Below are 72,089 nucleotides of genomic sequence, written 5' to 3'. Positions count from 1 at the left end.
CTCGTGTGAGGCTCAAGGGCTTTCAAATGATCTCTCAAGATGGAATTCAGACCCCAGCACATCCGATTGGAACTTCTCCACTTATACACTTCATTGTATAAATATATACCTCAAAGAGAAATCACAGAGGGAGACCCCAATAGTGTAATACTGCAAACACTCTTTAATGTATAAAAAATCTCACTCCTTATGCACTCACATGAACTTAAAAACGCAAAATCACTTCAAGAGAGTAAAAAGACTCGCTTCACAACTTCACTCCACAATACTATTCTGAATACGTCGGGGCATTGGTGGTCACGGCGGACTCATAAGATACGATACTGTATCGTTTGATCTCACCCCTCCTCGTGCGTCCCGCCTGGTCCCACACAGCAGGTCTATTCGAAAAAGGGCGCCTTCAAATCAGATGAAACAGTCCTCTCAGTCCTGTGCCTCCTTCCCAGCTCCGTGTATGTCAGCTCAATAGTCTCCAGATAGCCATTCCTTCCATACGTGACGTATGGAAGGAATGGCTATCTGGAGACTATTGAGCTGACATACACGGAGCTGGGAAGGAGGCACAGGACTGAGAGGACTGTTTCATCTGATTTGAAGGCGCCCTTTTTCGAATAGACCTGCTGTGTGGGACCAGGCGGGACGCACGAGGAGGGGTGAGATCAAACGATACAGTATCGTATCTTATGAGTCCGCCGTGACCACCAATGCCCCGACGTATTCAGAATAGTATTGTGGAGTGAAGTTGTGAAGCGAGTCTTTTTACTCTCTTGAAGTGATTTTGCGTTTTTAAGTTCATGTGAGTGCATAAGGAGTGAGATTTTTTATACATTAAAGAGTGTTTGCAGTATTACACTATTGGGGTCTCCCTCTGTGATTTCTCTTTGAGGTATATATTTATACAATGAAGTGTATAAGTGGAGAAGTTCCAATCGGATGTGCTGGGGTCTGAATTCCATCTTGAGAGATCATTTGAAAGCCCTTGAGCCTCACACGAGAGTGTAAGGCTTAGCAGTCGGTGAGTGTTTTCACGAAGGGGGGAGTAGAAATCACGGATGGTGTGGTGAAGGAGTCACTTGTAGAAAGGAATCTGAACACCGGATATTCTTCTTATGCATTTATAGAAAGACTTTCTGTAATCTGGATGCTGTTTTGAATATTGTGTGGTGGATGGACTATATTCACATTCATTTATATGTAGTTTTCACTATATGTGTAATCTAAATGTATATTTGGGTATTCACTGAGTGATTAATAGTTATATATTTTGTTATTGATTAGACAATTTATGATTTGAGATAAGATCACTGAGGAGGTGAGGATTTGTGCACTGAAAGGTACACAGGTTATAGCGCCACGTGCAACTAATTAGTTTTTTGGAAATTTACTATTATTTTTGTTTGCACCTATTTATATGTGACATTGTATGGTAAGTGGCAGCTAAGATATAAAATATTGAGTTATTCACAGCGCTGTGATGATACACTAGGGAAAGGGTTTGTGGAGTGTGTATCTTTAAATTAACGAAAAAGAAGAATAACAACGCAAATATTGCTCAAGGGTCTGGTTTGTTCGTTCGGTCTGGCCGTTGGTCTGGGGATGATAGGCAGAAGAAAACAAAAGATCAATTTTCAAGGATTTACATAAAGCTCTCCAAAATTTTGATGTAAATTGTACTCCACGATCGGAAACAATGTTCGCAGGTATACCGTGGAGTCTTACAATCTCCTTAATGAAGATCCTTGCGGTCTCAGGGGCAGAAGGTGTACCCTTCATGGGCAGAAAGTGAGCCATCTTGGACAATCTGTCGACCACCACAAGGATAGTGGTAAAGCCTTCTGACGGTGGTAGTTCTACAATAAAGTCTATGGAAATCATTTTCCAAGGTCTTTCCGGGATGGGGAGTGGTTTCAGCAACCCCCAGGCTTTGGCCTTGCTACTCTTGTTCTGGGTACAGGTAATGCAAGATTCTACGTAAAGTTTACAGTCTCTTAGCAGCTGAGGCCACCAGAAGGTGCGTTGGAGAAGTTCGGCGGTCTTGTGTACCCCAAAATGACCGGCCAGCTTGTGGTCGTGGCAAGACTTAAGTACAGCAACCCGTAGTTGTTGGGGCACGTAGATCTTATTTTCATGCCATAACAAGTCATTGCTAGAGAGTAAGGTGGTGTTTGAGGGATGTGAAGCTGAAGATGAAGCCTGCTTAAGTTGGGATAGAAGATCTTCCTGGAGCATAAGGAAATTTCCGGGCGTAAGGATGGTGTCTGTGGGTTGAAGAACTTCGGGTTCGCTGAACATCCGGGATAGCGCGTCGGGTTTGGTGTTTTTCAATCCGGGCCTATAGGTAATGTGGAAGGAAAATCTTGTAAAGAAAAGTGCCCATCTGGCCTGACGCGGCTTCAGCCTCTTAGCAGTCTTTAAATACTCTAAGGCGGCGTACACACGCGGGGACTGTCTGCCGAAACTAAGTTCGTCAAACAGTCCGCTCAAACTTTTGAATGAACGAACACGCCCACACACGGCACTTTTTGAGCGGACAAATATGGCAAACTTTGTTCGTCGTACTAAGTCCGCGCAACTTTTGAAATGAGCGGACTCGCCCACGCACGAGGCAACAGTCCGCTCATTTCGAGCGCGTGTCAAGGTAGGCGGGGCCCGCGACGGAGACGTCGCGGGCTCCGCCGCCTGGAATGAACTTAAAGGGGAACCCCAACGCCGAAAAAAATCGGCGTGGGGGGTCCCCCCAAAGTCCACAACAGACCCTTGTCCGAGCACGCTACCCGGCCGGCCAGGAAAGGGGGGCGAGCGAGCGCGCCCCCCCTCCTGAGCCGTACCAGGCCGCGTGCCCTCAACATGGGGGGTGCCTTGGGGGAAGGGGGGGCCACGCGGCCCCCTCCCCACCCCAAAGCACCTTGTCCCCATGTTGATGAGGACAAGGGCCTCTTCCCGACAACCCTGGCCGTTGGTTGTCGGGGTCTGCGGGCGGGGGGCTTATCGGAATCCGGGAGCCCCCTTTAATAAGGGGGCCCCCGGATACCGGCCCCCCACCCTATGTGAATGAGTATGGGGTACAATGTACCCCTACCCATTCACCTGTAAAATAAAAGTACCCAAAAAAAAACACAACACACGAGATAAAATATTTTATTGCACAGCCCGGGGGGTCTTCCGTCTTCGGGGGTCTTGTCCCCCTCTTCGGTTCTTCTGCCGGGCCACCGCGCCTTCTTATAGCTCTTTTGCAGGCGGTGGCCCGGTCTTCTGTCGCCGCCTTCCGTTCTTCTGTCGCCACCTTCCGTTCTTCTGTCGCCGCTGTCGCCGCCGCCTTCCGTTCTTGTTCTTCTTCTTGTTCTTCTTGTTGTTCTCCAGGAGATGTTGACACGTCGCTCTCTCCGGCCGGAATGCCAGAGCCGCGCTGAGCGGCCACTTATATAGTGACAATGGGGCGGTGTCACATGGTATATGTCACATGGGTTGGTCACATGGTGACCCCGCCCCCTTACGATGTCATAATCCCCATGTGACATCAACCCATGTGACCAACCCATGTGACATATACCATGTGACACCGCCCCATTGTCACTATATAAGTGGCCGCACAGCGCGGCTCTGGCATTCCGGCCGGAGAGAGCGACGTGTCAACATCTCCTGGAGAAGAACAAGAAGAACAAGAAGAAGAACAAGAACGGAAGGCGGCGGCGACAGCGGCGACAGAAGACCGGGCCACCGCCTGCAAAAGAGCTATAAGAAGGCGCGGTGGCCCGGCAGAAGAACCGAAGAGGGGGACAAGACCCCCGAAGTCGGGAGAAGAGGCCGGCGGCGGGGAGGAAGAAAGCCGGACTCCTCCGCTAGCAAAAGAGCTACAAGAAGATAGCGGAGGAGTCCGGCGAGAAGACCCTCGAAGACGGAAGACCCCCGGAGCTGTGCAATAAAATATTTTATCTCGTGTGTTGTGTTTTTTTTTGGGTACTTTTATTTTACAGGTGAATGGGTAGGGGCACATTGTACCCCATACTCATTCACATAGGGTGGGGGGCCGGTATCCGGGGGCCCCCTTATTAAAGGGGGCTCCCGGATTCCGATAAGCCCCCCGCCCGCAGACCCCGACAACCAACGGCCAGGGTTGTCGGGAAGAGGCCCTTGTCCTCATCAACATGGGGACAAGGTGCTTTGGGGTGGGGGGGGGCCGCGCGGCCCCCCCTTCCCCCAAGGCACCCCACATGTTGAGGGCACGCGGCCTGGTACGGCTCAGGAGGGGGGGCGCTCGCTCGCCCCCCTTTCCTGGCCGGCCGGGTAGCGTGCTCGGACAAGGGTCTGTTGTGGACTTTGGGGGGACCCCCACGCCGATTTTTTTCGGCGTTGGGGTTCCCCTTTAAGTCCATTCCAGGCGGCGGAGCCCGCGATGTCTCCGTCGCGGGCCCCGCCTACCTGCACACGCGCTCGAAATGAGCAGACTTCCCTCCGAGCGGGAACAGTTTGCTCATTTCGAAAGTAGCCTACACACGGGCGGACTGTTCGCTCAAACCAAGTTTCAGCGGACAGTTTTTCGGAATTTCCGAAAAACTTTGTTCGTCAAACTGTCCGCTGAAACTGTCCGCTGAAGCCCCACACACGAGCGGACTGTCCGCTGAAACACTGTTCAGCGGACAAAGTTGAGCCAACAGTCCGCCCGTGTGTACGCGGCCTAAGTTCTTGTGGTCAGTGTATACCAGAATGGGATGGGCTGCTCCCTCCAGGAGATAGCGCCATTCCTCAAGTGCAGCTTTGATAGCAAGTAGCTCCCTGTCCCCGACATCATAATTCCTTTCCGCTTCAGACAACTTACGTGAGAAGAACGCCACCGGATGCAATAAAGCCTTGGGGCCCTGTCTCTGAGAAAGGACTGCTCCCACTGCAACTTCGGATGCATCCACCTCAAGGATGTAGGGTAGAGCAGAATTAGGATGCTTCAGGACAGATGCTGATACAAATTGTTCTTTAAGGGAAGAAAATGCGGCTTGTGCCTCCGGAGACCACTGGAACTTGATACCTTGTCTCGTTAATCTGGTGATTGGAGCGATGATTGTAGAAAATCCCTTGATGAATTTTCGATAAAAATTTGCAAACCCCACAAAGCGTTGAATTCCTCTCTTATCAGTAGGGGCTGGCCAGTCCAGGATGGCCGAAACTTTTTGCGGATCCATCTTGATTCCATCCACCGAAATAATCAGCCCCAAAAACTGAATGCTGCGACGTTCAAACTCGCACTTCTCAGGTTTTGCGTACAAGCCGTGTTGGTGAAGCCGAGTGAGAACCTTCTTAACGTGTTCCCTGTGAGCTGGCAGAGAGGGGGAGAAAATTAAGATGTCGTCCAGGTATACTATAACAAACAGGTCGAGAAAATCTCTAAAGATATCATTCACAAAATGCTGGAAAGTCGCAGGAGCGTTGCACAGCCCAAAGGGCATTACGAGATATTCAAAATGTCCGAAGCGGGTGCGGAAGGCAGTCTTCCATTCGTCCCCACTTCGGATACGGACCAAATTATAGGCTCCGCGCAGATCCAGTTTTGTGAAGATACTAGCTGATCCAAGGCGCTGGAATAATTCGGGTACCAAAGGCAATGGGTACCGGTTCTTGACTGTAACTTTATTTAAGTCCCGGTAGTCAACACAAGGGCGGAGAGAATGGTCCTTCTTTTCTACAAAAAAGATTCCTGCCCCAGCTGGGGACGTAGAAGGACGTATGAACCCCTTTTTCAAATTGTCATCAATGTAAGTCCTGAGAGTCTCCAATTCCACTTCTGTTAAGGGAAATATTCTCCCGAAAGGGATTTCGGCTCCGGGAAGGATCTCGATTGGGCAATCGTAGGGTCTATGAGGGGGAAGTGTTTCTGCCCCCTTCTTGCTGAACACGTCCAAGAAGTCATGGTAGGCCTCAGGAACGTGCTGGCGCGTCTCAACGTCGGTCTCCATACACATTAAATGGGGTGAGACCTTAATTGATTCTTGGAAGCAGTGTTGACGACAATAGGGAGAGAAAAAGTAAATGTTTCCGGTGGACCAGTCTATTTGCGGGTTGTGTGCCCGGAGCCAGGGCATACTCAGTATGATAGGGAAAAGGGGAGATTCAATAATGTCCAGGCAGAGTTGTTCCTGATGGTTACCGGAAATAGTAGCAGTCAAAGGACATGTCTCCTGTGTCACCGGTCCTGATTTGATAGCTGACCCATCGGCAAGGTGTACAGACAACCCCTTCACCCTGGGCCGTAAGGGCACTTGGAACTTTTGGGCAAACGATAAGTCCATAAATCCACTGCACGCTCCAGAATCAACTATTGCGGGGACTTGAATGTTCCCTCCGGGTAGCTGAAGAGAGACGGGAACAGCCAGGTGAGTAGCATTACTAGGCACAGCAGGTAAAACAGGAGAAAGTACAGAAGAATGCTTACGGAATTTGGCAGGACAGGATCTCACGTAATGTCCGGGTTCCCCACAGTAAAGACACAGATTGTTGAGCTGCCGGCGTTGTCGTTCCTCGGTGGTGAGCGTTGGTCTAAGTAAGCCCAGTTGCATGGGTTCAGGCGTGTCAGCAGCAGGATGTGCAAGGGGATTAGGTACACGGGGTAACATCCAGACTGGTCGGGACGGCCCGGCAGTGCGTTCTGCTCTCCGTTCTCTCAAGCGTCTGTCTATCTGGATGGAGAGGTTGATAAGGGCTTCAAGAGTTGCTGGAACACCCACCCGGGCCAATTCATCCTTTAGAGGTTCAGAGAGACCCGTGCGAAACTGGTATCGCAGAGCGGCATCGTTCCAGGTAGTATCGGAACTCCAGCGCCGAAATTCAGACGCATAGTCCTCTGCCGCTCTGCGGCCTTGCTGAAGAGAATATAAAGCTGCTTCCGCTGTGGCCGCCTGTTGAGGATCCTCATAGAGCAAACCCATGGCTTGAAAAAAGGTATTCAGGTTGTTAAGGCAGGTTTCCTTTTGCTCCAAAAGGCGGTGGGCCCAAGCCTGGGGCTCACCCAGTAGGAGGGAGATAACAAAACCCACCTTAGTGGACTCTAGAGAGAAAGTTCTGGGTTGAAGTGCAAAAAACAGTTCACAGGCATTGCGAAAAGCTCTATACTTGCTGCGATTTCCCGAAAACCTCTCCGGGGTTGGGACCTTGGGTTCAGGGGGCAACATAACCACTGATGGCGCAGAAGAAGTTCCCGACACGGTAGGGCCTGTGGTAGATAAGACCTGGACACACTCTTCCAACCGAGAATAGCCTTCTTGTAGAGATTTAACAGCCTGGGTAAGACCAGCAAGATGACGGCATAAATCATCCATGGCCGAATCTCCCTGCGTGGGCTCAGACATGGCTGCCTGATACTGTCACGTACCTTTAAGCAGAGCCCGGAGTGCAGGGAGTGGCCTCTCGTAGACCTCTGACTCGAGAGACCCTGGTAGTGGTGACAGGGGCTCAGGAGCACAGAGGGGCACAAGTGCCTGACTGGATAGCAGGTGGTAGAGGCAGAAGACCGTTGAAGGAGGAGGTGTATTGTAGTCCGGTGTCAGAATGCAGGCAAAGGTGAGATAAGGTTCAGCAGACAGCAGAAGGGTTCCTGTAGTCCAGCAACGGCATACAAGTGATTGCAGGAAGTGACAAACAACGGAGGGGTATTGTAGTCCAACAACGAATGCAGGTGCAATGGATAAGCGGAAGTGGAAGAGTCCAGTAGTCTGCAGCCAGAGGTAGAAGGCTACAAACGCAGAAGGAGTTCAGCCAAATATTGCGGAGGACTGGGAGGTGTCCTGTAGTACAACGGCAAGCAACTTACAGTTGACGGATGGTGTAACAGTCCAGGTCAGGCACAGGCGGGCAGATCAGGTACAGAAACGGAATCCAGAAGAGTAGTCGGGTACAAAGCCAAAGTCGGGGAGGCAGGCAGCAAACAGCAGAGTCGGGAACAAGCCGGGTTCGATACGGATCAGGATACAGGTACAGGTACAGGTTCAGGTTCAGATACGGATCACCAGGAAGCACAGGAACGCTGTTAATCAGGCAGCAAAGCACTGAAGCATGGCTCCAGTTTAAATAGCGCTATTGGCGCCAATTTGCGTCAAACGGCCGTGCGCGCTCCCGCGCGCACGCGCGCACCGCTGATCGCGGTAACGCTCCTGAAACTGGACAAAAGATCTTCTGCGACTTTCGCCGCTCGGACGTCCGTGAGGAGGATCTTCCTGACAGCGGGTGATCACTAAAGCGTCGGGAATTCCCAGCAAACAGTAGGTAGATGGTTCGTGATCTATGTCGCTCCCGGCATAACGAGCAAAACCCGGCAGTTAAGCGTAGAAGGTACACGGAATCGTAAGTGTAGTCACATCACATAGGGGTATCATAGAGAGCAAAAGCATGAAAAAAGAAAAAGAAAAAGAAAAATTATTAGAAAACATTGACCATTAGTTACCCCTCCTCCCCCATGGAGCATGGCTGTAGTCCTACAGACGTTGTGTCTTGCTGCTGGGGACCTCCTTCCCTATGCATAGGCAGTCCAGATTATACGCACAGAAACGTAAGTTGTTGATCGAAGAGGTCGAAAGCTCCGTCAAACCGATCAGATGAGTGTTGTATGCGTCCGAACGACGGGAGCCGACAGGTATGGCATAGGTGGTACGACTTTAGCTTCGGATCGTGGTTCGTAGGAACTTAGGTCGTCCGCTCGACTATTAGAGGCAGAAAATAAAAACCGGGAAACACAGTAACAGAAACTGGACAATGTCAACGATGAACGAACAAGATAGACGTGAAGATAGCTGACGTCCCTCCGACCGATCGAATAGCCATTCTCGCAGAAACAAGTCAATGCGTCGGGCCTGGATCGAAGGAGTTGAACTGCATTCTCACCTAACGGTCCCTGCGCGCGCGGCGCGGTGTCGGACCGGATGGAGATCTGCGATCGTGTTGCCGTTGGTGAGCCAGATTTCTGTCACTCAGAATCGTAGATGGGGAACGTCGTCTTCTGTAGGAAACCTCCGACACTTCCATCCGTTCTTCCCTGACTCGATGTTGTGGCTTGGAGCGGGCAAAGTCCACGTACCAATTAGGGAGCTCGACAAACGGGAGATCCAAGGAGTGGCAGAAGTCGTCTAGATCTTCCGGGACCTTCAGTATGGCAGTGCGATCGTGATAGGAAGCCTGTAGGCCGAAACGGAAATTTCCACTTATAGGGAATACCTTTTCGTCTGAGAACGTCTAACAACGGACGTAGATCCCTGCGATTTTTCAGGGTGATGGCTGACAAATCTTGAAATATGTGGATGATGTGGCCATCATAGGTTATGTCATCTTTTGCTCTGGCCTGACGTAGGATTTCTTCTTTTATGGCATAGTCTACAAGGCAACAGATGATATCCCTGGGCGGATCGTTATCTCTGCCACGGGGCCTAAGCGCTCTGTGGATTCTCTCCATAACTACAAGCGTCTGTGGGGGTCTGTCCAACATGCCATTAAAAATGGTTGTCACAGTTTGCGAAAGTTGTTCACTACTCACTGTTTCAGGCAGGCCTCGCACCCTCAGGTTGTGTCTCCTACCCTGATTGTCGAGGTCCTCGACGTGTCTTTGGAGATCCCTGAGGTATAAACTGTGTGTGGTGGTTTTCCGATCCAGGTCTCTCAAGATTCCTTGATGGTGGTCTGTAGTTTTTTCCACCGCATGCACTCTTCCCGCTATTTCCTGGAGCTCCTGGCGTAGGTCAGATATTGCAGCCGTAAGAGTGTCTTTGATATCTGAGGCGACTGCCCTGAGATCCGCTAAGCATAACGGCTGTGATGCTGGAGGATTGGATGACAGGGGCGGCCGTGTGGGGTTGTGTTCTGAAGGAGCGAGGACAATATTACCATTGTTCCTCACCGCGTGAGAGGAGCCCTCCGCCATATTGGGCCTCTGTGTGCGGAACATCTCCAGGATGTTGTAGGTCGCACGATTGCCTGGGCCCCTCGGGGACCTAGAGCGGGAACCCGAAGTGCCACGGGAAGAAGTCCCCATTTGTAGGACAGTAAAAGAACGCCGCTCGGCAGGGAAAGTTAGAAGAATAGGCCGTGGTCCGACGGAGCTGTAGAGTTAGGCAGCCATCTTCCTCAGCCGGCCATGTATACACATTTTTATATGAGATGTCATACTATTTACACAAATATTCAAATGAGTGTGTTGTTATATAATTATATACCTGTGTCAATGTGACTATACCCTTTCATTTCCAGAAGTTGCGATTCATCAATATCTTTAACTGCTCCAAATTTGGGTTATTGGGCACAAGCTTCTTCGTCATAATGAACCACAAATGTAAAGAAACAGTAAAACTTTAACTGAAAAAAAGAAACCAAATATATAGATACCCATATAAAACTCATTACAGGATCAGATATTATTACAAAACCACAAATCTGTACCAAGGGACAAAAAATCCCAGACTCAGTCTAGCATACTATATATGGAGCAACAATGGAGATAAAAATGCAAAAAGGACCTCTGAAAAAATAAAAATCAAATAAAAAGTACTAAGGCTGTTGCTAGAGTTTAAGGGCCCATTCACACCATATGCAGTGCAGTGCATTTTTTTCTGTATCAAAAATGCATAAACGCATGGACAGTAGGTTATATGGGTTCCAATGGCATCATATACACCAGTGCAGTGCAGCATTTCAGTGCTAGAAGAAAAAGTACAACATGCTGCTTTTTTCCTGCATGGAACTGTACTGGAACGTGGTAAAAAGCATCAAAAATGCACTGGAACGCATCAAAAATGCAACTGAAATGCAGCAGAACGCATCAAAAACATGTAAAAAAATATAGAAGAACATCCAGAGCATATCTGGAGTGTGTTTTTGTGGTGTGAACAAGCACTTAAACCGGAGAACCCCCCAAAAATGGAACTTCTGCTTTAAGGAAGGTGACCCCCCTGACATGCCACATTTGACATGTAATTTATTTGGGGGGGGAGCAGAAACCCACAAAAATGAGGGTTCCCGCTACCACTTCCTCCCTGCACTCCGCTGAGCCAGAAGTAATTTTACCTCCCCCCTCCCTCTGGGCAATCATCTGGGACATGTCACAGGTCCCAGATGATTGCCAGCCAGTCACGGTGCGCAGCGCGGCTCAGGCAATGCGCAGTGGGTGCCCGGCTGTGAAGGCACGGTCGGGTGCCCACAGTTACAATGCTGGTGCCGCAGAGAGGAGGGGGAGATGAGCGGGGCCTCACATCGCTGGACCCTGGGACAAGTGAGGCCGCGTACACACGCGCGGACTGTTCGCCCAACTTTGTCCGCTGAACAGTGTTTGGGCGGACAGTCCGCTCGTGTGTGGGCTTTCAGCGGACAGTTTCAGCGGACAGTTTGACGAACAAGGTTTTTCGGAAACTCCGTAAAACTGTCCGCTGAAACCTTGTTTCAGCGAACAGTCCGCCCGTGTGTAGGCTTGTTCGTCAAACTAAGTTCCGCGCATGCTCAGAAAGGATTTACACGCCAAAAGTTATAATGCAGTGTATAGGACGTCGTATTTTTCGTCCCGTCGTACGTGCCGTTCACGTCATCGCGCACGGTTTCAGCAAACTGTTCGTTCGTCGTGTGTGGCCATGTCCGTCCATGCTAATTTTGAGCGGACTGTTTGCCGAAACTGTTGGACGGACAAAGTTGGGCGAACAGTCCGCGCGTGTGTACGCGGCCTTAGTGTCTGATTATTAAAAGTCAGCATCTGCAGTATTTGTAGCTCCCTTCCCTGATCCTTGAAGATTTAAGCCTACCAAAAAATCTTCAGCTTTCAGCACACTTCTGGATGATAGTGGTGGTGTAAGGCTGGATTCACACCTATGCAGTTTTAGTGCTTTTTGCATTTTGCACATTTGCACCACAGAACATGTTCCATAGGAAACCATGATAAATTAACTGTAGTGCAAATCTGCAAAATGCAAAAACCACTAAAATTGCATAGGTGTGAATCCAGCCTAAGGCCATAAAGAGGAACCAGTAAAAGATGCAGGCATCATGCAGATTGACACCTTCAGAAGTGCTGGTTTCACAGGGTGTCTCTGCAAAGCAGTTTTTGGGGCAGCATGGAACTCTGAGAAAGGTGAGTATTTACTGACTTCTTTGACAGGTAGGGAATAAATAATGTCAACTTTAAAAAAGCCTACAAGTTACTGAATATTGTCTATGTGCCCAGAGATTATGTGTTCCACTGAGACTGTAGTACACTAAAGTTCAACTGTAGAGCACATGGTCACCCCAGTGCTTGAAATATCCATTTACCAAGCATATATATGTAGCGCCGGTACTCCTAACGAGTACACACTATGTGTTTAAATTTAGTTTTTGCTCAAAACTGTAGTGATTTTTGGGGCTAATTGTGCTAAATTGTACTTTGGCATCAGTTTGGCTGGGCTGTATGGAAGTTCTGCCTGGTCATAGGTGGGGTTGCACACCTGTGGGAGGTTTTAGAACGCAGTCTGGTTGGACTCATTGGGTACAAATCTTTATCTCTGAGCCAATCAGTGGGCACGTTTGTCTCACTGCGTAGTCTGGGAAAGGGTACTTAACCACTTCAATACAGGGCACTTTCGCCCCTTTCCTTCCCAGCCCAATTTTCAGCTTTCATCGCTCTAGCGCTTTCAGTGACAATTGCGCGGTCATGTTACACTGTACCCAAATGAAATTTTTATCATTTTGTTCGCACAAATAGAGCTTTATTTTGGTGGTATTTATTCACGACTCCGTTTTTTATTTTTTGCAATATAAGCGCAAAAAAGCGGAAATTTGGAAAAAAAAACAATATTTTCTTTTTTCTATTTTAAAAGAAATCCAATAAAATCAAATCTTGGCATAAATTTAAGCCAACATGTATTCTGCTACATGTTTTTGGTAAAAAAAATTCCGTTAAGTGTATAATAATTGGTTTGTGTGATCACGGACATATGTACGCAAATGATCATGTACATATGTGTGCAGGTGATCACGTACATATGTGTGCAGATAATCATTGGGACATGTGATTTTTAGTGGGACATATGTGGGGGACATGTTTTTATTATTAGGGACATGTGTTTTTATTATTTGGAGACATGTATGTTTTGGGGACATGTGTGGGGACATTGTGTTTATACTGTGTGGTGTGTTTACTGTGTGGTGATTTGTGTTTACACTAGACTGGTGATCAGTGAGTAAAAAGCTGTAAAAAACAGCTCATACTCACTGATCATCAGCCGGCTGCAGCGATCTACTCTCCTCTCCTCAGCGATGACTTCTGTGTGAGGAGAGGAGGAGCCGATTGCCTAGCAACTGGCTGTTTGTTTACATCACATGACGGCCGTGATTGGACACGGCCGTCATGTGATCAGGAGGGCCAATCACAGAGCCCTCCTGCTGATCTGAGATGCGTCGTGTCCGGGTGACACGGGCGCATCGGGATCGATCTGCTGCGCGGGCACGCGCGCGATCCCGCTCCTTCTGATGGACGTTCCTGAACGTCCTATCAGGAGTAGACGGCTCCCACCCGGCCGTATATGTGCATTGGCCGGGTGAGAAGTGGTTAAGGTGTCGAAGTCAAGTGGTTCTGGGTTCCGGTCCAGAAGTTGTTGATGACTCTGTGGTCCTGGTCCAACTGGCCAGCCCCAGGGGGCCCTCCAAGTACAGTAACTGGAAGGAGGATTCTAAGGTGTTCTGGTGCCATCTCGGGTTTGGAGAGGCCCAGCAACTCTACACACGACCAGGGGAGGACTCTTCAGTAAGAGAGCCACGCATAAGGCTGGCTGCTCAGTAAGAGCCTGGAAGCTGAGCTGCCATGGACATTGATTGAATTCACAATTCTTACAGCATCGCCGGTCTGGCTGAAAGATTCTGGTACAGTAAGAAAAGTTCCTACTTCTACCCTTCCAATTGTAACTAAGTTTCCAACCAAGTCTGTGTGAGAGACTTTGAAAAGCTATGATTACCTGTTTGCTGCTAAACCCAAAACTTAAGGATTTATCCAACGGTTAAAGAGTCCAGTTGCGAGCGGCTGTTCCCTGGATTGTGTAAATAGAGCAAGACTTTTATTGAAGTCAGCAGTTCCAAGCACCTGAGCTAAACTTTACCCTGATACCCTCTATTCCCAACTTAGAGACTGAGTTTGTTCAATCGTTTTATGCAAAATAAAAATCCTAACAAGGAATTCAAGTGTCGATCTCTACAATTACTGGGTTATCAACCCTGGGAGCCCCTAGACAAGGACAACGAGTATGAGCTGGACGAGGTAATCGGTAAGCCCAGAAAAATTCAGCAGCTCCTTCGGGGGTTAGTGCTACATATACTACGTAGCACCTTCATAATCCACTACATCAGCTATTTCAAATGCATGTATTTTTTCACAGAATATTCAACCTAAGCAGACTAAACTGTGCTTTTTCTGATATGAAAATTTAGATTTTCTGCTCTCATCTCCAACTGTTTGCCCTAAATAGTGACCTAAATCTACTGCCCTGCAGAGAACATTGACACAAGATATTCACAGGATATATCTTTGACATGGTAACTGTGACTGAAAACCTGGCTACATGTTTAAATTTAGAAGCATCAAGGCAGTAATGAATGATAGAGAACATTTTGTTTATGTATTTAAATTTTTTAGCATAGTACTTGCTAGACATATTCAATTTTATTTTTATATGGACATATACTGTATATGCATATGTATTAGAAGTTACTGCGTTCAAGATGATATACTTGTTTGTATCAACTAATATTGCATTATGTAGCATTAAGGTAAGTGAATACCCATATTTATTATCACTGTTTATGAGGTATAAACCTCCTGGAGTTCAACCTTCCCGAAGCTAAATACATTACCTTGCTTTAACCTTGCTTTAACCACTTCAGCCATGGAAATTTTACCCTCTTCCTGACCAGAGCATTTTTGGGATTCAGCACTGTGTCGCTTTAACTCACAATTGCATGGTTGTGCGACTATGGACCCAAACAAAATTTACATCCTTTTTTCCCACAAATAGAGCTTTCTTTTCGTGATATTTGATCACCTCTGCGGTTTTTATTTTTTGCACTATAAACCAAAAAAGCGCGACAATGTTGAAAAAAATGCATTATTTTTTACTTTTTGCTATAATAAATATCTCCCAAAAATATATAAAAAAATTATTTTTCCTCAGATTAGGCCAATATGTATTCTTTAACATATTTTTGGTTAAAAAAAAAAAATCGCAATAAGCGTATACAAAATAGGGATATTTTTATGCCATTTTTATTATTAATTATTTTTTTTTACTAGTAATGGCGGGGATCTGCGATTTTTATCGGGACTGTAACATTATGGTGGACATGTCGGACAATTTTGACACATTTTTGGGCCATTGGCATTTTTACAGCGATCAGTTCCCTAAAAATGCATTTATTACTGTACAAATGTCACTGATAGTGAAGGGGTTAACCACTAGGGGGCGATCAAGGGGTTCTCGCATCGGCTCCGTGGGCAGGGCAAAGTGACATTACATAACGTAATTTCTCCCAGCTGTGCCATTTAGCCACAGTACAAATGCGGCGGCAGGTTGGCAAGTAGTTAAAAAGGAAATTCTTACTTTTTCTCGTTTTATCCAATTGTATTGATTTTTGCATAGAAAACACATAAAAACAAGGTTTACATAACCACCGGGAAATAAAAAATATACAGTGCATAGGGGTGCATTTTGAAGTACAAGCATGTGCATTGAATTGTGTTAACCTCAGCTGTTAGAGAGTGGTGGTGTTTCACCCAGTATATGTGTATTGCATTGCAACCACCTCTAACTGCATTGGGATTAGGTTAGAGGTGGTTGAGGAATGCTCTCCCAGTGGTTGTGGGGAGAAGTTTTTTTTTACTTTTTTGCAGCATCCGGTTGAAAGAGTGAGGGATATTGATGGGGATAATTTGGAACGTATGTAAGAATTGTAGTTTGATGTCCCTATTTAGGAAATATATCCTGGTGAACCAGAAGTATAGTTACCTTTGTAAGTTTTTTTTTTTTAAATTAGAGAAAGTTTTGATGTAGGAGAGTAACCTGATGCAGAGGTAAGGAAATATTTAAAATTTTTGAATTAGTGTACTTTACTTCATAGTTACTGAGCTTCCCAAATCCCTTAAATGTATAAATAATAGAAGGCATGGCTGTGTTGGTAAACATAATTAAAAGCTCATATACGAACAATGAGAGTTTTATGTGTTAAGTGTCTCTTTGGATTCCAGAAATTAATGGGTTGTTTCTAATGGTGTTAGCTTAGTGTTTCATGATCAGAATGTTTAGTAGGGAAGACTGGGGACACCCCTGTCAGGTGGCATTTTGAAAGCTGAAGCCTTGAGATAGAGATCCCTTAACTCATTCCGTGGTGGATGACTGGGAATAAAGGTAATTTCATGGAGAAGATAAGAACCCAATCCCCAATTTATGAGAGCATGTTTGAGAAAAGGACAGTCAACCCTATTATTTGCAAATTATCTACGGAGAGAAGGTATAAATGCCTATTAGTGGTCTGGGTGTGGTGAGCAAGCAAATATATATATATATTCCCGTGGCAACCTGTGAAGCTCAGCTGAATCCATGCCCACTTAAGGTTGTACTCACTTTTGTTGCTAGCAGTTTAGACATTAATTGCTGTGTGTTGAGTTATTTTGAGGGGGTGGCAAGTTTACACTGTTATACAAGCTGTACACTCACTACTTTACATTGTTGCAAAGTGTAATTTTTTCAGTGTTGTCACATGAAAAGATATAATAAAATATTTTAAAAAAATGTGAGGGGTGTACTCACTTTTGTGATATATATATATATATATATATATATATATATATATATATATATATATATATATATATATATATATATATATATATATATATATATATACATATATATATATATATATATGTATGTATATATATATATATATATATATATATATATATATATATATATATATATATATATATATATATACAGTATATATATATATATATGCTGTGCTGTAACGTATACCTTATAGTTAAAGAGGAAGTAAACCCTGATGGGTTTACTTCCTCTTTTTTTCCCTGCAAAGGTAAAGCATAATGGACTACTATGCATCACATAGTAGCTCATTATGTGTCACTTACCTGACACAGGAGCCAGCAAAGTCGCCGCTGATCCCTGTAGTCCGCCGCGTCCATCTTGCTGGTGGCGTCTCGCAGCTCCGACCAATGACAGCGGCGCAACCGCGATGACGTCACTCCCGCGCATGCGCACGGGAGTCGCGCCTCGCAGCTCCGTTGCTGTCATACGGCAAAGCCGCGATGACGTCACTCCCGCGCATGCGCACGGGAGTCGACAAATTTGGCAAATCCATTCTTGGATTTGCCGCATTTAGTGCGCCTGCGCGCCGCTGTCTACGGCGCATGCGCCGTAGACAGCGGTGCCCATTTTCGGGCAAATATCTCCTAAACCATATAGGTTTAGGAGATATTGCTTGGACCTACAGGTAAGCCTTAATCTAGGCTTACCTATAGGTCCAAGTTGTTTGGAAGGGTTTACTTCCTCTTTAACCATACATTAAACATATACTTTCATGAAACACGCAATGCACTGTGAAGAAATAAAAAAATCAACACATACATCCCAAGTCAACATATATTCTTGTAAACATTTGTTTTAGTGTGCATTGTTAACCATAATAAAAATAAAAATCCCATGTGTCCATACATTCTTATAAACATGTGTTTTCATATACATTTCAGTATTATATGTTCTTCCAACCATGTCAACTGTTTTATTTTTCTCCGTATAATGTCTCTTATAATCCTTCGTAATATACTTTCACCATGTGCATGTATCCCTTCACCGACATTTTTATGCTCTTGGCCTGGACCTCCTGACAAAATACCAAAATAGTCGGCAGGGAGGCGCGCATGCTTGTGCCCTGAACCCAGAAACAGGCAGCGACTTACAGGTATGTAAGTGAACAAACCAAACAACCAAACAGTGAAGATAAACAAACAAACCAGCATATGTAGCAAAAGGGAGTACCAGAATCGTAGTCAAGCCTGTAAATTATAAGAATAGAAACACCCATCCTCAATCTGGCAGACCTGTTTTCCGATTGGCCAAAAAGAGAAGAATCCAAATTGGCTGACAAGGAGGAGGGAGGAAATAGAAGCCACCACAATGTCAGTGGAGAGCAGGGGAAGGGAAAGTTATTGCCACCACCACTGAGCAAGGGAAGCCGCTGGTGAAGCCTGGAAGAAGCATTGCCCACCTGTTTGCTGCTCGCCCAAACAAAATTACCACCAGCCGCTACTGTTCTTAAACCATTCTGTTTTACAAACTATTAACACATATAGTCACATCTGACTAATCCTCGTAAAAATGTCAATAAACCGAAGTTTACCTGGGTATAGGGGCGGACTGACCATTAGGGCACTCGGGCAACGACCGAGAGCCCCATTGCCAGTAGGGGGCCCCATGAGCAGGGACAATCACACTCTTTAAGAAGGTGTTCCGTTACAGCTCAATCCTGGGGTTTGTCATTGCTTTTAAATACATAAACTGCCTGGCGGTTTATGTATTTAGAAGTTCTGAGTCTTCTTTCTGTCTCACCCCTTAGTGTTCTCCTGCACACTTGCTCTGTGTTCCCCTCAGTCAGATCCCACCTTCAGTGCAGTGTGATGGGAAAACCCAAAGGAGGGGTATAGCTACTGCCGATTACTGTATGCTGTATGCAGAGAGGGAACTGAGCTGAGTGAGTGAGGAAAGTTTCATGGAGGTAAGCTGCTGCAGTGCACACAATAGAAGGTTTCATGTCAGGAGGAAATGTTTGTGGAAACATGTGAAGGGTTAATTAAGGTGACACAGACAACTGTGTGTGTGTGTGTCGGAGCTGGCAGAGATTGCAGCCCCACCACCCCTTCCCCCTAGCTGGCAGACATCGGGACAGATATCTCCTAAGCAGGCACACAGCACTAATCTCTATCTACATAAACATCCCCCATCACTCTGTGTATGTCCCAGATAATGAGAAGTTAATTTATGACCTTTCCATTTAGCCCTGTGTTATGCACACCCTGTACAATGAAGTGTACACTTACCACATAAACTATACACTCTATATAAAAAACAACATTCCTCAATAAACATATCAGAGCACAATGTTCATGGCTATTTGCATGGTACAACAACTGTATGAACACTGATCATTTAGAGAATCATGTATGTTTATGGAGAATTTTTTTTTTTTATGTGCTGAGGCCCCTTTCACATGGGCTTTCCGATCAGGTCCGCCTGTCAGTTTTTCAGCAAATCAGATGGATGGTGGACTGTGGTCCTATTTTCCATCTGTCTGGCGGATCGGATGAAAATCAACAGGCAGTCCGTTTTCATCCAATCTCCCCATAGAGGAGAGTGGGGCCCTGACAGATCCATCTCTGCACAGTGAGTGGAGAATGATCTGTGATCCACCATACACCTGAAGCTACCCCCAATTGCTCGTGTTGTTCTGGTCCTATACCACAGGCCGCTGCAGCAGTTACAGTCGGTGTATTGTGCCACCTGCACAGTATACACCTGAAGCTACCCCCAATTGCTGGTGTTGTTCTGGTCCTATACCACAGGCAGCTGCAGCAGTTAAAGTTGGTGTATTGTGCCACCTTGTCAGGAAAGGTTCCCTCCGCTGGTAATATCAATCATTTGGCGTGCAGTACTGAGATCCACCAGCAGGTGTCTCCTGGCAGTTTGGAGCTGTCAGTAGAGATTTTACCTGCTGGAATTATGTCATCTTTGGTCTGCGGTACTGGCGTCCACCAGCGGAGGGATCCTGGCAGTGTTGAGCAGGTATTACCTTCTGCAGTCAGGCGTCACATGTGCCTGCTGCCCAGCATGATGTGCCTGCTTCCCAACCTGATGTGCCCGTGCCTGCTGCCCAGCATGATGTGCCCGTGCCTGCTGCCCAGCATGATGTGCCCATGCCTGCTGCCCAGCTTGAAGTGCCCGTGCCTGCTTCCCAGCTTGATGTGCCCATGCCTGCTTCCCAGCTTGACGTGCCTGCTGCTCCGCTTGATGTGCCAGCTGCCCCGCTTGATGTGCCCATGCTGGCTTCCCAGCTTAGTGTGCCTGTTGCCCAGTTCGATGTGCCTGCCACCCAGCTCAATGTGCCTGCTACTCAGCTTGAGGTTCCTGTGCCTGCTATCCAGCTTGACATACTTATTACCCAACCTGATGTGACTTTGCTCATGGCCCAGCTTGACGCAATGGACTTTCCCCAGCAACCGCTAGTTGGAGCATCCGGAGGTTACTCCTTCGAGGGGGGGTACTGTCAGGAAAGGCTCCCTCCGCTGGTAATATCGATCATTTGGTGTGCAGTACTGAGATCCACCAGCAGGTTTCTCCTGGCAGTTTGGAGCTGTCAGAAGAGCTTTTCCCTGCTGGAATTATGTCATCTTTGGTCTGCGGTACTGGCATCTACCAGCGGAGGTATCCTGGCAGTGTTAAGCAGGTATTACCTTCTGCAGTCAGGCATCACATGACTGATAGCAGCCATTGTATAAATACCCGGCAAGTGCACACACACCTTGCCCTGGTATTGTCCTTTATTCCTGCATCCTGCATCCTGCCTCCTGCCTCCTGAACCTGTTGTACCTGATCCCTTTCTCCTTGTCCCCCCATCTTCTTACCTCCTATTTATGACCCTGGCCTGGCTTGACTACGATTCTGGTACTCCTTTTTGCTACATATGCTGGTTTGTTTGTTTATCTTCACTGTTTGGTTGTTTGGTTTGTTCACTCAGTTTGTATTGCTGGTGTATTCACATTTATATGCATTTACTTAAATAAACTTACTTTCACCTATTTATGTCTGGATCATTCTGTCGCAGTCACGTAGTTCTGGTCACTTCTAGTTTATGACACACCTGCACAGTATACACCTGAAGCTACCCCCAGTTGCTGGTGTTGTTCTGGTCCTATACCACAGGCAGCTGCAGCAGTTAAAGTCAGTGTATTGTGCCACCTGCACAGTATACACCTGAAGCTACCCCCAATTGCTGGTGTTGTTCTGGTCCTATACCACAGGCAGCTTCAGCAGTTAAAATCGGTGTATTGTGCCACCTGCACAGTATACACCTGAAGCTACCCCCAGTTGCTCGTGTTTTTCTGGTCCTATACCACAGGCAGCTGCAGCAGTTACAGTCGGTGTATTGTGCCACCACCAAAGGCCCAATTTTTCTACCACTGTTCAACAATGGCATGTAATTACAATTCTTGATATAATAGTTCACATCAGGGCGTTCCAGCACCCACCAAGAGTCACTTTGAGGGCTTACAGTGTTGTGGCAACACCAACACCTTAGGCCCAAATTTCTGCAGAGCATATAGGGTAGGCCTGTACTTTCAAACATCTAACTTACAAACATCTCCTACTTGCAAACGAAAGGAGACAACAGGAAGCGAGATGAAAAAAGACGGACGTCAAAAAAAATATACAGGGATGATAACCCTTCCCTATGTTTTCCAAAAAGCTTAAAAATAGATTTTTTGACTGGAGCTACACTTTAAAAATGTACCAGTTCAAAATTACAAACAGATTCTACTTCAACACAACAAACCTACACAGTTCCTGTCCTGTTTGCACCGCCTGTATACTGTTGTTCTGAGTATATAGGGCCTGGGGGCTCCAAGCCTTTCCTTTTTTTAATTTGGGTACTGGGTTGCCCTTAACATCCGTACAAGACCCAAAGGGGCTGGTAATGGGCAGGGGGGACTACCCATGCCATTTTTCTCAATTATTTTCATCCGTATTGCCAGAAGCAGACATTACATTAAAACCACAAACAGTTTTAAATGACTTTCTTTCCGTTAAATGTCATTTTGTGCAGGGACTGTTCTAAACACGTGCCACTTCACAGGCATACTATAGACACCCCCCAGGCACAATATTTAAAGAAATATTTAACTTTCTTTTCACTTTAAGAGTCATTAAAATCAGTGCTCCCAAAAAAACGTCCGGGAGCCGGGTCCCCAAACCCTTTTTAGGACAATAACTTGTATATTAGCCTTTAAAATTAGCACTTATGATTTTGAACGTTCGAGTCCCATAGACTTTAATGGGGTTCTAATGTTCATACAATTTTCGGTCCATTCGAAGGTTCTGGTGCAAACTGAACCGGGGGGGGGGGGGTTGTTCGGCTCATCCCTACCCCTGATCATTCATTTTCAGTGCAACTGAGGCTGCAGAGAAAGGGATTGTGGCATCTCTGTCCTCAATACCTGTCTCTGTCTCAAAAGTTAGACTTCAGGGGGTCTGTTCAGACCTCTTATATCTCACCAATCCCACCTCCCCCCTCCCTCCAACAGAGCTGTGAAAACAATTTGAATAAAAAAAACGATTGTAAAAAAGCTGACTTAAAATGGTAATAAATTCTGTGATACCACTTGTACCTACAGTTAAGCCTACTGTATAACAAAGTCTCCTGCCACTCTGCATGTTGCCAAGCTAGATGCCCCTCCATGATGCCCTGCCACATTAATGTTGCATCAGAAAGATAGCTGCCATGTGGTGGCCACCTTTAAACCTGGGGGCCCCATGATTCCCTAGGGCATGAGTTGTCAGTCCGCCTCTGCCTGGGTATTAAACTGAAAAGATTAATTGCAACTTGGTTATGAGCTATATTTAATGTAATACTAAATAGAAAAAAATCTGTTTGCTCTACTTATAAAATACACGAATGACATTAAAATTAAGGTTGTTCTATTAAATCAGTTTAGACACACATATTGCTCTGTGAATGTCCACCAGGCCTTATATAATATAAGATATCCATACATTTCATCACTTTGATTAAACTTTTCCTAACCTCGCTTAGTTTTCATTTCTCTATAAAACTGCTTTACACTCAAGTGAAAGATACATCATATACAGAATTTACAATGCAGTAATATTTAATCAATAATAGGAAGACCGTTAATTTATAACAACATTTAAAATGCTGTGTGAGGAAATATCTCAGAACTGTGTGCTTAATAGGAAGGATTGGTAACGTTTGTACAAGTTTGCCAGATACATTATGTTTTTATGTAGTCCCATAAGACCATATAAAATTATATTGGTAGAAATTATAACTTCCCATCAGGATATGGATTAGCTGAATAAATGAGCTAGTGACAAACTAATAGTTAAAGTGGGAAAAAGCAATTTTCAGAATGAGTAAAGTGTATGAATAAGTAGAGTTTTACTGTGCACTAAAATTCAAGATATGTCAAATGAAAACATGTATTTTTTTTTTCTTGTCATTTTAGGTGGGGGCTGTCGGAATGGGGTAAGTGCCTGAGATGTTTGTTAAGTGAAGTTAAATTATATTTTTTTTTTAGTCTTTTTAAATGAAATAACTTATAAACAACTTTCTTTAATCTACAGTAAATGGTGCTGCAATTGTTGCAAACTTTTTTTTCTGAAAAGAATGCTGCCCAGCTGTCATGCAGACCCATGAATATTTCAGAAAAATGACTTAGAAGTATGCAGATCAGGACCTATGAGTTTTCTCTGATATTCCAGATCTCTGTGCTCGTGAAGCTCTCACCCCCGAAGGGGAATCTGAGAGTATGCCAAGGTCTCCCTTGCTAGTACAGGCTTCTTGCCACAAACACAGTTCCAAACACATCGACAACACAGGCTCAGTGTAGAGCAGGGGTCTCAAACTGGTGGCCCTCCAGCTGTTGCAAAACTACAAGTCCCATCATGCCTCTGCCTGCGGAAGTCATGCTTGTACCTGTCAACCTCGCAATGCCTCATGGGACTTGTAGTTTCACAACAGCTGGAGGGCCGCCAGTTTGAGACCCCTGGTGTAGAGGATTACTTTTTGTGGATTCTTTCCTGCAGAAACTCTAACAGGAGCAGATTTAGGGTTCAGGATACTCCAAAATGACAGCAAAAATCAACAGGTGGACAAACTTCTTAAAAGTCCTCTTGAAACAGCCTTGACTGGAGGTAATAGAGAATGGCCAATAATTCCAGGTCTCCAGAATGATAATCCCAGTCCATTCAGTAACCTCTGTCACTCATTTCCCTCTAGCACATGCACACTTGAGGGTCCAAGACCAGGTCTTACTTACAATGTCCTAGGACAACTGTCTGCCACCCAGCTTAACATTCTTCAGTGAGAGAGACAAACATTTCACTTATAGCCAGAATGCAAGATGATGCCCTCTAGCAAAAATTGTTTTATCTTATCTTCTCATTGGCCCTTCACCCAGCACCTGTTGAGGCCTAAACTGCAGCTCTTGTCACACTGTCACGGATATCACATTCAGCCATCTAGCAGGGGTGATCAGATCAGTTGGCTGCACTTAATGGAATCAGGACCAGATGAGTGAGTGTAAATGTATGTAGTGGTCATAACCCTTGGCAGGGCGGCCTTAACTTTTGGGCTTACCAGTTACCTCCGCTTGGCTGGTTCTTCCACGTCTAGGGGTTCCCAGGGTTAGTACCCAACAACTTTGGATGCTGACACCATAAAAGTCCTTTCAAAAGGTTTTTATTTGCAGGGGTAACATCCAACAAACACAGTCTCATATGGGAACAGAGGGCAAGGGTGAAGAATCTCAGGCACCTTGAACTGCTAATTATCAGAGAGTCTCTAATACCACCCAGAGAGTATCCACTCGCAGCTGGGTGCTTCAAAGCTTAACAAATCTCTAGCCAGAGATTATGGCAGTCAGCTTTGATCCAATACTTGTGAAATCTTTGACCTTGAGTAACTTGTAATGCCGCGTACACACGACCGGACTTTTCAACATCAAAAGTCTGATAGAATGATTCCGGCAGACCATTCGATCATGTGTGGGCTGCAGCGTACTTTTGATTTGCAAAAGTCTGACAGACTTTAGAAATGGAACATGTTTCAAATTTTTCCGACAGAACTCCGCCGGACCCAGTTCCTACTGAGAAATCCGCTCGTGTGTATGCTAGTCCGACGGACAAAAACCGACACGAGGGCAGCTATTGGCTACTGGCTATGAACTTCCTTATTCTAGTCCAGTCATACGTCATCACGTTCGAATCCATCGGACTTTGGTGTGATTGTGTGTGGCCAAGTCCGTTCATTCGGAAAGTCCGTCAGAACTCTGTCAGAACTCCGTCAGAACTCCGTCGAAAGTCTGTCGGACCTAGTCCCTCGAAAAGTCTGGTCGTGTGTACGCGGCATAAGAGAAAGTGAACAGGAACCTTTTCTTCAGTATCTGAAACGTTCTCTGTCTCCTTGGCAGTACTGGAAAAGCGTGGATTCGCTGATGTCCTTCACAATCCAGCAACCAGGCACTTCTCGGGGAGCTAGCTTGTTGGCCCTCCTCTGAAGAGTCCTCCCCGGTTGCCTACATGAGCTGCGGTGCCCCTCCAAGCCGAGAGCATACCCAGACGCCTTGAATCCTCCCTTGGTTACTGTGCCTCGGACCAGCCGGTTTCCGAGACTCGGGAACAGATGGATCCTTATACCAGACCAGGCAGGTCTATTGGGATTAGTCAACCGAAGCATGTTGCGGAGCGATGCATGCTCCCGTGACTGGGACCCCTCACGGGGCTACCCCAGTCCAGAATCAGGAACAGGCAGCTATGGCCTCACGAACGAACCCGGAACACATGACTTCAACATCTTAAGTACCCTTCCCCAGACTCCTCAGCGGGTTCCAAGCGCAACCCACTGATTGGCTCCAGGGAACGCTGATACCCAAAGCGTCCAACCAGGCCTGATTCTGAGCCTGTCATGTGCACTTAACTGTACACATGACCAGGCAGAACTCTAATACAGCCCAGCCAAACATGTCAAAGTTCAACCTACATAATTAACCCTCAGAACCCCTTTACTGTTCTGAGGTCGAAAACTAAATTTGTACATGACAGACACCATGTCCAAAGTGTCATCGCTACATGTATATTTACTAAAGATAATGACAGATGTCAGAACCAACACTACAATAACCATAAATATGTAAATGAGATGTAAATGAACACAGTAAATTCCAAATAAAATCTAACTAACTATATAACTAGCTATAAACCAATGAAGGGAACATACATAAGCAAACAAGACAGGGACAAGAGAAAAGGAACAGGACACCAGGTATTGGGAGCAGTAAGTAATGGGAACAGGAAGCAGGTACCAGAGGACAGGTCCCTGGGATACTAGGTTCAGAGCGTGAGGCAGGAACAGGTCAGGCTCTGGCAGGGACACGGTTTGCAGTGGGAATACTGAAGCCCTGAGCCTCAGTGAAGGGTGGGCTTATATACTCACAGCAGTTCCACATTATGTGCAGCTTGATTATCAGTATGTAACTCTGCTGGGAGACACCCTCTGGTGGCCACAAGAACTACATCCTTTGGTGCTAAAAACCACCAGCAGGTGACCCAAGCAACAACACAAGTCGCGACAGTTCCCCCCTTAAGGAATGGCCTCTGGACGCTCCATTCTGCGATTGACCTGACAGTCCATGTGGGTGCTGAAAAGTCCTGAAAAGCCCCCCCCCCCCTCAATGTCTGCAGTCTAATTTACACTCTTCAGGCCAGAGTCTTTAACCTACTGGGGGCATGCCACCCGAGTCTGGTAATGGAACATGGAAAACTACCAGGGTCTGGAAGTTTGGATCTGGTAACAAAAAATATCTGGGCAGTGTGCATGAACTCATCGGAGGCAGACAACACAGGGGCATCACAGTCAGGCTGGACATCAAGCAGGGGAGAATCAGCGGCAAGCTGGGCATCCGGTCGGAAAGCATCAGTGGCAAGCTAGGTATCCGGCAGGAAAGCATTAACAGCAAGCTGAGCATCAGGCAGGAAAGCATCAATGGCAAGTGGGCATCAGGCAGAAATGCAACAGTGGCTGGCTGGGCATCAGGCAAGAAAGCATTAACAGCAAGCTGGGCATCAAGCAGGAAAGCATTAATGGCAATCTGGGCATCAGGCAGGAAAGCATCAGTGGCAAGCTGGACATCAGGCAGGAAAGCCTCAGCAGTAAGCTGGGCATCATGCAGGAAAGCATCAATGGCAAGCTGGGCATCAGGCAGGAAAGCATTAGCGGCAAGTTGGAAATCAACAGGCACCATATCAGCTGACTGGGTAAGAGGCACCAGATCAGCTGGCTGGGTAACGGGTACCAGATCAGCCGGCTGGGTAACGAGCAACGGATCAGCCGGCTGGGTAATGGGCACCGGATCAGCAGGCTGAGTAAGGTGTCCTGGATCAGCAAGCTGGGTAACGGGCAACAGATATGCAGGCTGTGTAACAGGCACTGGATCAGCAGGCTGTGTAAGGGGCATCTGATCAGCAGGCTGGGTAACTGGCACTGGATCAGCAGGCTGGGTAACGGGCACCGGATAATCAGGCTGGCTAACATGCACCAGATCAGCTGGCTGGGCAGCAGGCACTGGGTCATCAGGAACAGGATCAGTAGTTACTGGGTCATCAGGCACTGGATCAGCAGGCTGGGCAGCGGGAAGAGGCACATATGGCTGGGCATCAAGCAGTGGCACATAAGACTGGGCATCGAGCAGAGGCACATCAGGCTGGGCAACAAGCAGAGGCACATCAGGCTGGGCAGCGAGCAGAGGAACATCAGGCTGGACAGAGGGCAGAGGCACATCAGGCTGGGCAGCAAGCAGAGGCACATCAGAGTGGGCAGCGGGCAGAGGCACATCAAGCTGGGCAGTGGGCAGAGGCACATCAAGCTGGGCAGCGGGCAGTGGCACATCAAGCTGGGCAGTGGACAGAGGCACATCAAGTTAGGCAGCGCGCAGAGGCGCAGGCACACCAGGCAGGGCATCAGGAACAAAACTACCAGACAGGGCATTGAGAATGGGACCACCAGGCAGGGCATCAGGAACAGAATCAGTGAGGCAAAGAGTCTATAGGGTCAAACTGGATTGTGGGCAGAGAACCAGTACTGTCAGGTGGAATAGCAACAGGTATGTCAGTAGCAGAAGGTTCAATTTTCATAGGCTGAACCAACATGGCAGGTGTGGAGGCAGGTCGAATAGTGGCAGGGTTGGGAAAAAACATCTGTTTCCTTTTAGTTTTAGCCACTGAAGTTCTGTATGGGAATACAAGGCTGTAGGTAGTGGGTGCAGGAAGTGAAGAGGGGGAGGATGGTAAAACAGAGGGAACAGTTGCTGAGGGGGATTTTTGTGGAATTGTTGCAGAGAAGAAGTAGAAGGGTTAAAGGCAAGGTAGGTGCAGCAGGTGGAAACAGGGTACTGGTATTTGGCGGCAACTGTGGTTGCTGTTGGTGAAGGATAGAAAGACATTTGAGCAAGCAGGTGTTAAGCCACAGGAATGGGTGGTTGGAAGCTGACAGAGGCTGAGTGCATCAAATTTGACCATGCCTGTAACATTGCACAAAATAGATAGACACAATAGATTTTGTGCACAAAATGGTTGCACAAAATCTAATTTACACACTGCCTGTCTGGCCAGAGATTGCACTGAATTAATACATTCTACTAGCACCTGTTGGGGACATGCTGAGTAGTGTTCAAAGAAAAAGGCTGAGGCATCCTCCAATAACCAAACCAAGGATTCCACCTGAGCCACACTAAGCAGGAGAATAATCATCACCACCACTAGGGGCACTAGACAGAGACAATTCTGCACAAATTTGAATGAGTGGCTGAATCTCCTCAAACGAAAATCTGCCTTGATCAACAAAATCTGGAGCCAGATGAATGCATTCCAACAACTGCTCCCTAAACCTGCTCTTTCAAACTTTGGCAGCAGGGAGCGTGGCCGGCGCGTAACTGAGATGGCTGCGTGAGGAGATTGCTCTCCGTCTGAACGGCTTCTGAAGCGGCATTTCAGCGACCCCAATACGTTCTTTTTGCTTCTGACAACTTGGGGGAACGCCCGCTCTACCCCCCGGAGATGTCGCTCAAACGAAAGGACAGTCGGCTTCCCCTAAAACTGACGGCGTATATGTATCAGCCGTCCGCGCGGAAGAACCAAGATGGCGCCGAACCGAATCTACAATCTCCACAGGCTGAGGCCGCATCCCGTTCGAATGAAGGAGGCGCTTATCACATCGCTTCGGAACCGATGGTAAGCAAACCGGGACACTCTCTTTCTCCCCCGGGAACTCCCACAGCCCAGCTAAGGCCAAAATGCGCCTGGATGACACGGAACAGGCCCAGGGCAGGGTTCAGATCAGTGGGATGCCTCAGGCCTACCCTCAGATGCACCACCAGCCTGACGCCATAGCAGCATTTCCTACTACTGGACAGGCTGTAATAGACTCTACCTTAAAAGACATGCTCATGTCTCTGAGGAGCTCTTTGCAATCTGACATGCTCTCCCTCATGCATAGTTTTGGCCATAAGTTAGGAGCAATGGATGACAGAATCACACACGTGGAGGCTACTGTAAGTGACATTACGGGCACAGTGAACGATGTTATTGACACTCAGGAAGCACAATCTCAGGAAATTGCTTGGATAAAAGACAAAATGGCGGATTCAGAGGACAGAGCCAGACGTAATAACTTTAAAATTAGAGGGATCCCAGAATCTGTCCAAAATACTGAGCTACCTGCCTTTGCCAAAGGTCTTATCAAAACGGTGCTTCCTGAGGCAAAAAATATTGAGCTGGTCATAGATCGCATTCACAGACTACCTAAACCTGCGTTCTTACCAGATGCAATACCTAGAGATGTCATATTGAGGGTGCACTTCTATCACATCAAGGAACAGTTTATGCACAAAATGAGGGGAATGGAATCATTACCAGACCCGTACTCCCGTCTCCAAATTTATGCTGACCTTTCACAGCACACCCTAAGCAGACGGAGACAATTAAACACAATAACTAAAGCTCTCCGTAATCATCAGCTTCAATACCAATGGATAGCACCTGCTAAACTATCCATTCATCGTGAAGGGAGAAAACACGTAGTAACGTCTCTGCAACAAAGTTTGCACCTACTACAAAGATGGGACATCATCCCTGCTCCCCCAGATGCAGCACCCATGGACCAAAGTAACACAGGCTCTCTTTCAACCCAACCTCTGCCCCCAAGGAGCCAGAAAAATGCCTCCCACTAGTTATGTGGTTTGGGGCCAGGATTCACAATTGCCGTTTGGCGTTGCCATCTATTCACACCCAGTCTTAAGACTCGTTACCCCTATTTAGTGTTTCTACGCGCGGAGGCGCTGAGGTAACTCCTCACTCGAAACACTTGTTACAGTTTACGGTCATCTACCAAGCAGCATTCCGAATCATATTATTCCACTGCTATTGTTATTTCTTGGACCGCTGAGTTTCGTTTGTACCTTTTTTGTACTTTTTCATTTTTGGTTTTTGTTCTTTCCCTACGCTCTTACCCTCCCCCTCTTTCCTACTTCCCCTCCTGCATCTCTGCCTCACACAGCACTTTGAGAGCCTCGACCTACTTGCCTAACAACTGAACCACATCTCATCGCTCACTGAAGTCCCAGTCTCCTCTAGCCCTACGCTCTCTCAAGTAATACCTTTCTCCTCTTTTTGACGTACCTGCTCTACATATGCCTATCACCATTGTCACAATTAATGCGAAGGGACTAAATCACCCTGCGAAGAGAAGATCCTTGTGGGCACTAGCCAAGCATACCAAATGTGAAATTCTATGTGCACAGGAAACACATTTCCAACAGAGTAATCCCCCTACATGCACCAACAGAGACTTCAACACTATTTTCACAGCCAATGCAATTAAAAAAAAGAAAGGGGTGCTTATTGCTTTTAAAAATTCTTTAGCGTTTCAACTGGTTCAATGCACCAAGGACCCTGAAGGCCGGTATATTATTTTATCCTGTATCATCAATGGGGCTCCTTATACTTTTGTCAATGTCTACGCGCCCAATACTCATCAATCTCGTTTCTTACGAAAACTACATAAAAAAGTAGAAACAGAAAAACAAGGCACTACAATATGGTGTGGAGACTTTAACAGCACCCCTGATCCTGATCTAGATTCGTCCTTCCAGCCCAGGAGAAGCAGGCTGGCACTGAATCCTCTACTGAATAAGCTACGTCTTCTGGACGTTTGGAGATGTCAACATGCAGACGAAAGGGACTATACGTACTTCTCCCCAGGTCATAACTCTTACTCCCGCATCGACCTCTTTTTGACAGATTCCAGGACCCTTCAAACCGTATCCTCCTCCAACATACACCTGATCACATGGTCCGATCATTCCCCTGTCAGCATTACCGTGGAAGACCATATCAGGCATTCTCCAGCGTACCTCTGGAGAATGAATACAAGAATTCTACAATCTGAACACTATGCGCAAACACTGAAAAACGAATTAGAAGCATTCTTTGTCCACAACAAAGACTCTGTTGCAGATCCCCATATTCTATGGGCCTCGCATAAAGCATATATGCGGGGACTCTTTATACAACTTGGAGCTAGAGATAACAGGCGAAGGAGGCAGCAGATGGACGCACTTCTCATGCGCATTCAAAATACTGATTTGCTCAATAAATCCCATCCCACCCAAGTACTCAAATCATAATTAGTTTCATTACGATTAGAACTTAGGGCTCTTCTTTTAGAAAAACATGACCATATTCAGCGAAGACACAAAATGAATTTTAACGCTGCTGGTAATAAATCTGGCAAATTACTCTCCCACCAGATTAAGGGACCTCTCACTAGACGTCCCATTCCTTATATCCATCATCCTGACTCTAACTCTAAATTACAAAACCCACAAGATATCGCTAATGCCTTTAGCGCTTATTATGGCAAACTATATAATTTGAAGAACGCTCCTGATCTAGCCCAACCCACCCCCGCACAGATACAAACATTCTTAGATTCTGTGAAACTTCCTAGCCTAACTTCACAACAACTGGAGGAATTAAACATCCCTTTCACACAAAAAGAAATTCAATCTGCCATATTAACGTTACCCAATGGTAAAACGCCCGGCCCTGACGGTTTTGTGGGAGAATATTATAAGCAATTCAGCTCCATTCTCACTGAGCACATGACACCGCTGTTCAACTCTGCTGCCTCCTCTGCCTCTTTTCCTCAAGAGATGCTTAGAGCATTAATAGTGACTATACTGAAGCCAGGGAAGGAACCAAACTTAACTCAAAACTTCCGCCCTATTTCATTATTGAATCACGATGTGAAACTTTATGCTAAAGTTATAGCTAAACGATTGATCGACGTCTTGCCAATGTTGATTCATCCTGACCAGTCGTCTGGATTTATTAAGGGGCGCCAAACCTCAGATGCTACACGACGGATGATCAATCTTATCCATCACGCGGTGGCCCATCGAACGCCTTCTCTGCTTCTGTCATTGGATGCGGAGAAGGCGTTCGATAGGGTCCACTGGCATTACTTAAAATTGACCCTAGAGAAATTTGGATTTCAGAACCATATTCTCTCAGCCATCCTAGCCCTTTATTCTACTCCCTCGGCCCAAGTTTACTGCTCGTCCATGTTATCGACGCCATTTCACATTTTCAACGGCACTCGCCAAGGCTGCCCCTTGTCACCCCTGATCTTTGACCTACTGATCGAAACCCCTGGCTGCTAAAATTAGGTCCCACCCCACCATTTTTGGTATCAACATTGGCAACACAGATCACAAAATCAGCCTCTTTGCTGATGATGTTATTTTCTCTTTGACACATCCTACAGTTTCCCTGGCCTCGGTACAACAAACACTTGATGAATTCAGTCTTGTTTCTTATTACAAAGTGAACATTTCTAAATCCTATGTCCTCCCCCTGTTCATACCGGAATGCCAATCTCTGTTCCTGAAGAACCAGTATCAATATACGTGGTCTACAGACTCTCTGAGTTACTTAGGTATTACTCTTACTTCTCACCCTAAAGATCTATTCAAAACCAACTTCGTCCCTTTTCTTAATAAACTATCACTAGAACTAGATAAAATGTCTAGACTGATGCTCACAAGTTCGGGTAGACTAGCAGCGTTTAAAATGATTCATCTTCCTCAACTCTTGTATTTATTTAGAGCACTCCCGATCCCCATACCTTCATCCTTCCACACGCAAATTCAATCACTCCTCAGAAGATTTGTGTGGCAAGGAAAAAGGGTTAGAATAGCACACCACTCCCTAATAAAACACAAACAGGTAGGAGGCATGGGATATATTAATATTAGAGATTATTACAATGCAGCTATACTGGCTCAAATTAGAGCCTGGTTCAATCCTGATCCTTCCAATCAGTGGAGTTCCATAGAATCCTGCCAAGTACCTGGTAGCAATCTGGGATTGTGGCTCCTCTCAGCGCCTAAATTGAAGGCAAATTGTACTCACCTTTCCCCATCTATAGTAGCATCAGTGTTAGCATTCAAATACTTGATTACCCACACAAAATCAAACATCACCAACTGTAAAATTCCCCTTCCAATAGATATTATTGGACTACTGATCTCCGATCTGCGTCTCCATTCTTGGAAAACCAATGGGATTACACATGTAGCAGACCTTTATGATTCTGGACTCCTCAAATCCTTTACGTCTCTCCAACAGGAATTTAATCTTTCCCCTAGCGATTACTTTAAATACTTTCAAATCACTCACTGCCTATTACAAAATCCCCATCTACATGTGAGTATTCCAAAAACAACTTGGCAATACATATCGGGTAAGGTTGTTACAGCTAAGGGTATCTCTTTGTTCTATACCACACTTAATGATAAAATGATCTTCGCTAAACTACCCCCTCTGGTGAAATGGGAACTTGAAACTGGAATTTCTTACTCACCACAACAATGGTCGCTCGCCATAAAAGCTGTCTATTCTGCGACCAAGTCGGCCAATCTTTGGGAACTCACGTATAAAATTAATCTCAGATGGTACCTTACCCCAAACCTTCTACATAAATATTTTGAGAACGCAAATTCTGCCTGCTGGAGGTGTTGTGGCCTCCCAGGAACTCTCTATCATACCTTCTGGTCCTGCCCTAAACTGGTTCCCTTTTGGGCAGCCATTTTCAATCTTATATCGGCAGTCACCCACATTGTTACCCCACTTGATCCAGCTCTAGCTTTATTCAACATTGGCATCGAACAATTCCCACATGATCTTAGATGCATAGTAACACACATCTGCTCAGCAGCAAAATTTACTTTGACCCGAAATTGGAAATCCCTTGACGCACCTTCCTGTGCTGAAGTTGTGAGAACAACACACCTACACGGAATGTATGAACGCATGTACGCCACTGCTGAGGGCCACCTACCCAAAACCATAAAACTGTGGGAAGCTTGGTTACATTGGTTTGACAAATCCCATCCCCTACTCATCTAATACTCCTACTCCAGTATGGGCTCACTTAATTGCTCTCTTACTACTTCATCTTTCACCTCCCCAAACCCTTCCTCCTTTCCATCCACCCTCTCCCCCCCTCTCCCCCCCCAAATTGTTTTTGTTTTTGTTTATGCTTTAGGACTTCTCACCTGCTACCATACTCATACTCTAATACGCCCACCACTTATCCGGTTCCAGGTATTCATATGATAACTATTGTTTGCTCTTGCATTTGCTGCATCCCAACTACGTTGAGCATTATACATGTTTTTGTTTTTGTTTGTCTTTTTCTTTAAAGTTGGTCACATTTGACCCATAATGCTTGTCTGCATTCTCGGGGAAAACCTTCATATTGCGTTTTCATTATTATGATGCTCTGAAGCTGATCCTTGCTCCGGTACACAGCAAGATCCCATTTGGGGTGTCTGGTGGGAGGATATTCCCTGAGTATTGATATTCATTCTCCTTTTTGTCATAATTGTACATTACAAACAACCCTGTATTATTTTGTACAGTTTCTGGACACACGGTGTATTACTTTACTACTGACTGTACTATTGATATCTCGCTTATCTTTTCTTTTATTCCTTTGTTTCTTGTACTAATATAACTTTTAATAAAAACTATTGAACGCAAACTTTGGCAGCAATAATCCCTGTCTTCTGTTGCTAGTAGTGAGAAATACAAAACCTCCTCAAAATGCATCTTGCAGCAATTGAGGTCATGGATACGATATGCAGGCATCCAGCAGGGGTGATCAGATCAGTTTGCTGAACTTAAAGGAATCAGGACCAGATGAGCAGATTTTCCAAGGACGAGGGCTGCTCTCCAGGACTTAGACTAGGAGAGAATATTGGCATCAATGGGCACAGAACAGAAATGGGAATTCTTCAAAAAGACTGTTTGTGAGCTCACTGCAAAGTATATTCCCATGGGCAATAAGTTTAAAAAAATAAAACCCATGTGGCTCACGGCCAAAGTTAAAAAAAGCTATAAACTATAAGAAAAGAGCTTTTAAAAAATATTAAAGTGAAGGAACACTAGTGTCATTTAAATGTTACAAATAATAAAACAGAATATGTAAAAAGGAAATCAAGGATGCAAAAATTCAAAACGAAAGACACATTGCAAAAGATAGTAGGACAAACCCCAAAAAATTATTCAAATATATTAATAGTAAAAAGGTCAAGTCTGAGCATGTAGGCCCTACAAAATAATCTGGAGTGGGTGACTGGGGACAAAGAGAAGGCTAATTTATTAAATACTTTCTTCGGCTATGTGTATACAAAGGAGCATGGGGGAGCTCATGTCCATAATGGGGGTGGTATTGGCACAGCCCCAAATCCACAATGGCTCAAAAGTGATATGGTCCAGAAATATTTGGACAGAATAAAAGTGGATAAAGCACCTGGACCTGATGGCATCCACCCACGGATCCTAAAAAGAATTGAGCTCTATCATTTCAAAGCCGTTGTATTTAATTTTTAGGGACTAAGGGATTAATGACAGGAATAGTACCACTGGATTGGCACAGGGCCAATGTGGTGCCTATATTTAAAATGGGAACAAAGTCTTTACCAAGTAACTATAGACCTGTTAGTTTAACTTCTATAGTTGGGAAGATACTGGAGGGATTAATAAAAGACCACATAGACGGGTTCTTGCAGGAAAAAATATTTTAAGCAACAGACAGCATGGATTCATGAAAGACAGAAGTTGTCAGACAAACCTGATTTCTTTTTATGAGGAGGTAAGTAAAGCCATGGACAGAGAGGTGGTGGTGGGTGTGGTATACTTGGATTTTTCAAACGCATTCGATACAGTTCCGCACACACGGCTCATGTGTAAGGTAAAGTCTACAGCTTTGGAAATATCAGTTTGTAAATGGATAGAAAACTGGCTAAAAGACAGAATTCAGAGAGTAGTTGTTAATGCTTCTAAGGCCGCGTACACACGGGCGGATTGTCTGTCCAACTTAGTCCGCTGAACCGTGTTTCAGCGGACAATCCGCTCGTGTGTGGGCTTCAGCGGACTTTTTCAGCGGACAATCTGACGGACTTTGTCTTTCGGAATTTCCGTAATTTTGTCCGTCCAAACTTGGTTTTGTCCGTCCAAACTTGGTTTCAGCGGACAGTCCGCTCGTGTGTAGGCAAGTTGGACGGACTAAGTATGGCGCATGCTCAGAAAGGATTTACACGGCCGAAGGTTGCATTGCAGTGTATTGGACGTCATTTTTCTAGTCCCGTCGTACGCGCTGTACACGTCTTCGTGCAAGTTTTCAGCGGACTGTCTGTTCATCGTGTGTGGTCAAGTCCGTTCATTCAAAAGTTGAACGGACTGTCTGTCGGATTGTCTGACGAACTTAGTTGGGCAGACAATCCACCCGTGTGTACGCGGCCTTACTCTGAATGGTCTAAGGTTATCAGTGGTGTACCCCAAGGTTCAGTGCTGGGACCCTTACACAGCCCTATATTATACTGCGACACATATGTCCAGGGTTGTGGACTGGTGCCGACACAGTGACCTGAAGCTCTGGGTGTCGCTGGAACAGGAGGCAGCCAGGGCCCCCCTTGCAGGTCTTTCTTGGGCAGGGAATACTCCTGCCACCCACTTGACTACTCATCCACTGATTGGGCCAACTTGTGTAGAACTGAAAAGGTTTTTCCATCTAGCCTCACTAAAAAAAATTCCATCCCCACTAACGCCAATTATTGGTCATCCTGATTTTACACCTGGCCTCACAGACCCGCCCTTTCTCTCACAAGTCCCACTGGGACTCATGAGGGCCTCCTCATTTTTGAGTTCATCAGGCTGGCTAACTATGGAGAACTGTCTTTCAGGTCAGGGACCACTCTCATTGGCTCACTGGAGGATCAAACAACTAGCTCACTTTCTCAGCTCTCTGCCCAAGCCAACCCACTTTGTCAGAAAGCTCCACTCTTTTGAGGAACTCTGCTTGGGTGAGGGACCAATCCGGAGGTCCTTATCAACCTCCTACAAATCCTTGTTAGACCTTCACGCCACTGAGGATCCCCTGTTCTTAGCTAAATGGGAGAGAGACTTGCAAGTTACCTTCACGGAACCCCACAAAGACCGCCGACTCTTTTTCACACAGAAATCCTCCCTATGCAGCAAATATCAAGAGACTGCTTACAAAATAGTGACTCGCTGGTGCAGGACTCCTTCCGTGCTGGCTAAGATATTTCCTCTACAAACTAATCGATGTTGGCGGTATGGCCTACACTCAGGCACCCTATTACATATCTTTTGGGACTGCCCTGGGCTCCAAACTTTTTGGCAGCCAGTGCTAAAGCGCATACAGAAACTCACGGACATTCCCCTTCAGGGAAACCCAGCGGCGGTTCTCCTTAACCTAACTCCCTTATTGAGGAAATGCTACCATAAATCCCTCCACAAGCATCTCCTTAATGCTGCTTGTGCCAGCATCCCACCTCTTTGGAAATGGAAGATCTGACCTCTGAGCTGCGAGATAAGTCTGAGGAACACAAGTGCAGATGGTTTCATTGGAACCTCTTTCACTTCTCTGATGAGTTCCACCAATACATGACAGGGTTCAATGTTTAAGATCCTCATTGCCAGTCTAGCTTCACCAATCTGTGCCTTCCGGGTGGTAATTGCCCCTTCCCTCCTTTTCTCTCAATCTCCTCGCCTTTTCTTTAGCTCCCTTTAATATCTCTCTTTTTCAATAAAAAATAAACAAAAGTGATCGGCACAGACATTTATGTTTACCCCATATTAAACTTCAGCGAGTGGTTTAAGTCTGACTGAAATGCGATCTTCACTCACATGCATTTTCTTTATATGGTTGTTACACCAGTTATGTTCATTACACTCTATATGCATTGCGAAGTTGTCTTTATGTTCATATCTGTGCCTGATCTTTAGATAAAAAAATTAAAAAAGTGAGTGTTGTGTGCCTCCTGCTGAGTATACACCTGAAGCTACCCTTTATTGCTGGTGTTCTGTTTCTGTAATAAAGGCTTCTGCAGAACTTAGAGTGGGTGTTGTGTTCCTCCTGCACAGTATACACCTGAAGATACCCCTTATTTCTGGTGTGCTGTTTCTGTAATACAGGCATCTGCAGCATTTACAGTGGGTGTTGTGTGCCTTCTGCACAGTATACACCTGAAGCTACCCCTTATTGCTGGTGTTGATCTGTTTCTGTAACACAGGCAGACAGCTGCAGTAATTACAGTCGGTGTACTGTGTCATCTGCTCAGTGTGCACCTAAAGCTACCCAATTGCTGGTTTTCCCATCTCCCTGCAGGCCATTACTATGTCTGGAAGGCCAACAAGGAAAGGCAGACAGTCACGAGCCAATAAAAGAGGGCAAGCAGGCTCTGTGTCTAGAGACAACAGTGCTGGTCATGGACGTGGTGCATCATCATCAGCACATGGCCATTGGACACGCTTGTCCTTATTTTCGGCAGCTGGACGTGTTGAGCCGCACCATGCTGAAGACTTGGTAGAGTGGATGACCAAGCCCTCCTCATCCTCCTCATCCTCTCTCACCCAGGCTCACGGTACTAGCAAAGCAGCTGTCAACGCGTCCTCTTCCCTTGTCTCAATGTCATTAGTCACTCCTTCCCTAGACCCACCATGTCCTCCTGAGGAGTCCACCGAACTGTTTGAGCACAGTGTTGGGTACATGCTCCAGGAGGTTTCCCAGCGTTTTGAAGGCTCTGATGATGATACCCAGCTATAGGAAGGCAGTAGCGTGAGCACAGAGAGAGGGGATGCTCAAGAAGGAGAACAATCTGGCAGTCATGTTCCATCAGCTGCAGTATACTGCCAGGTTTGCTCCAGTGATGAACAGGGAGGGGATGATAAGGTCACTGACTACACATGGATGCCTGATAGGAGAGAGGAGGAGGAGGAGGCACATCTCCAATGAGGCAGGATGCCCTCCGGGGCCAGCTTAGGGGCAGCACACCAACTGAATCACACTGCAGAGCTCTGCCTGTGCAGGGCGCTGCCTCTGCACGTTATTCAAAAAGTTCTTTGGTGTGGGCCTTTCTTGAGATCAGTGCATCAGATCGCACCGCTGCTATTTGCAACATATGTCTCAAGCGTATCTCACGTGGCCAAAAAATCAGCCGCTTGGGCACCACATGCTTGACCAGACATGTGTTGAGCTGTCATGCAGCTCATTGGCAAGCGTACCTTAAAGACCCACACTAAAGAACAAAGGCAGACCTCTCCTTGCTCCTCATCATCTGGGATCTCCAACCCCACTAGACCCTCAGTCCTCTCTGAAACCTGCACTGAGAGGAATGAAAGTGTAGAATTAGGTGTGTCACAGCCAAGTACTTGTGGGCATTCTGGTAGCAGTACACCGATGTCCAATTGTACCAGGCAAATTTCCCTGCTCCAGCTGCTGGACCGTCGAAAGAAGCTCACTCCCAGCCATCCACGTGCCCAGCGGTTGAATGCTAGCTTGTATAAATTGCTAGCACATCAATTGCTGCCTTTTCAGTTGGTAGATTCGGCCCCCTTCTGTGAGTCTGTGCAATGTGCAGTTCCTAAGTGGCAGATTCCCAAATGCCACATTTTCTCATGGAAGGAGATTCCGTCTCTCTACCAGCATGTGGAAGGCAATTTCCATGCCTCGCTGGACAGGGCGGTCAGTGGTAAGGTGCATATTACCGTTGACTCATGGTCCAGCAAGCATGGACAGGGACGTTACCTATCTTTCACAGCCCATTAGGTCACTCTTCTGGCAGCTGGAAAGGATGCAGGACAAGGTGCAGTAGTGTTGGAGGTTGTTCTGCCACCATGCCTCCAAAATGCTACTACTGGTTGTGACACACCTCTCTCCTCCACCCCCTCCTCTTCTTCTTCCTCCATGGCCTCTTCAAATGCTTTGTCCTCGGAACCAGCGGTGCACCGTAGGCATTCAATGGGGCTATGCAAGTACGCAGGCAAAAACATGCCATGCCGTGCTTGCACTGGTTTGTTTGGGGGACAGGAGCCACACTGGGGCAGATATTTTGTCAGCTCTGCAGGGGCACTCCGAGAGGTGGTTGAAGCCACGCCAGCTTAAGCTAGGAATGGTGGTTTGTGATAATGACACCAACTTTCTCTCCACCCTCCGACAGGGACAACTGACCCATGTGCCCTGTGTGGCTCACGTCCTTAACCTGGTAGTGCAGTGGTTCTTGGGCAGGTACCCAGGCTTACAGGATGTCCTGAGGCAGGCCAGGAAAGTCTGTGTGCATTTCCACCGATCATTTAATGCCAGTGCTCGGCTGGCTGAGCTCCAAAAGGAGTTGAACCTACCCAAAAACCGCCTTATATGTGACATGCCCACCAGGTGGAACTCAACTTTGGCCATGCTGCAGCGGCTGCACATGCAGCAGAGGGCCATAAATGAGTACCTGTGGGACTACGGCATCAGGACAGGGTCAGGGAAGCTTGTTTTTTTTTTTCACCACGCCAGTGGGGCATGATCAGGGATGCATGCACTGTCCTGTCACCATCTGAGGAGGCCATGAGGATAGTGAGCAGTGACAGTGCATGCATCAGTGACACTGTACCTCTTGTCCACCTGTTGGAGCATACGCTGCGTGGAATAATGGACAGGGCACTTGAGGCAGAACAGAGGAAGGAAGAGGAGGACTTCCTTGCTTCTCAAGGCCCCCTTTATCCAGACAGTGTTCCTGCTGTCCCACCCATCACACAGGAAGAGGACGAGGAGGACGAGGATTGTGTCAGCATGGAGGTGGAGCCTGGCACTCAGCATCAGCAGCAGTCTTTTAGGGATGATTCACAGACCCAAGAAACCTGTGGACTTGTATGTGGCTGGGATGAGGTGGCTGCGGATCATGTTGTCCTTAGTGACCCAGAGGACTCCGAACCGTATGCTTCAGCTAACCTACGCTGCATGGCCTCCCTGATCCTGCAAAGCCTGCGGAAAGATTCTCGTTTTCTTCGGCTCAAGGAGAGGGACCATTACTGGCTGGCCACTCTCCTTGATCCACGGTACAAGGGTAAGGTTGCAGATCTTATCTTGCCATCGCAGAGGGAGCAGAGGATGACACATCTCCGGGAGGCCTTGTAGAACGGTCTGTGCAACGCGTTCCCAGAGACTGTGAGGTTACAAACTCCTGGTCCTGGACAACATGTTGCTGAGGCTTTGGTCAGTCACAGAAGATGTGGTGGAGAAGGTGGCTGTCTGACCGATGCGTTCAGACAATTTTTTAGTCCGCAGCCCCAAGGTATGATCGGTTCCAGCAACCATCGCCAGCGTCTGATTAACATGATGCAGGAATACCTAGGGGCAAGATCAGACTTGGACACTGGCTTACTGGATCTTGAGGATGGATCACTGGCCAGAGCTTGCACAGTATGCAATTGAGCTACTGGCCTGTCCTGCATCCAGCGTTCTTTCAGAATGCACCTTCAGTGCTGGAGGCTTTGTAACCGATCACAGGGTGCGCCTGTCCACCGACTCTGTTGATCGACTGACCTTCATAAAGATGAATCAGTCTTGGATCACCACCAAGTACCAAGCACCTGAAACTGATGTAACCGAATCATTTTTTTTTAAATGTCTCATCCCTTCAAGAATGCCTATGCTGATGCTGAGTGACTGTCCTGTTATGTTGACTGACTATGCTCTTCCTCCTCAATGTTCCTGCTGATAGCTTGGAAGAACATTTTTGGTTATGTTTAACAGGGGCATGTAATTACAATTTTTGATGCAATGCTTTGCAGCAGGGCTCATTTCTGCACTCCAACTAGAGTATCTGGGAGAGGTTGCAGTGTCGTGGCACCAGCACCAGTGCCTAAGGCACAATTTTTCAGTCCCTGTTTAAAAGGGGCATGTAATTACAATTTTTGATATAATATTTCACAGCAGGCCCCGTTCCTGCGCCCACCGAGAGTAACTGTGAGGACTTATAGTGTTGTGGCACCAGCACCATCACTACAACCACCAAAGGCCCAATTTTTCTACACTGTTCAACAATGGCATGTAATTACAATTCTTGATATAATCGTTCACAGCAGGGCGCTCCAGCGCCCACCAAGAGTCACTTTGAAGGCTTACAGTGTTGTGGCAAAACCAACACCTTAGGCCCACATTTCTGCAGAGCATATAGGGCAGGCCCCTACTTTCAAACATCCAACTTACAAACGTCTCCTACTTGCAAACGGAAGGAGACAACAGGAAGGGAGATGAAAAAACAGGGGTGATAACCCTTCCCTATGTTTTCCAAAAAGCTTAAAAATACTGTAGATTTTTTGAATGGAGCTACACTTTAAAAATGTACCAGTTCAAAATTATAAACAGATTCTACTTAACACAACAAACCTACCCAGTCCCTGTCTTGGTTGCACCGCCTGTATACTGTGCCAAACGTACAGTGACACACAGAACTATATAGCGTTAAACTGGCAGCAATGCACACAGAAGTAAATGGTGTTAAGCTGGCAGCAACGCAATCAAATAGACGGTGTTCAACTGTCCCTACACTGACGCTATATGAACTGTCCCTCCTCTAGCTATACACTAATGTAAAGATTACTGACAACCTCACTACACTATATTGAAACGATATGAGCTGTCCCTACTCTACACTAATGTATATATGAATGACACAGTCTCACTACACCACAGTGAAACTATCTGCGCTGTCCCTACTCTAGCTGCACACTTTGCAAAGTTGAATGATGGTCCTCCTCACTAGTGATGGACGAACTTCCGACGGGATGTTTCGCGAACGCGCACTGCGAACGCGGCCGATAGTTCGCGAACCGTAACGTTTGCGGCGGGCCCCATTGACTTCAATGGGAGGCGAACTTTGCAAACCTACAGGTCAAATTTGCAGTCACAAAGTAATTACTAGCTGTGCAAACATAGTCCCACCACATAGCCAATGACATAACACATGTATGAAGTGAATCTGGGATCGACAACTACAAGCATTCTTTCTTTATATGTGAAATTGTTGTGACAATTCAGGACTGTGGAGTGCATGAAGGCAATGGAGGAGAGGGAAGGTCAGGGTAGGCAAAGAAGAGGGTACAGGAGATGATCACCAGCAGCGTGACATACAGCAATGATACCTGCACCATGATAGAGTCATCTGACACCAGCACCGTGATAGAGAGCACTGACATCAGCAGCGTGACATACAGCAATGACACCTGCACCGTGATAGAGTTATCTGACACCAGCACCGTGATAGAGAGCACTGACATCAGCAGCGTGACATAAAGCACTGACACCAGCACCGTGATATACAGCACTGACACCAGCACCGTGATAGAGAGCACTGACATCAGCAGCGTGACATAAAGTACTCACACCAGCACTGTGATATACAGCACTGACACCAGCACTGTGATATACAGCACTGACACCTGCACCGTAAGCAGCCCCAGGAGGAAGTCAGCATAGCACAGGGATGGTGGGAGCCCCTCATAATATGCACAGCAGAGGTACAGCCCCAGGAGGAAGTCAGCACAGCACAGGGATGGTGGGAGCCCCTCATAATGAGCATAGCACAGGGATGGTGGGAGCCCCTCATAATGAGCACAGCAGAGGTACAGCCCCAGGAGGAAGTCGGCACAGCACAGGGATGGTGGGCGCCCCTCATAATAAGCAGCCCCAGGAGGAAGTCAGCACATCACAGGGATGGTGGGAGCCCCTCATAATAAGCAGCCCCAGGAGGAAGTCAGCACAGCATAGGGATGGTGGGAGCCCCTCATAATGAGCATAGCACAGGGATGGTGGGAGCACCTCATAATATGCACAGCAGAGGTACAGCCCCAGGAGGAAGTCAGCACAGCACAGGGATGGTGGGAGCCCTCATAATAAGCAGCCCCAGGAGGATGTCAGCATAGCACAGGGATGGTGGGAGCCCCTCATAATAAGCAGCCCCAGGAGGAAGTCAGCACAGCACAGGGATGGTGGGAGCCCTTCATAATGAGAATAGCACAGGGATGGTGGGAGCCCCTCATAATATGCACAGCAGAGGTACAGCCCCAGGAGGAAGTCAGCACAGCACAGGGATGGTGGGAGCCCCTCATAATGAGCATAGCACAGGGATGGTGGGAGCCCCTCATAATATGCACAGCAGAGGTACAGGCCCAGGAGGAAGTCAGCACAGCACAGGGATGGTGGGATCCCCTCATAATAAGCAGCCCCAGGAGGAAGTCAGCACAGCACAGGGATGGTGGGAGCCCCTCATAATAATCAGCCCCAGTAGAAATATGACACCACTCAACCTCTTCAAACAGGAGGGTACGGGCATATAGTACGGTGTGCTTTTTTTGGACAAGGAAGTTAGCCAAATGAAGAAAGAAGGTCTGTGTGCTCAATTAAAAAAATTGTTTATAGATATATACATGGTCTACTGGTCACATGTGTTGAATTCCTCCGAGATCCATGCCTCATTCATTTTTAGAAATGTGAGGTAGTTAACACTGTCGTGAGCTAGGCGAGTACGCTTATCGGTCATGATTGCAAATTGGGCAAGCTCTGGCCAGAGGTCAAGCCTGCCCACACAGTAGTCCAGGGGTTCTTCACTCCTCAGAGCGTCCACATCGGCCGTTAACCCTGACGGTCTAGGCGTTCCCTGATGCTGGATCCGGATGACACCTGTCGATGGGTCGGCTGAAAGAATGACCTCATATCCGATGTCACCAACACATCTTCAAACCGGCCTCTTCTTGCAGGCGCTGTTGGATTGGTACCTGCAACTCCTTCTCTGGGAGTGGGAATTGCTCCTCTGCCAGTGCACGCAAAAGCAGAATGCAGCATTTCTCGAAGCAAGGCCTGGAAGTGCTCCATTCTGACAGCCCTCTGTGACGGCGGTAACGTTTCCGCCATTTTGTGTTTGTACCGGGGGGTCTAAGTACGTTGCCACCCAGTACTGGTCCTTGACCCTTATGCTTTTTATACGGGGGTCCCTATTAAAACACTGGAGCATGAAGGCCCCCATTTGCACTAAACTGGAAGTGATGTGGTGGCCTGGCTCCTGCTCATCATCCAGGATAATGTTGTCCTCTTCATTCTCCTCTCCCCATCCCCGCACAACAACAGGGATCCCAGAAAGGTTTAAAGCATGATCTTCTTGCTTCTCCTCATCCGCCCCGGCACCATCCTCCTCTGACTCCTCTTCAGACTCCTGTTGTTCACTTGTCTCAGATAGAGTAGCCCCCCTCTGGGAATTCATCCAGCATTGCGACTTCCTCATCTTCCGGCTCCTGCTCCTCCACAGCTTGATCAATGACACAACGCAATGCACGCTCCATAAAGAAGGCATAAGGTACCATGTCACTGATAGCACCATGGCTGCGACTGACCAGTATAGTGATCTCCTCAAATGGGCGCAGAAGTCTGCATGAGCAGCCACTGGCGCGGTGAAAAAAACCCCAGCTCCCCAGAACCTGTTCTGCCGCAGAGTTCATACAGGTAGACGTTAACTGCACGTTTCTGCTGGAGCAGCCTATCAAGACGTCTGACCGGCAGATTGTATCGCCGCTGAATGTCAGCAAGGCGAGTCATAGCCGTGTAAGATCTTCTGAAATGGGCCGAGATTTTCCTTGCCTGCTGCAAGATGTCCTGGGCCCCAGGGTATTTGACAACGAATCGCTGCACGACCAAGTTTAAGATGTGTGCCATGCATGGCACGTGCATCATTTTGCCCTGTTTCAATGCAAGCAGATTGGCACCGTTGTCACACACCACTTTACCAACTGTCAAATTGAGCGGTGTTAGCCACTGATCTGCCTGTGAACGCAAAGCTGAAAGGAGTGCCGGGCCAGTGTGGCTCTTCAACAGACACAGCACGGCATGGCAACGTCTCACCTGGCATGTCAAATAGGTTCTGGGGAGCTTGGGCAGTGCAGCGGAAAAGACGCTAGCAGCGGAAAAGGAGGAGTCAGCTGAGGAGGAGAGGGAGGAAGATGGAGTAGGAGGAGGAGAAGAAGAGCCAGGCCTGCATGCAATCCGTGGCGTAAAACCAAATCTACACGGATGCCACGGGTTACATGCTTGACGGCCGTCAGAAGGTTCACCCAGTGGGCAGTAAAAGTGATATACCTTCCCTGCCCGTGTTTGCTAGACCACGTGTCTGTGGTCAGATGTATCTTGGCACCGACACTGTGTGCCAGAGATACATTCACTTGCCGCTGAACATGGCCATATAGCTCTGGGATGCCCTTCTCTGAGAAATACTTCCTTCCTGGGACCTTCCATTGTGGTGTTCCAATGGCCACAAATTTTTGAAAGGCCTCCGAGTCCACCAGTTTATATGGCAGTAGTTGGCGGGCTATCAGTTCTGACAAGCCAGCTGTCAACCGTTGGGCAAGAGGGTTATTCGGCGTCATCATTTTTTTCCGCTCGAACGTTAGGCTCACGGAAGCCTGCCTTTTTGCAGAAAAACGTGAGCTTGGTGTGATGGAAGGTGGAGTGGAGGACAATTGTGAGGAGAAAGGAGAAGGAGAAGTAGAAGACGAGGCTGGACGGTGAGAGCCTGCAGTGTGGCTTTGTGTGTTCCGTTGCTCCCACTGGGCTCGGTGATGGCTGCTCATGTGCCTTCTTAAGGCGGTCGTCCCTAGGTGAGTGTTGGGCTTACCGCGACTAATGCATTGACTGCAAAGATTGCAGATGACAACGCTATTGTCAGCAGCGGACACGTTAAAAAAAGCCCACACTGCGGAGCCATGTGGCGGCTTCCTGGGAGCGCCAGATGTGACCGTACATGGTCGATGACTCGCTCCTGATACATTAGCAGTCTGCTTTGTCCCTCCTGTGCAATGTAAGTTATTCCTGCTTCTCCTCCCTATCTGCTGGTCCATATCTCCCTCTGAACTCCCCTCCTCTTCCTCTCTTGTGGGCACCCACGTGACATCACTAGACACGTCATCATCGACGTCACCTTCCCCACCGCTATAAGTAGAGATCTCGGAGTAGGCAGCAACACCGGGGACCAACCTCCTCCTTGGGCTGATCTGGGTACTGTCATCAGACTGCTGAGTGGCGGTTGTTGCTACCTCCTCTTTCTGATCCAATGCCAAGAGTGGCTGCGCATCAGAAATGTCTTGATATGGATTGGAAAATAATTCCTGTGACTCAAGCGGAAGGTATGTGGTGGTGGTGGTGTTGTTTCTGATAGTGTCTTTGGGGGTGCACATAGCAGAGGGTGAAGAAGAGTGTGCAGATCGAGAGGATGAGGAGGGTGTAGAAGAGTAAGGCTTAGTGAGCCACTCAACAAAGTCTGGTGCGTCCTTTAAAGTAATTGAACGCACCTTCTGCAACTTCCCACTTTGGCTCAAGCCTGTTGCTCCTGCCCTACCCCTACCACCCCTGCGGAAGGGCCTGCCTCTTCCTCTGCCTGTCATTTTTTAAATGACCCTGTGACAAAACTCTCAGTCCCTATACTGATAAAGGACTGCTGCAGAATTGGGCAGCAGTCAGCAGTAGTGCACCTCAACCCTATATATTGTGGACCTATACCAGTCCTTAAGGATTATCAGACTATACCTCACTCAACCCTATGTACTGTAGTACCCTAAACCTTACCGGTCCTTATAAGGACCTTTGTGGAACTAGTAGGTTGTGAATGATTAGCAGACTGTACCTCAGTCCCTATACTGATAAAGGACTACTGCAGCAGAAGGGCAGCAGTCAGCAGTAGTGCACCTCAACCCTATATATTGTGGACCTATACCAGTCCTTAAGGATTATCAGACTATACCTCACTCAACCCTATGTACTGTAGTACCCTAAACCTTACCGGTCCTTATAAGGACCTTTGTGGAACTAGTAGGTTGTGAATGATTAGCAGACTGTACCTCAGTCCCTATACTGATAAAGGACTACTGCAGCAGAAGGGCAGCAGTCAGCAGTAGTGCACCTCAACCCTATATATTGTGGACTTATACCAGTTCTTAAGGAATAGTAGACTGTACCTCACTCAACCCTATGTACTGTAGTACCCTATACCTTACCAGTCCTTATAAGGACCTTTGTGGAACTAGTAGGTTGTGAATGATTAGCAGACTGTACCTCAGTCCCTATACTCATAAAGGACTACTGCAGCAGAAGGGCAGCAGTCAGCAGTAGTGCACCTCAACCCTATATATTGTGGACCTATACCAGTCCTTAAGGAATAGCAGACTGTACCTCACTCAACCCTATGTACTGTAGTACCCTATACCTTACCAGTCCTTATAAGGACCTTAGTGGAACTAGTAGGTTGTGAATGATTAGCAGACTGTACCTCAGTCCCTATACTGATAAAGGACTACTGCAGCAGAAGGGCAGCAGTCAGCAGTAGTGCACCTCAACCCTATATATTGTGGATCTATACCAGTCCTTAAGGAATTGCAGACTGTACCTCACTCAACCCTATGTACTGTAGTACCCTATACCTTACCAGTCCTTATGAGGACCTTTGTGGAACTAGTAGGTTGTGAATGATTAGCAGACTGTACCTCAGTCCCTATACTGATAAAGGATTGCTGCAGAATAGGGCAGCAGTCAGCAGCAGTGCACCTCAACCCTATATATTGTGGACCTATACCAGTCCTTAAGGAATAGCAGACTGTACCTCACTCAACCCTATGTACTGTAGTATCCTATACCTTACCGGTCCTTATAAGGACCTTTGTGGAACTAGTAGGTTGTGAATGATTAGCAGACTGTACCTCAGTCCCTATACTGATAAAGGACTGCTGCAGAATAGGGCAGCAGTCAGCAGTAGTGCACCTCAACCCTATATATTGTGGACCTATACCAGTCCTTAAGGAATAGCAGACTGTACCTCACTCAACCCTATGTACTGTAGTACCCTATACCTTACCAGTCCTTATAAGGACCTTTGTGGAACTAGTAGGTTGTGAATGATTAGCAGACTGTACCTCAGTCCCTATACTCATAAAGGACTACTGCAGCAGAAGGGCAGCAGTCAAGTATAATATTCTTTCTATATTTGGAAGAAAGAATATTATACGTGTACAAGCCTATTACCATACCAGTCCTGAAAAGAACCTTTGTGGACCTAATAGTAAAAGCTACTGATTAAACTGACTGTCCCTCACTGCCACACACAGCTTCCTGCCTGTCCCTATTTAAACTGACAAAACACGGCTGCTGGAACAATAACTTGAATAGCACTCAAAACTATATCCTGTACTACTTTACCATACCAGTCCTGAAAAGGACTTTTGTGGACCTAATAGTAACAGCTAATGATTAAACTGACTGTCCCTGCTGCACACAGCGTCCTGTCCCTCTCTCTACACTGACAAAAGACAGGCTGCTGCAACAATCACTAGCACAGCAGTGCCTCAAACCTATATCCTGAACTACACCTAACACCTATACCATACCAGTCCTGAAAATAACTGTTGTGAACCTAATAGCTAGCGATTTGGGTCACTGAAGTCTCTCCCTGCTCCACACAGCATTCTCTCCCTATAGTGACATACGAAAGAATGTAAAATGGATCGGGTCTATTTATAAGTTAGGGGGAATGTCCAAGTGTCCATGTGCTGCAATGTCTCAATTGGCTGTCCTGTACCCCATGATGGATTTGTCATCATAGGTCAAAGTTCTTTTACACAGTAAACACAGAAGTCCGCCGGGCGAACGGCGGCAATAGTCCGCCGATCGGGCGGACGGCGAACAGCCGAAATTCGGCGCGAAACGACCGCCGGGCGAACCTTTCAGCCATCCCTACTCCTCCCTACTCCTCACCATACTACACTAACTAATAGCAACTGAAAAGAGCCCTGCTATATCTCTCCCCACACCAAAATCACAGTGAAAATGGCTGCCATTGAAAGAATACTGTTATATATATATATATATATATATATATATATATTACTGTGGTTATTTTTTTTTCGCAGGTTCCAAGGCACTCAGGAATGGCTTACCCATTAATGAATGTAAATACTTACCTCACCTTCTGCCAAAACTGCTGAACATTATTATTGTGCCCTTAATAATGTTAAGGTCAGCAGGAGACATCACTGAGAGCTGCATGGGACCAAATAAATGAATTTTCCATTAAAATGTTGGCTACGATTTCAAATTTTCAGAGCTGTGTTCAGCAGTGTTAGAAGCAGAAGAGGTAAGTATTTACATAATCCTTTTACAGGTATGTTTTTTTCTGTGGAGCTTTAGTATATCAGTAGGGCTGCTTTAAATACAGAGGGCCAGCAAAATAGCCAGGCAGCTAAAAGCAGGTCATCAATTGCAATTCTCTCATAGCAAGACTATTTTGATGGCATTCTCATTATCATTTTCAGACTGCTTTCTGCAAGAATTGTGGGTAAAGCAGGCTGAGGCCAGTCTTCTTTTTGGCTGGCCACAGACTCCTTTTCTTTGAGAGATGGGGTGGATTTGCAAGGTATTTACAGGTCAGCTTGGAGCCAGCATGCTCAGGGTTTGATTGGGTCTTCTTTCCAGTTGGATGAGCAAAGAAACAGCTTTTTTGAAATCTGTATAAGCTATCCAAGCTAACTCAATTGGCTAGTACACTAGCTACCACTCTCTTCATCTCAACAAAGAATGAGCCCAGTATCTTTGGACAAAAAAGCCCATATCAAGTCTGTTGTTACTTAAAGTTTAAGTTCTATTATTATACTGTTAATTGTATAGGATTTTTTTAAATCAATTTCTAAACTCCTCCACAGCAATTCCCCCAACCACATGACCAAATATTACCAGATAAAAAGATGTATAGCTGTTGTAAATTAACTATGGAGTACTTTGAGTCAAAACTCTGCAACATCCATCTCACATTTAAAGGTAGTTAAAATAAATCCCTAAAAGTAACTTGCCAATAAAAATATGTAAGCTGCTATTTTGGCTTGTTTTTTTCTTTACTGCATAGCAAAAGAGTAGCCTGGAACAGTTGTGGTATGCTGTATTATCAAAAGTAGTGCAGGTGCATTTTATCAAGCACTGCTGTGTGTTTACAGGCCATGTAAAATGAATGGGCTCTTAAATACAATGCATCTTAAAGAGACACTGCTATCAAAATTTTGCAGTAAAAACACAGATAAATCAAGTATTTATTATGCTTTTTTATAACAAATATTGACTTGCATTCTACTTTCGAACCTGATAAAAAAAGTAACTAGTTAATTGCCTAGCATGTCCCCCTCTCCCCTTGCTAGATGTTGGCATATTTACATAGGGAACAAGCACATAAGGCATTTAATAAACTTAAAGCAGAACTTCACTTCACTTCAAAGTGAAAGTTCCCCTCATTCTCCTCCTTCCCCTAATGTAACATTATTGGCAGTTGTTTTTTTCTGGGTATCTTTTGAGACAGGTGCCCACTGCCGTTTCCTGATTTCTCCCCTAAGTAAAAATTTTTCAAGTTCAGCCCGCCTCCCTACCTCCCTCAAACTCCTGGGACGTGGCAAATGACCAACAGGTTCTGGAATGGGTCTAAAAGAACAGCATGATTTTGCATATGTGCAGTGGGGAGCAAGCTGCGAAACAGTAGGAAGACAAAGCCAGCTTCCCACAGTAAAGGTGCTGGCATCTGGGATCCAAAGACTGGCAAATAACCAGCCTTGGTGAAGACAGCACTGGATTCTTGGCCTGGTAGGTGTCTGTTTTTTTAAAAAAAGTCAGCAGCTACAATATTTGTAGTTGCTGACCTTTAATTTTTGTATAAACTAGTGTAGTTCCTCTTTAACCACTTCCCACCCGGACGAGTGGGCGCTCTCTCCTTCTGAGTGAACTTTCGGGAACATCCCTCAGAAGGAGGGGAATCACGCGCACTGGCCCGCACAGCGGCGCGATCCCAATGCGATCGTATAACCCGGACACCGCGCATCTCAGATCAGCAGGAGATCTCTGTGATTGGCCCTCTTGATCACGTGTCCAATCACAGCCATCGTGTGATGTAAACAGAGAGCCAGCTGCTAGGCGATTGGCTCTCCTCTCCTCACACATTAGTTGTCGGTGAGAAGATGAGAGCAGAACGCTGCAGTCCGCTGGTGATCAGTGTGTATGAGCTGCTTTTTACAGCTTTTTACTCACTGATGATCAGCATAATAACACACAGTGTAAAACACATGTCCCCACATAGTAAAAACACCTGTCTCCCACATATGTCCCAGTAAAATCACATGTCCCAATAATTATCTGCACACATATGTCCGTGATCACCTGCACACATCTGTGCATGATCATTTGCGTACATCTGTCCGTGATCACACGAACCAATTGTTATACACTTAACGGGATTTTTTTCACCAAAGACATGTAGCAGAATACATTTTGTCTTAAATTAATGACAAAATTAGATTTTATTGGATTTCTTTTCAAATAGAATAAAGAAAATATTGTTTTTTTTCCAAATTTCCACTATTTTTTCGCTTATATCGCAAAAAATAAAAAACGGATTCATGAATAAATACCACCAAAATAAAGCTCTATTTGTGCAAACAAAATGATAAAAATGTCATTTGGGAACAGCGTAGCATGACCGCACAATTGTCATTGAAAATGCAAGATCGCTGAAAGCTGAACATTGGCCTGAGAAGGAAGGGGGCGAAATTGCCCAGTATTGATGTGGTTAACCAAAACATTATTCTAAATGAGAGTTTACTAACCAACAATAATAGATTTTTATTCATCCAGAAAATAATATCCCTGAAGCTTTCATATAAATCTACTGGAGCTTTCATTTTAACTAATTATACCCAGTGGACTACCATCATATGTGACTAGAAAAAGTTATATGACCTATAGTTAAACAGATTGTGATCAGTGAGTTAATTGCTTGATGTTTGGTAAGTAATGCAGTGTGAATCAGTTTTATACAACATGATGGATATGTTTGTGGATTAATGATGTCCTTTAAGCATTAAATGTAAAAAGCATGCCAGTCAGTCAAGATATATTACATTTCATGCCTATAGAAACACATGATTGATGGCTGGCATTTTACAACATTTTGGTTGGCACGGCTGGGGAAATTATCTAACTTCTATCTTTTGAAAATATATTATCACATTTCTAAATTTCATCCTGCAAAAATTGCTGTAGCCACCACTTTGAAAAAAATATAATTATAGTTTTTATGGTAATCTATGCCTATGAAATGAGCAACAACTGGTGATGTTATTTTTCTAAGTAAGGCAATTACTGTACATTTTCTTTTCAGTCCTTTTTCATAGCAATATATAATGCTGTATACATCTGGTTTATTATAAGCTATTGCAAACCATTTTTCTTTTTATTGAAAAGAACAATGTGGAAGGAAATAAGTGAAAATAACAGAAGTATGCCAGCAAAGATGTGCAATGGATGGCAAAAATCTTTTTTGACTTTGACCTGCTGATCATTTAGAAGGCATGCATCAGAAAAATGATGTTTTTCAAGCCCAATGTGCTTCCACAGAACTGAATAGTTAACTCCAATAAAATGGAAATAAGCAGATTTGTGGTCACATCAGTGTAAAGCACAAAATGGCTTCATCATAAACACATTCATTTTTGCTAAAAGGGAAAAGCAGGCTGGACTAGCAAAAGTGTGGTTTAATAAACCATTATAATATTTAATACATGCATGTATACTTTTAGTTGATATTTAGATAATATGTGAGCAAACATGTTAAGGGTACATAAGCTTGCAAAATCAGGTTTCAATTGTATTGTGCTACATTGAATATGTACTATATAAAGAAAATTAACAAACTCAAAAGATTGTAGGTGTCTGAACCGCTTTTGAACAGTTTTAATCTGGTTTGAATCTATTTGGAATGTTGAGCCACCGCATACCAACAGGCATCTTCTTTCAGATTATTATACTCTGCTTTGTTTACCACATGTGCACAATTGTCATCCCAATACTTTATCTTGTTTTTCCTGTATTTGCCCTGATCCTTGTATCTTTCAATGTTTCCATGTTCTGTGATTTTTATGAATTCTTATATTTTTACAGTATTCATTGATCATGTTACCATCATGTATTTGCTATGTTATATATTTGGACACAATAGTTTTACCTCTCATTATTTTCTTGCCTCTTGTGTATCATTGCTGCAGTCATCTGCTGCTGACCTATATGACTCAGATTTTTCTGTTTTCCTCTGAGGCCGCGTACACACGCAGGGACTGTTCGCTCAACTTTGTCCGCTGAACAGTGTTTCGGCGGACAGTCCGCTCGTGTGTGGGCTTCAGCGGACAGTTTCAGCGGACAGTCTGACGAACAAAGTTTTTCGGAAATTCCGTAAAATTGTCCGCTGAAACTTGGTTTGAGCGGACAGTCCGCCCGTGTGTAGGCTTGTTCGTCAAACTAAGTTCCGCGCATGCTCAGAAAGGATTTACACGGCGAAGGTTGCATTGCAGTGTATAGGACGTCGTATTTCTAGTCCCGTCGTACGTGCTGTTCACGTCATCGCGCAAGTTTCAGCGGACTGTTCGTTCGTCGTGTGTGGCCAAGTCCGTCCATGTTAATTTTGAGCGGACTGTCCGCTCAAACTGTTTGATGAACAAAGTTGGGCGAACAGTCCCCGCGTGTGTACGCGGCCTGATATAACAAGATTTTGATCTGTAGTATAAGCCTCCTTCCCATGCAAATTTTCAGATTTATTCAATACAAATTTTCATATACCAAGGAGGATTTATATATTTTGTTTATTGTTTGCAAATTCTTTATTCTTCAAGGGTTAGTTCACCTTTACCAAAAAAATGCCTATGCAGAAAACTGTATGTGGCATCTATAGATAAAAACAACCTTTGACTGTATCTTTGATTAAAGTTGAGTAATGAACTTGCTATAGGTGCAGGCCATTTATATACCTCTTGAATACTCCCAGGACATTGCTAGGACGTTGCTCAATGAGGCCTAGTCATTACTGCTCACCTCCTCCATCACAGAAGTAAGCTTTCAAATGTGGAGATCAGAGCTACTGCATCAGGTGAGAGAAAGCAGATGTGAGGAAGTTTGATTTAAAAAAAAGCTCACTCCTGTAATGGTGGAGGTGAGCGGTAACGATTAGACTGTACATAGCATTGTCCTGGAAGTATTCCAGTCAGACTTTCAGAGGAATGTAAATGACCTACATCTATAGCAAGGTAATTCTACTTTAGTCAGAGCTAAAATTCTTATCCGCATAGTGTTTTTGTAAAGATAAACAAATCATTTACGTTTTTTAGGGAACACAGAAAAATATTGGAAGGTCAAGGGATCAGGGATGGGAAACATGAGACAATAATGGGGGGGAGAATATATGTCCAAAAAAGTTAATCTTGATTGGCATATTTTGAGATACATAGCAGCCCTGTTGTAACATGCATTTTTGTTTTCAAAAAGATTTTATTGAATAACAGTGTCAGGTTTACAATATTATCATACAGTTATTAAAGGAAAAAAGACATACAAGGCTAAGTTGTCATATTAAATATCAGGCCTAAAGTCTGATGAAAGATTAAGTATTAGGTAAGATTCAAACATTATCAATAGGTAAGCTTAAAGAGATTTATGCTTAATACAGTAACAAGCGACTTCAAGACGAGGCTTATAATCTTAGATGAAAATTTAGATATTTGTATGATAACTGAGATCATTAGAAGTATTGTATAGTATCGCCAACTGGGTGTTCTGACTTGAACAACCAGTTGGCAATAGACAATAACGCGGGGGTGTTTAGTAAATAAAATTAAATGGGGTAGTCAAAGAGGTTAAAAAATAGAGTGGAGAAGCGGGATAGGGAGAGGAATTCTGAAGAAGGGTTGGGGAATGGGGCATGAGGATGGCGGGGACTGGGGAGAGAGGTGAGTTGCTCCTTAGTCTAAACGAATGATTAATTATTTACTGCATAACGTTGCAGTAAAGGGATGGGAAATAAGCACTTAAAGCATGTATTGTTGGAAAACGCTCATTGGACATGTTGACAGGGATCTTCCTGAACTCGTCCCCTCGGTAGGGGTGGGAGGCCCCATGTCTCATGGTAAAAAAGAGAGGATTGGGTATGATTAGTAATAATCAATAAATGTTTGGCATGGCTAGTCAAGTTAGGATTGTCACATTAGTGTCAGGTATCTATCCGTAGTTCGGAAGTGTTTCCAGCATTCCCAGGTCTGTGAGAATTTAGCTTAGAGTCTTGGGCAATGAAGATAAGTTCTTCCATTTCAGCGATTTCTGTCAATTTGTTTAAACCATTCAGGGATGATTGGAATTTGAGGTGATCCCCAGTGTTGGGGATACACATTTTGGCCCCATTAATTAGGGGTAGGATTAGGATTTTGCGATATAGGTGTGCCGTTATGTCGGAATGGTGAAAAAGGAATTGGCCGGAGTATGCTCTAAAGTGTATGTAGAATTCAATGTTGTTAGTTTGTGGACTTGTGACCAGAAAAGGTTGAATTAGTGGGCATGACCATAGAATATGCTGAAAGGTGCCTGGCTCCCTGGTACATCTCCAGCATTTGAGAGATAAGTTATGGTTGTATTTGTTTAGAATTACTGGAGTTCGGTACCAACAGGTCAGAATCTTGTAATTGTTTTCCTGGATTGAAACATTTAGAGAACCTTTGTGGGCAATCATAAATATATGTTCCCATTGGTATTTTTCCCTGGTTGCACATGCCTTTCCAGACTTGAGAGGTGTCTGCAAAAAGCATATTACAGGCATACCCCACTTTTAAGTACACAATGGGGTTTATTTACTAAAGCTGGAAAGCGCAAAATCAGGCTCACTGCTGCATAGAAACCAATTGACCAAGAGTCATGGTCAATGTCCTATAAGAAATGGCATATGTGGAAATAAGTCCAGAGAGGGTGGTTAGTTATACTAGGTGCTAAAGCAGAATGCTCTGTAACGTGCATTCTAACATAGGTAACACGGTAATAAAATGATCAATCATAATTTTTTTGCATTTGTTTTTTTCGTTCAATATTTATTTTTATTGTTTTATTAATTTTACAAGAAAAACATAATCGTTCACACTTCGCGGATGCAGCCAATAAATAAACGTGAAACAATAAAGATTGTTTACCTCAGGCAACATGGCAAATTAAAGGTCAGACATATTTCAAAATTGAAAAAAGTCATAAACACAAGTACAAGGCATTTGTTTAACCTCCTGAGATCCACGCTATAGCCAAATGATGGCTACAGAGCGGATCTACATTGCCGGGACTACGTCTATTAACGTCGTCCCATTTCCTGGCTCCCCGCGCGCTCACGCGAGTGTGCATGGTGGGAAAATCTGTGTTGGCCGTGTCCCCTAGACACAGCCAATCACAGATCGCTGTAAACGGCCAATCACAGCGGCCGTTTACAGCGCAATCGCCACCTCCAATGAGAGATGATCTCAAATGTAAACATATGAGATCATCTCTCATTGCCAAAACTGTCTCCTCACATAGAGACAGCGTGTGAGGAGAGAGATTCTGTGAGTTGAATTAAGTGTGCCCAAACGGTGCCCAGTACTAGTTCTAGTGCCATCTGTGCTCACCTGTGCCCACTTGTGCCCACTTGTGCCATCAGTGCACCATCTGTACACCGCCAGTGCCCATCTTTACACTGCCAGTGCCCACCTGTACACCGCCAGTGCCCGTCAGTGCCCACCTGTGCCCACTTGTGCCGTCAGTGCACCATCTGTTCACCATCTGTGCACCACCATATTCACCAGTGCCCGCCAGTGCCCATCTGTGCACCACCAGTGCCCGCCAGTGCCCACCAGTGGCAATCAGTGCCTGTCTGCAATCGGTGCCCATCTGTACCGACCGGTGCCCATCTGTACCAATTGGTGCCCATCTGCCGCCTCATCAGTGCACATCTGTGCAATAAATCAGTGCACCTCTGTGCAATAAATTAGTGCCCATCTGTGCCGCCTCAGCAGAAAAAAAAATAATATCATACAATCCCATATACCCAATTCTATACCCACAGTTGATCCAGAGGAAGGCAAAAAACCCCAGCAGAGCATGATCCAATTTGCTAAAGAAAAATTCCTTCCTGATCCCCGAGAGGCAATCGAATTTTCCCTGGATCAACTTTACCTATAAATGTTAGTACCCAGTTATATTATGTACACTTAGGAAATAATCCAGGCCCTTCTTAAAGCAATCCACTGAGCAGTGACAGGACAGTGCATGCATCCTTGATCAGTAGCTACTAGCATGGCAAAAAGAAGCCAAAATCCCCTGACCCTGTCCTGGTGCCATACTCTCACAGGTACTCATTGATGGCCCTCTGCTGCATGTGCAGCCGCTGCAGCATTGCCAACGTTGAGTTCCACCTGGTGGGCATGTCACAAATGAGGTGTTTGGTGGGCAGGTTGCATTCCCTTTCAATGTCAGCCAGCCAAGCACTGCCATTATATGACCATTGGAAATGACCACAGACTTTTCTGGCCCGCCTCAGGAGATCTTGTAAGCCTGGGTACCTGCTCAAGAACCGCTGGACCACCAAATTCAGGATGTGTGTCAAACATGGAACTTGGGTTAAATGCCCCTGTTGGAGGAGGGTGAGAAGGTTGATGTCATTGTCGCATACAGCCATTCCTGGCTGAAGCTGGTATGGCGTCAACCACCTCTGAGCCTGCCCCTACCTTCATTCCTCTCAGTACAGGTTTCCGAGAGGACTGGAGGTGTAGTAGGGTTGGAGATCCCAGATGAGGAGCAAGAAGAAGTCCTCCTTTTTCTTTGATGTGGGTCTTTCAAGTGCTGTTGCCAACGGACTTGTTGCCTTCTGAGTTTATGTGAAATCTACATAAGTAGCTGTAAAATATTGGAATTATGAATATATTTAACTTAGCTTTTATCTATGTAGGGCGGAACATATTATCTTCACAGAAATCTCTAGTAGACCAGACAAGTCGGTGCCTAGGCTTATGTATACAAACAATGTGATCCAAATCTCATTGTTTTACACATACTCACTTCAAAGGATCCCATACTGGGCTATGCAATGAAGCGAGGCCAATCCATAATCAATACTTAACTTCCCGGGAAAAATTCATGTTAAGCTACTGCTCAGAATAGTCACAAGGATTTGCGTTAAAGGGGGCTGACTTATGCAAAGTATAGGTATTGTAGATGTAGCCAGCCCTTAACCAAGAATAAGGAAACTCACCAATCAGAGCCATGCTATGCCAACCAATGAGGCATCAGCATGTAATGATATACACAGACTAGATGGGAGGAAAACACACCCTTTTATGGGAGAGCAACCATCAGAATGGAACCTTGGTGCAAAGGGTAATTATGGGAAAGGTCTGCGTTTTACTTGTAACTAAATATGTTTGTAGTTTAACGTTTTCTGGAATATACGCTGTATTCCTTCATGTAATTCTCTTATTTAACCTAATATTTTCTTTCTTGGTGTAGCCTAGGGATGAGCTGAACACTCCCCCAGTTCGGTTCGCAGCAGAACATGCAAACAGTCAAAAAATGTGTTTGAACACATGAACACCGTTATAGTCTATGGGACACAAACACGAATAATTAAAAGTACTAATTTTAAAGGCTTATATGCAAGTTATTGTCATAAAAAGTGTTTGGGGACCTGGGCCCTGCCTCAGGGAACATGTATCAATGCAAAAAAAGTTTTAAAAACAACCGCTTTTTCGGGAGCAGTGATTTTAAAGAGGAAGTATAAAAATATAAAAAAAAAAGGCAAAGGCATAATGAGCTAGTATGCATAGCATACTAGCTCCTTATGAATAACTTACCTGAGAACGAAGCCCCCAAAGCGGTCCTCCGTCTTCCTCTTCGTCGCTGCCATGTATCCCGGAGCGACTTCTGGGTCTCACTGCTCCGACGCTGTGATTCGCCAGAGCTGCGATGATGTCTCTCCCGTGCATGCGCATGGGAGCCGACACAAGCGGCATATCGATCTGTGGCCTGCCCAGTGCGCCTGCGCACCGCTGTCTACGGTGCATGCGCCGTAGACAGCGGTGGCTATCTTTTTGTAAATATCTCCTAAACCATATAGGTTTAGGAGATATTTCTTGGACCTACAGGTAAGCCTTAATCTAGGCTTACTTGTAGGTCAAAGTGGTTTGTAAGGGTTTACAACCACTTTAATAATGCTTAAAGTGAAAAAGTAAAAGTGAAATATTCCTTTAAATTTCATACCTGGGGGTGTCTATAGTATGCCTGTAAAGTGGCCCATGTTTCCATGTTTACAACAGTCCCTGCACAAAATGGCACAAAATGACATTTCCAAAGGAAAAAAGTAATTTAAAAGTACTCGCGGCTATAAGGAATTGTCGGCCCCGTCAATAAACATAAAAGTCATTGAAAAAAAACGGCATGGGATTCCCCCACAGTCTATTACCAGGGCCTTTGGGTCTGGTATGAATATTAAGGGGAACCCCGAATATCATATATTCAATACAAGGAACTGGTAATGTGGATTCCAGTTCCTAGAATTGACTTATTTATGAACAAACATTTTTTCATGCATGAGTCCCTTGAGCACAATTAAAGTTTACTTAACCTATTTCTTAGCATCTGCTTTCAGCTTTGCTACACATGTGGTTATGAATTGGATTAAAACCTTTGCACTGGCACTATTAAAAATAACAAATACAGAGTAACTGACCAGTAAATATAAGTATTAAACTAATTAGTGTAGATTGCATGCTTTTAAACCCTAAGCCGTTTAAAGGATTAAGAGATTCTACAAGCTTATTTTTAAAAACGAAAGTGTTTGCCAATTAACATCTGAAAGCATTTTTTGCATTACTATTAATGATGACTGTGATTACCTCTCTACTTGTGGGCATGAGTACCTTAAAAACAGCTGGTAAGTCATCACACTGGGGAAGATTTACTAAAGCTGGAGCACTCTGGTGCAGCTGCGCATGGTAGCCACTAGCCAATCAGCTTCTAACTTCAGCTTGTTCAGTTAAAGTGGTAGTAAAGTCAGAAGGTTTTTTTATCTTAATACATTCTATGCATTAGCAGCTGCCCCAGCACCCCCTAATACTTACCCAAGCCCCATCTCTCTCCAGAAAATGCCATCTGGTACTCTCTTCCTGACTGGCTGAGACAGAGCAGCGGCTCCATTGGCTCCAACTGCTGTCAATCAAAATCAGTTAGCCAATCGGGGGGGGGGGGGGCAACCACTGCTCTGTGTCTAAATGGACACAGGAAGCTGTGACTTGGCTCAGGTGCCTCCATAGCAAGCTGCTGGGGGCCAGGAGAGCCGAAGAGGGACTCACGAAGAGGAGGATCAGGACTGCTCTGTGCAAAACCATTTCACAAAGCAGGTAGGTATAACATGTTTGTTATTTTTAGAGAAAAATAAACAAGACTTTACAATCACTTTAAGCTTTGATAATAAAACCTAATTGGGGAAATATCTGGGGTTGCGTTCGCTACAAAATATAGCTGAAGTCATGATTTTTGTTGGGAAAGAGTATCTGGGTCTTTCAACAAGGAAGGGTTTAATCACCAAGTTTTAGTCCTAGGGATTGTTTCAGGAAAAGTTAAGGTGACTGAGATCGGATATAGATTTGATGAAAACATTGGTTCCATCGTTGCCTGACTAAGGTAGGTTAGGTCCCACTGCGAGAGAAAGAACTATTCTATTTTTGAATATTTTTAAAATGGGGTAGAATGTGTAGTATCTATCTGATGGAAACAAGGTGTGCCAGGTATCATGTGGAGCTAGACCCTGAAGTTGTAATTTAAACTGGGGTAGAGCCCGATACATCAATGTAGATGTGCCTGAAGAGGTATCCATGTCAGGGGTTCAGTGGAACATTGAAGTCCCCTCCCAAGATGACTATTCCCTTTTTAAAGGAAGATTGCATATCCTCCTCAAGAATGAAACTTGGTGTTCGTTTGGACAATAGATGCTGGCTAGTGTTACTGGCTTAGGTGCGAATTGGACCTTGATGAAAATAAATCTACCCTCTGGATCTATAAGGGAATCCTGCATCTGGAATTATGCGTGCTTAGAAATCAGTATGCATACTCCCTCTGTTTTACTAGAGGGGTTAGTTGAATGGATAAGTGTTTGATAGAGGTGGTTGGTAAGTTTGGGAATAGCGTCCGAGTGAAAGTGGGTCTTATGGAGAAAGAGAAACTGGGCTTTATGCTTGGAAAGTACGGACTAGACTTGCATTTTTTTTTCTGGAATGTTCAACCCTTTGACGTTGAGCAAAATGCATTTAAATGTCAGAGGAGATTGGTTATTTGTATTCTTCTGCATGGTTCACTGAGCCTCTATTCTTTTCCTTTCCCCTCCTCTCCCCCTTATAGGAAGATATGAGCCAAGTAGGACTGGGTGCGTTAACCCCTTCAGGCACAAGAGAGACACCGAGCACTGGCAGGAGAAAAGCGAGGGGGAAGCCAGGCTGGGGAGGGTACCAGTAGAGAAAGGAGAGAGTGGGTGAGAGAAGAAAAAAAGGGAGGGGGAGAGAGGGGGAGGGAAAAGGAGAGTTTAGGGGGAAAAGTGGGGAACTAAGAGAGAGGGGGAGAATAAATTGACAGAAAAATAAGAAAATACTAGAGGGATGAAAACGATTGTGTGACAAGCTTTGTGTAAAAGGAGATACCAGAGGTGACGATAGGTAGACCATGGGGGTTATTTACAAAAGGCAAATCCACTTTGCACTACAAGTGCAAAAGCACGCTTGTTACGTACATTATAGAATGTCCTTGTCATAAACAATACGTGGGTAGAACCACAAGAGAATTGCATGTAAGAATTAAAGAACATATTAAGAACATCAGAAAAGGATATGATAAACACAGTGTCTCACGTCATTTTAGAGACTTTCACAATCAAGATCCTAAACAGATGATTTTTTATGCAATTGACAAAATCAAAGGACACTGGAGGGGAGAAGACATGACCAAGAAAATTTCCCAAAATGAAACCAGATGGATTTTTAACATGGAAACTTTGCAACCTGATGGAATGAACATAGATTTGGATCTCAACTGCGTTTTAACCAATTTTTAACTGATTTTTAATCCTAATACATTTTACTGAGATCGAATGTAATACAATCAACAAGGCCTTCAACAGAAATATACTGCAGCGGAATAAGAAATAAGGTTGCATTTAGAAACAAAAAACTTATGTTCCACTATTCTAATATCCCAATGCCCCAACATCCTAATTCTCCTACCCAACGCACAAATAGTAACATTTTTCATTGATAACCACATTCTATTCTACCATTTTAGTGTCTTCCCCTTTTTTAATATATTTTAATATATTTTAATATATTGTTTTATATATATATATATATTTACATATTTTTATACTTGGTATACAAATTTTGCACATATTTCTTCATTTTACCTTTGCCATTACAACTAAGGTCGAATGTTATTCATTCTCTTTTTCCCTAAATTAATCAATTACTCTAGTCCTTGGGTAACACAACATAAAGTTTTAAAAACACTGGAAATAAATCTTAAAAGTAATATACTAGAAAAGGGTCAATGTTTGCTAAATATTAATCTCTTTATCCAAACATTTTTGGAATCCAATTAGCTTCCTTCACATTTGAGACGAAGTTTAGCATAAATTTAATGGTAATTTTAATTTATTTATTACCGATTTAATCTACCTCCATTTCCCATTATAAAGCACATATACATAGATTGGTTCCCCTTTTAGTATTCCTCCTTCCTTCAATTTTCTCCTTCATTTTTTCAGTTTTTCCTTTGTTATAGTTTTTTATAGATTTTCATAGATATTGTTAATTTTTCATTTTTAATTTTTTATAGATACTGTCAAACTACTGTAATTTCTATATAATTTTATTTATATTTCAATTAATGTTATGTTTATATCGATTTATGTGTGTGAATAAAGGTGTCATAGTATATATTCCACTTACATAGGAGTAGGGCCCAATCTGCGTTTAATAATATTAGATTAGTAGCAGGCACAATGACATATTTCCTGCAGGGCCGGCACAAAAATAGACTTAGCATTGGCAATTCCCTTAGCAAACATGGCGGTTAGGTCCCGCGCATGCGCGATTGGCAACTATACCCTATATAAGTGGAAAGGTGTATGAAGATGGCCGCTCCAGATGATGTCTGAATGACGAAACGCGTAGGGCGTGGCCAGATACGTACACCTCCAGTACAAACGGCGTGTTAGTCGAGCGGATGTTCCGAACGCTTTTAATACAACACGTGTTTTATCGTACTAAATGTGAGTATTTTTAAGGTTGTTTCAAATAAACTGAGTTTCAAACATACTACACCATGGATAGTCCTCTTTTCTATCACATGTAAAACGAGGTACAACATCCTCACGGAAGAACGAGGGATCTCCCCAGCATCACAGCAGAGACAGCCCAAGAAGCGACACAGTGGCTTATACTGTGGAGGCTGATCCACCCCGGACGGGGTCATATCTCTGGTGAGAGCAAAATTCATAAACGTTCACTGCAAACGTTCACTGCGAACGGATAGCGAAGTCACTCCCCCCACTTCTCTCTTATACACAGAAGACCTTTTTCACCATCAAATTTTCGTTTAATTTTTAATTTTTTAATCCTTATTCAACTGGACTTTCACATCTGATTTGTCACCGCAAGATTTTTTTCACTTTCTTGACTTAATTTCTATTCTTATTTTTATTTATTTTTTCTAACTTTATTTCATTTTGCAAATTTTGGCATGTTCTGAGATTTGACACAGTGTGTATGCACTCACTATTCCACTTGTATTTACACCTGTATGATTTTGAACAATTTGCTTTGTTGTTCCCCTTTATGGCCATTTATTTGGTTGTGCCATAATCACAGTCACAGGTACTTTGAGTATATATATTTTTTGCATTTCACTATTGAATACTGCGTGATTCATGGTATTTTAGTACTAATTATTCATTTATTCATTTATCTCAGCTATCTAATTTATTTGATTTATTGTGGATTTTACATCTTTATTTCTCTTCATTTCAATTTATTAACCACTTAACAACCGCCCATTGCCGATTAACGGCTTCAGGGCGGTTGTTTAACTCTAAGAGGCCGTTAATTAACGGCCTCCCAGAATTCTGCTCTCGCGCGCCCCCTGGGGCGCGCAGTCGAGAGCATCCGTGACCGCCGGGTCCATAGGACCCGGCGCATCACGAATCACGGTAAACGGCCGCTCAGCGCGGCCGTTTACCACGTGATCGCTCCGTCAAATGACGGAGTGATCACTTGTAAACAAACCGGCGTCATGTTATGACGCCGGTTCCTCCCTCCCCCTCTGTGTACCGATCGGTACAGCGGAGGGGGAAGAGATCGGTGTCAGCAGCGATGTGGGCTGCATCTGCAGTGCCCACATCGCTGCTCACCGAAAATTAACCCCTCAATTCCCTGCCAACACTCTGCAATACCCTGCCATTACTCTGCATTACTCTGCAATACCCCCATTACTCTGCATTACTCTGCAATACCCCCATTACTCTGCAATACCCCATTACTCTGCAATACCCCCATTACTCTGCAATACCCCCATTACTCTGCAATACCCTGCAGCACTCTGCATTACCCTGCAGCACTCTGCATTACCCTGCAGCACTCTGCATTACCCTGCAGCACTCTGCATTGCCCTGCAACACTCTGCATTGCCCTGCAACACTCTGCATTGCCCTGCAACACTCCGCAATGCCCTGCAACACTCTGCAATGCCCTGCAACGCTCCGCAACACCTTGCAACGCTCCGCAACACCTTGCAACGCTCCGCAACACTCCGCAATACCCTGCAACACTCTGCAATACCCTGCAACACTCTGCAATACCCTGCAACACTCTGCAACACCTTGCAACACTCCGCAATACCCTGCAACACTCCGCAACACCTTGCAACACTCTGCAATACCCTGCAATACCCTGCAACACTCTGCAATACCCTGCAACACTCTGCAACACCCTGCAACACTCTGCAATACCCTGCAACACTCTGCAATACTCTGCAACGCCCTGCAACACTCCGCAATGCCCTGCAACACTCCGCAATGCCCTGCAACTCTCCGCAATGCCCTGCAACTCTCCGCAATGCCCTGCAACACTCCGCAATGCCCTGCAACACTCTGCAATGCCCTGCAACACTCCGCAATGCCCTGCAACACTCTGCAACGCTTTGCAATACCCTGCAACACTCTGCAATACCCTGCAACACTCTGCAACACCCGCCAATACCCTGCAACACTCTGCAATGCTCTGCAACACCCGCCAATACCCTGCAACACTCTGCAATGCTCTGCAACACTCGCCAATACCCTGCAATGCAATACTCTGCAACGCCATACTCTGAGATACCCAGCCATAGTCGGTCATACCCTGCAATACCCAGCCATAGACACCCCCCCCCCCTCCCGCCGCCCTCCGGTGCTTCTACCGAATCGCTAATACGATCAAAGACAGAATCTTTTTTTTTTTTTTTTCAGGCTTCCCAGCTTAGAGGTGAGATGTGGGGTCTTATTGACCCCACATCTCACTGTAAAGAGGACCTGTCATGCCATATTCCTATTACAAGGGATGTTTACATTCCTTGTAATAGGAATAAAAGTGATCAAAAAAATTATTTTTGGGGAAAAAAATGTCAAACTAAAATAAATAAAGTAAAATGAACAATAAAAAAAAATGTTTTTTTTTAAAGCGCCCCTGTCCCCATGTGCTCGCATGCAGAAGCGAACGCATACGTAAGTCCCGCCCACATATGAAAACGGTGTTCAAACCACACATGTGAGGTATCGCTGCGAACGTTAGAGCGAGAGCAATAATTCTAGCCCTAGACCTCCTCTGTAACTCAAAACATATAACCAGTAAAAAAAAAATTAAATCGTCGCCTATGGGGATTTTTAAGTAGCGACGTTTGGCCCCATTCCACGAGCGTGTGCAATTTTGAAGAGTGACATATTAGGTATCTATTTACTCAGCGTAACTTCATCTTTCACATTATGGAAAAATTGGGCTAACTTTACTGTTTTTTTTTTTTTTTTTTTAAGCCCAAAACTGTTTTTTTTTCCAAAAAAAAGCATTCGAAAAATTACTGCGCAAATACCGTGCGAGATAAAAAGTTGCAAAGACCACCATTGTATTCTCCAGGGTGTTTGCTAAAAAAACATATATAATGTTTTGGAGTTCTATGTAATTTTCTAGCAAATAAATGATGATTTTTACATGTAGGAGAGAAATGTCAGAATTGTCCTGGGTGCTCCAGAACACCTGATGGCGCTCCCTGCATGTTGGGCCTCTGTATGTGGCCACACTGTGTAAAAGTCTCACACATGTGGTATCGCTGTACTCGGGAGTAATAGCAGAATGTGTTTTGGGGTGTAATTTGTGGTATGCATATGCTGTGTGTGAGAAATAACCTGATAATATGACAATTTTGTGAAAAAAAAAAAAAAGTAAAAAAAATCTTGATTTTGCAAAGAATTGTGGGAAAAAATGACAACTTCAAAAAACTCATCATGCCTCTTACTAAATACCTTGGAATGTCTTCTTTCCAAAAAGGGGTCATTTGGGGGGTATTTGTACTTTTCTGGCATGTTAGGGTCTCAAGAATTGAAATAGGCCGTCAGTACTTCAGGTATGATCAATTTTCAGATATTGGCACCACAGCTTGTGGACTCTATAACTTTCACAAAGACCAAATAATATCCACCAATTTGTACTTATTTTTACCAAAGATATGTAGTAGTATAAATTTTGGCCAAAATTTATGAAGAAAAAATTATTAATCTGCTAAATTTTCTAACAGAAACAAAGAAAAATTCATTTTTTTACAGAATTTTCGGTATTTTTTCCTTTATAGCACAAAAAATAAAAAACCCAGCGGTGATTAAATACCACCAAAAGAAAGCTCTATTTGTGTGAAAAAAAGGACAAAAATTTCATATAGGTCCAGTGTTGCATGACTGAGTAATTGTCATTCAAAATGCGAGAGCACCGAAAGCTGAAAATTGGTCTGGTTATTAAGGGTGTTTAAGTGCCCAGTGGTCAAGTGGTTAACCAGCACGCTGGTAAATGTATATTCACTTTGCATCCACTATTTAATATTGATTGATTCCTAGCATTTTACCATTTATTGATTTTATTATTTAGTTCATCTAGTTCTATCCGGGATTTTTAAAATTATTAGCCAGCAAGCTGGAAAATTTATACATTTTTATGATATCCATTTTTAGTGAGTTTAATAAGGTATAGCGCCATATCTATTCTCTTTCCCTTACCTATCGCACTGTTCCATTCATTTGGATGGAAACATAATAGAGGCTGCTCTTACCTACATCACATCATATACTCTCTGTATAACAAACTCCATAGCGCATCCTATCCCTTTGTTTTTTATACAATAAGAAACACCACCTTATTACTATTGGTTCCTATTTCCCAAGACGCAATTTCACTGTTGGATTATTGCCTACAATTTGTGAGTACTACTTTGTTCCTCAGTTAACTGAAGGCTCCTGCAGCAAACAAATATCTGAGAACTGACAAAGCGATACAAACTATTTTTTTTTTCTCTTCCTCTCTCCCCTTTCCTTCCCCTCTCCTACAGGCTATCGTGATTTACAGCTTACCTACTAGCACGTGACTGCAATCACACCATCCATATTGTCGCTGACCGGAGAACAGTGCATAACTTTTGTCAAGAAGAAGCAAAGAGAGCAGCAACCACCAAGAAGCAGAAGGACTAGACACCAACTTCTTGCTCGTCGAGAAAAAAGGTACCAAGCTCCACACCTTTTAACATTCTTATAACCACTATGACAATCAAAATTGTAACAATAAATCCCAAAGGACTTAATCACCCAGCGAAAAGAGCCTCTTTCTGGGCATTAGCCAAACAGAACAAATGTGACATCATAATGCGCACAGGAAACACATTTTCAAGCCAGCAACACACCCTCCTGTACCAATAAGAACTTTAGCACTGTTTACACAGCTAATGCGGCTTGGAAAAATAAAGAAGTCCTAATCACTTTGAAAAATTCCTTGGCTTTCCAACCCTCACAATGCATTAAGGACCCTGAAGGTCGCTATATAATCTTAGCTTGCAACATCAACATCAACATCAACAATGTCCCCTACACCATTGTCAATGTATACCTACCTAACAATCACCAAGCTCAATTTTTATGAAAGCTGCATAAAAAAGTGGAGGCGATGAAGCAAGGTGCGATTATTTGGCGTGGAGACTTCAATAGTACCCCTAAATTCAATTACCAGGCCCTTCAGGTCTGGTATGGATATTAAGGGGAACCCCGCGTCAAATTAAAAACAAAAATTGACGTGGGGTCCCCCTAAAAATCCATACCAGACCCTTTATCGAGCCCGCAACCTGGCAGGCCGCAGGAAAAGAGGGGGGACGAGAGAGCACCCCCCTCCTGTACCGTATCAGGCCACATGCCCTCAACATTGGGAGGATGCTTTGGGGTCCCCCCAAAGCACTATGTCCCCATGTTGATGGGGACAAGGGCCTCATCCCCACAACCCTGGCCGATGGTTTGCGGGGGTCTGCGGATAGGGGGGCACAGCCCCCCAAGAATGCCCACACTGGTCCGCCAGGGATGCCACCTGGCCACCAGGGATGCCCAGCACAAGGTAATCCTCCTTAGACCACCAGGGATGCCAGTCAGTGCCCACAATGGATGCCAGCCAGTGCCCATAATGGATGCCAATCAGTGCCCACAATGGGCATCACTGATTGGCATGCATTATTGTTTGGCGCTGATTGGCATCCATTAGTACAGTATAATGTAATACAATGCCGCCTATCAGTGCCCACCTGTGCCGCCTATCAGTGCCCATCCGTGCCACCTACAGTATCAGTGCCCATCCATGCCCATCTGTGCCGCCTATCCATGCCCATCTGTTCTGCCTAGCCATGCCCATCTGTGCCGCCTATCCTTGCCCATCTGTACCGGCTATCCATGGCCATCCATGCCACCCATCCATGCCAATCCTTGCCAGCTATCAGTGCCAATTTGTGCCACCTATCAGTGCCCATCAGTGCCGCCTATCAGTGCCCATCAGTGCCGCCTATCAGTGCCCATCAGTGCCACATATCAGTGTCCATCAATGCCACCTCATCAGTGCCACTTCATTGGTGCCACCTCATTGGTGCCCATCAGTGCTGCCTTATCAGTGCCCATCAGTGTAGCCCCATCAGTGACCATCAGTAAAGGAGAAAACTTACTTATTTACAAAGTTTTGAAACTGAAACAAAAAAAACATATTTTTTTTTCGGTATTTTTTTATTTGTTTAGCAAAGAATAAAAACCGTAGAGATGGTCAAATACCACCAAAAGAAAGCTCTATTTGTGGGGAAAAAAATGATAAAAATTTCATTTGGGTACAGCGTAGCATGACCGCGCAATTGTCATGCTGAAATCTCAAAATTGGTCTGGGCAGGAAGGTGTTTAAGGGCTCGGTATTGAAGTGGTTAAAGAACCCCCTATTGATCTGCCACTAACAAGCTGCAAACGTTAAACAAGTGTCATACGTTTGTGCACATGAAAAAACAAAATTGAATATACGCTGCGCTGGAATGGCTATGCACTGAATAATCTGTATCTTAATCTATAGTTATAGATTCACAAGAATATAATAATGTGCATAAAATAGTAAACATACAACTGGCTTAAAGTCCCGCAAGTGCAAAATATAGCAAAACAAATAATGTGCACAAAATCTGTAAACGCACAACAACTAAATATAAAGTGTACAAGTGCCAATAAAACTCTGTGAGGTTATATGGACCCCTTAGGCCGCGTACACACGGGCGGATTGTCTGCCCAACTAAGTTCGTCAGACAATCGGACAGACAGTCCGTCCAACATTTGAATGAACGGACTTGACGGACAAAACCAAGTTTGGACGGACAAAATTACGGAAATTCCGAAAGCCTTAGGCCGCGTACACACGGGCGGATTGTCTGCCCAACTCGTGTGTGGGCTTCAGCGGACTTTTTCAGCGGACAGTCTGACGGACTAAGTCTTTCGGAATTTCCGTAATTTTGTCCGTCCAAACTTGGTTTTGTCCGTTCAAACTTGGTTTCAGCGGACAGTCCGCTCGTGTGTAGGCAAGTTGGACGGACTAAGTATGGCGCATGCTCAGAAAGGATTTACACGGCCGAAGGTTGCATTGCAGTGTATTGGACGTCGTTTTTCTAGTCCCGTCGTACGTGCTGTACACGTCATCGCGCAAGCTTTCAGCGGACTGTCTGTTCATCGTGTGTGGTCAAGTCCGTTCATTCAAATGTTGGACGGACTGTCTGTCGGAATGTCTGACGAACTTAGTTGGGCAGACAATCCGCCCGTGTGTACGCGGCCTTAGAGTTACAAGGTGCCATGCACAATAACACACCAGGAAATAAAATATCAATAATAATAATAATAATAATATTAGTTGAAATAAGTGCTAAATGCATACATACGTGATAGCAAACATGTATAAATAAAAAAAACTTCTAAAAAGGTGCAAGTGCATAAACCATACAAGTGTCTCTATATTATTAAAAAAACAGTTCTTTGTGGCAGCCTGTCTTAGCCCCTGTACACACGGTCGGAAATTCAGATGAAAGAGGTCAGATCGGACCATGTTGTCGAATAATCCGACTGTGTGTGGGCTACATCTGACTTTTTCCGTCGGAATGTCCGACCAACAAAGTTTGAGAGCTGGATATAAAATTTTCTGACAACATGATCCGACCGGACTTTGTCCGATCGTTTGTAGAGAATTCTGATCGGACAAAGTGCCACGCATGCTCAGATCAAATTACGAGACCAAAGCTATTGGCTACTAGCCTTAACATAGTCCCATTACAACAAACGAACTTCA

This window comes from Lithobates pipiens, unplaced genomic scaffold (genome assembly GCF_037356315.1).
Source record: "Lithobates pipiens isolate NorthernLeopardFrog02 unplaced genomic scaffold, aLitPip1_a1.2 Scaffold_18, whole genome shotgun sequence".
NCBI lineage: Eukaryota > Metazoa > Chordata > Amphibia > Anura > Ranidae > Lithobates > Lithobates pipiens.
The sequence above is the reverse complement of the archived record's forward strand: the minus strand, read 5'-3'. Positions refer to the sequence as shown.